General features: G+C 31.9%; 5 protein-coding genes and 1 long non-coding RNA gene across 6 annotated transcripts; 3 read left to right on the top strand and 3 right to left on the bottom strand.

The window, feature by feature from the left end:
- Positions 1-637: 637 nt before the first annotated feature.
- Positions 638-5,506, top strand: LOC107954043 (protein-tyrosine-phosphatase IBR5). The gene is made up of 5 exons (XM_041097473.1): positions 638-1,203; positions 3,371-3,470; positions 4,379-4,436; positions 4,669-4,775; positions 5,031-5,506. Exons 1-5 carry the CDS (start codon positions 967-969, stop codon positions 5,324-5,326), a joined length of 798 nt encoding a protein of 265 aa, XP_040953407.1. The 5' UTR covers positions 638-966; the 3' UTR covers positions 5,327-5,506.
- Positions 5,507-6,361: 855 nt separating this feature from the next.
- LOC107954042 (zinc finger CCCH domain-containing protein 3) lies at positions 6,362-10,939 on the bottom strand. The gene is made up of 7 exons (XM_016889498.2): positions 10,435-10,939; positions 9,834-10,003; positions 9,634-9,687; positions 8,958-9,074; positions 8,591-8,884; positions 7,167-7,442; positions 6,362-7,037 (listed from the first exon to the last, which is right to left on the bottom strand). The coding sequence occupies exons 1-7, from the start codon at positions 10,496-10,498 to the stop codon at positions 6,693-6,695; spliced, it is 1,320 nt and encodes a 439-aa protein (XP_016744987.1). The 5' UTR covers positions 10,499-10,939; the 3' UTR covers positions 6,362-6,692.
- Positions 10,940-36,582: 25,643 nt separating this feature from the next.
- On the top strand, positions 36,583-38,037 carry LOC121219128 (pentatricopeptide repeat-containing protein At1g09900). The gene has a single exon (XM_041096806.1). The coding sequence runs from the start codon at positions 36,583-36,585 to the stop codon at positions 38,035-38,037; it is 1,455 nt and encodes a 484-aa protein (XP_040952740.1).
- Positions 38,038-38,745: 708 nt separating this feature from the next.
- On the bottom strand, positions 38,746-43,216 carry LOC121219392 (tRNase Z TRZ2, chloroplastic). Its single transcript, XM_041097474.1, has 8 exons — positions 42,681-43,216; positions 41,778-41,940; positions 41,637-41,707; positions 40,979-41,074; positions 40,787-40,900; positions 39,970-40,038; positions 39,812-39,886; positions 38,746-39,018 (listed from the first exon to the last, which is right to left on the bottom strand). The coding sequence occupies exons 1-8, from the start codon at positions 43,101-43,103 to the stop codon at positions 38,929-38,931; spliced, it is 1,101 nt and encodes a 366-aa protein (XP_040953408.1). The 5' UTR covers positions 43,104-43,216; the 3' UTR covers positions 38,746-38,928.
- A 1,657-nt stretch (positions 43,217-44,873) lies between these two features.
- Positions 44,874-49,594, top strand: LOC121219393 (transcription initiation factor TFIID subunit 6). Its single transcript, XM_041097475.1, has 12 exons — positions 44,874-45,201; positions 45,459-45,545; positions 46,108-46,209; positions 46,311-46,419; positions 46,655-46,755; positions 46,840-46,977; positions 47,080-47,175; positions 47,400-47,524; positions 48,034-48,166; positions 48,386-48,511; positions 48,581-48,692; positions 49,129-49,594. Exons 1-12 carry the CDS (start codon positions 45,076-45,078, stop codon positions 49,476-49,478), a joined length of 1,605 nt encoding a protein of 534 aa, XP_040953409.1. The 5' UTR covers positions 44,874-45,075; the 3' UTR covers positions 49,479-49,594.
- Positions 49,595-64,449: 14,855 nt separating this feature from the next.
- Positions 64,450-65,251, bottom strand: LOC107944790 (uncharacterized). The gene is made up of 2 exons (XR_001696310.2): positions 65,008-65,251; positions 64,450-64,910 (listed from the first exon to the last, which is right to left on the bottom strand). It is a non-coding gene; the product is annotated as an uncharacterized lncRNA (long non-coding RNA).
- Between the last annotated feature and the right edge of the window lie 6,838 nt (positions 65,252-72,089).

The raw sequence follows: 72,089 nt of genomic DNA on the forward strand, positions 1-72,089 counted from the left end.
TTCCATTCAACCAAACACAAGATTACTATTACGCCTCTATTCCATTACATTCAACCAAACAGTTGATTTGCTATTACACCTCTAATCCAATACATCTCTAATCCAATACAGCGAATCAAACGCACCCTAAATTATTAGTAAATTTATGTTTTGGTCACTCAACTTTAAAAAAAATACAAAATGATTACTGAACTATTAAAAAGTTATCATTTAAGTCACCAGACTATTAAAATTGTTATTGTATGGCTTTCTTTGTTCGTAAAGCTTGCACCAATTGAAATCACTCCTTTCCCTTCTTTTATACAGTTTAAATTTTGTTCATAAAATAACTTTAAAAGTCATGGATCTATGAACCAAAATCCAAACAGTTTTCTTATTCGACCTTTGATTTCGATTGTCAGATCAACTTGAATTTAAGGTATATTCTTCTACTTGTTGATGAATACTAATTCATCATATGGATCATTGAATCGTCGCTTGAAGTTTGCTAACATAAATAAAAATTTAACAGCTCAATCACTTAAATAAAATCTTTCGAATAATTCAACAATTATTTTGTAAATTTTTAAAGTTAATATAAATATTTTATTGATGTTGTTAAATAATATATATATATATCAGTCAGGTCAATGAATATATAATAAAACTCAAAGTACAAATCTCTCATTATGACTCAAGGAAAGATCGTCTTTCCCCAATGTCCAATGTATTTAATATTAATACATATTTCATCAAAAAGATTATTACATATATAAACACCATAGAAAAACTAAGAATCCTCTGGATCTCGATCAACCAAAATCTCGATTGCTACAAGAACCTTCCTTCAACTAAGAAACCATTTAATCCCCCCCTCCAAAAAAAAAAAAAGAACTCTAGGGTCTTTTTTGTTTTTGGTTTTCTCGATCTGGGTATAATCTAAAAACTATTGTGCTTGTTGTTGCTGGTGGGGTGGTGGTGGTGGGGATGAGGAAGAGGGAAAGAGAGAATCCTTGTGGGATATGTGGTCACTATCACAAATTCGAAGAGGGGGAGGTTTGTGGGGTATGTGGGCATAGAGCTCCCGTTTCATCTGACAAAACGTCGCTTCAAGTCAGTGCTTTCCCCTCCGTGATATTGCCTGATTTTCTTTATTTGGGTAGCTACGATAATGCCTCTCGTTCTGAGCTTCTTAAGACTCAGGGTATTACTCGTGTCCTCAATGTAAGCCGGCTCTCTTTTGATGTTCTCTTCATTATTGTTTTGTTTCTGTTTCTGTTTTTGTTTTTTGCGTGTAATGTTGTATCAGCTTATGGATGTTGAATTTATGGATTTTGGAATGGATTTTTTGTGTTGTATGTCGAAGATTGTGTCCTTAACTATGATGGGATTTTTGCATTTTAGCTACTTGGCATGTTGGATTAATGATTGAATTAGTCTCTTTTGTTGGGAAAATTTTGGTATTTTTCTGATCTAGATAACTTTTGTGTTAGTTTTATATGTGGGATTAAGGATGTTAAGGAAAGCTTAGTTTACAACTTCGGGAATCTAGTGAATTTAGTATGGTTATTCTCAAAGTACATTGCATTTACATTAATAGTTGAGACTCTAGTTTAGGCCTTTTACCTTTTGGCTAAACTTATAGATGTGTTGAATGAATTTCTATGGTGATATTGCATGTTTGGTATGTGTGAATGAGGCTAAGGCTAGTATCATTGATCATGAGTTACAGAGATGGAGAAGAAGTTTAAAATCAAATGTATGATTTTGGCATGAGGTGATACCAAAAGAGGATGTATGGCTGCAATGTAGTAATGCTAGAAATAGAATTAATAGTAAGCTTTGTCATAGTTAAATAGTTCTACGAGTGATTGCTTTTTTTCTTAGTCTTGCGTGTCGTACGGAGAATCTAATAGTGCAATTAGTCATAAAATTGAAGTTGTAAGATTTGCATAATGTTTACTTGTGAATTTTAAAATAGGATAGGCAGAGGTAAAAGCACTATGGAGGCCCTTTTACTAAGAGTCGGATTGCATTTTGCCCTTTCTACTCAAAAAATGTGTAACTTAGTCTCTGTAAATTAGATCAAAGATCTAACTAATCATTCTGTTAAAAACCAGTCTATGTACATTAGAACGAGGTACATGTGGCATACCATGTGTAACTATCTAGTTATTTCATCAACCACGTCAGGTTTTAACTATAGAAATGGCTTGCTCTTTGATCTAGCGTATATGGACTAATTTGCCCATATTTTTTAGTAAAGAGGACGAAATGCAATCAGAATCTTAGTACAAGGGCCTCCTTGGTACTTTTACCGATAAGCAGATAGGTGTAGAGTAGCAATCAGTTTGAAGATAAGGAGTGAATGATAGATGCATTGAAGTTCCTTTTTCTTATTTATTTTTGAAAAAGGTTCCGTTTACTATAGTAATGGATCCCTTTTGATAGTAATTTAAAATTCTAGTGAGCCTTTCAGATGTTTAGAATTAACCAGAAAGTGCATAAACATAGCAGCAAATAAATAGCTTGTTTGTTAGATTTACATGATATTGAAGTTTATGTATTCCACTCGCGTTTTCTAAGGGTTATAAACTGGACTTTACTCGACTCGGTCAAAGATGAAAGATCTTCTTGCATCAAAGAATGGAAAGGTGTTAAAGTTTTGGACATAATTTAACTGAAACTATAATAGGAATGAGGAGAAAATGGGATTGGGGATTTTTATAACTGCAGTCTTAGGATTTTGATGTTTTGAATCATAAGTTTTAGGGTAAACTACACCATTAATCACTAAACGATGTGTAAGTTTTTGTTTTGGTCATTTAACTAAAAGAAGTTGCAATTTAATCACTAACATTTTCGAGATTGTTTTTTTCGGTCACCCGATTGATAAGTGGCATTTTTTTAGTTGGTATAATAACAATTTTAGTCTTTAGTGTTTTTTAGTTTAGTTAAAAAACTGAGGATGAAAATTGTTATTATGCCAACTAAAAAAGTGCCACTTAACAGTCGGGTGACCGAAAAAAACAATTTCGGAAACATTAGTGACCAAGTTGTAACTTTTTTTAGTTAAGTGACCAAAACGAAAACTTACCCGTAGTTTAGTGACTAATGGTGTAGTTTACCTTAATTTCATACTAAGAAAACAAGCATTCGTTATCATCTCATTGCTTGGTGATGGGATTGAAAGGAACATGCAGGATGGTGTCGAGAACATGCAGGATGGTGTCGAGATCCGTTCTTTTATATTTTCCATTCTGCAGTTTGCTCTCTTCTTTGGATACTGTGACTGCTACGATGCGTAATTGCATAATATCACTGTCAAGTATCAAAATTATATCTTACTTATATGGCATGTTCTTATGTTATTTGTATTATCTCTTTGCAGACTGTACCTGCTTGTCAAAATCTCTACAAGAATTCATTTACCTATCACTGCCTACAAGATGACAAAATTTTGCAATTTGATGATGCTGTACAATTTTTAGGTCCGTTAATCCTCGTATTGCATTTTGAATTTTTAGTTCGTAGTCATGCTTATGACTTTGATATCTCCTCTTTCATGCATGTCTTTGGTATTTCATCCTTCACATTGAGTTTTTTTGCTTGTGCAAATTTGTAGATGTACACAATAAAACTCACTTTTTTTGGGTCTTGAGAAGCATTTATATTTTATCAAGTATATTTTCTCTCATTCTTATTCACTTGAGGTAAAAGTTCCACGGAAGTCTTTGTTTTAGGAGTCAAATTGTGTTTTGACCATTTTACTCGAAAAAGGGGTAAATTAGTTCTTGTATATTAGATTAAAGAGTAAATTGGCCATTTCTGTTAAAAATTTCATCCATTTCTACTATTAAAAATTAGCGTGGTTGATGGAATAACTAGACAGTTACACATGGCATGCCACACGCACCTCATGCTGATATATAGTTGACCTGTTTTTAACAGTAGGATCAGTTTGCTCTTACAGGAACTAATTTGCCCATTTTTTAAGGGGGCTAAATGCAATCTGACTTCAAGTACAAGAGTCTCCATGATGCTTTTACCTTTACTTGATGAGTTGTTTCTTTAATTTCTTATTTCACATGGCCAACAGTGTGTATTCTTCTCTCAATTATATGTGCTTCCCTTAGGCTTCAAAAACCATTTTTTTAAGTCCCAATTTCTTCTTTCAACTTGTTAATCTTCTTGTTGTTTGCTCTACTTGAACCACCATGCCCTTCGTTACCCTAGTGAAAAAAATGGCTTTCCGGGAGCTTTCACGCTGATATTATTCCCATGATAATTAATTTATGTTTGTCAGTTGCATTGCAGTAGCTCAGACACTTCTAGTTGACATGTTGCATAGTTTTATAATCTCTTTGGCATTTTTCTGACCTGTGGTCCATTTTTGCAGAGCAATGTGAGAGAGATAAGGCTCGAGTCCTTGTGCACTGCATGTCAGGAAAAAATAAGTTGAGTTTACTGCTTCTTATCCAAGAAATTCACACTAAAACAAACATGAGCGTATTGAAGTCACTTGCTAAACTGCTATATGAGTGTTTATATACATATATATATTCTTTTTATTTGAGGAAAGGGGTATTCCAACTCTTCATGAAGGGATAGATGCACCTATGAATGAGCCAAATGCTCGTGTGCTTGTGTGTAATGCCAATTTAAACAAAACGATATTCTTTCTGGCAGGTCACCGGCTATTGTAATAGCTTACTTGATGAAGTCTAAAGGATGGAGGCTTCAACCGAGCTATCAGTGGGTTAAAGAACGGAGATCATCTGTTGAGTTAAGTCAAGGTATTTTCTAGCCTCGACTTTGATTAACCTTATATCATGAAAGCCATTAGTTAAATTGACTGTCAGTTGCTTTATTGAAAAACGTCTCTGAAACACTAATAAGTACTTTGATTTTAGGTATGCTTTATTCCCATACAATGTTGTTGCTATTACTCATCTCTTGTATATATACTCGGCCTTTTTTTCATTTTTCATTTTTTGCTTTGGAAACGTTTTATTACCTTCTGAGAATTGGCGTTGGTTACAATTTTGTAGATGCGTACCAGCAATTGCAGGAATATGAGCACAAGCTCTTTGGATCATGTGATAATAGCAATCTTGCAGGAGCCCCATCCTTCAACTTTGGCTTCTCGAACCCAAGTGATCCACTTCCACTTCATGTTCCCATTCCCGCTTTCAACAACCTTGGTACTACTTCCATTTTCGCCCGTCCACCGCCTTTCGAAGTTCCTCCGCATGGGTTTACTTTCGGTGCTGACCGAACCCAGAGAAGCATGTCTGAAAACCTATCAAACCCTAGTGGAAGTGATATTCCAATGGATAGTTCTTAAATTCCTCGAGTTTCTTTTGCAACTCCAACCCTTTTAACCACAAAATCGGATTAGGACGACACCTTGGCTGTAAATTAATGCTAAACTTTTCTGGTTCACTAGATTTTCTAATGAGTGCCTTGAACGTTAATGAACGAAGCACCATTTCGGTTTCGAATACAAAGATAATTTTCAGTAGAATCAATTTCATTTCCTTCTTTCTTTTTTCTTTCCCATTTTCGGAATAAATACAGTTAGTTAATTTGAATAAATTTTGGGTATGGATATTTATTTTATCATCTGTAATGAATTTAGGATAGTTTGAATGCTAATCCTTGGGTGCATGATATTTGAACCAGTTTTAGTTGATACATTTTGTGGGAGTGCCTTAACAACTGCCCTAAGGCGATGCCGGCTACTGGCCACCACCCGATCATCCCTTGTCATGAGGTCGCAAGGTGTCGCTTGTGGACTGTGGTGACTCTTGTAGGTGTTTGTTTTTCAAGTTTTTGCTCGAGTTCATCTCCTTGCCTTGGGTTCCCGATTGGGCTGTTTTCGTTGAAGTCTTAAGTTCCCATCGCTGGTCAGGTGCTCCTGTGATATTGGTTTGCCATTAAATGAGAAGAGATGGAGGTCTGGTGTTAACACGGCAGTTCTTTTTTCTGGTGGCTAAATCTATCATTGTTGGTTTTATTTCGGCCTGCTTCAACTTGCATCAAATCTCTTGGTGGATGTTGGTGCTTGCTTTTAGTTCAAAATGATGTTACTTTTCTTTTTCTAGTTTAACTGTATTCTATTATTGGGGCTTCATTTTCTCAGTAATTTTATCTTTTTCGCTTAATAAAATTCCTTTATTTAAAACAAACAAGTCTAATTGTAATTCCTGTAACATTGAATATTTGATTTCATTACTTTAATATATAAATTATAAATTTAGGGAACTCAATTTTTTTCTAAATTATATAATGCTCAACAATGACGAGAATTGAGACCAGAAAAGTTTCTGAATTGAACCCAAATTTCGAGCTGACTCAGACATCCAAGTCGAACCTGAAGTTAAGCTGAACTCCCGAATAACTTGTGCACTGATATCACATTTAAAAACATTATAGTGACACCACTAACATAGAAGCAATAATGTTTGAGAAAGATATCTTTTCACCTGCATTTTATTCACAACCCACACAAAAAAAAAAAAAAAAGCCTTCCCGTCCCCCCAGCATTTTGCATATATCAAATATTCAGGAAAAAAAAAAAGCCTACAACACTGTCGGATCACAGGTGAAAGGGGGTGCAGGAAGTACACATATAATGAAGTGTTCTCAGAAAGTTTCGGATTTAACAAAACAGACATGTTAAAAATGATGATGAAACGACACAGATTAAACTAGTTTTGATCATGTGAGGTTTTTGAAGAACTCTGCAAAGAATGTGGTGGAGAAACAACCTGTTCGGACGAATCATCTGAACTCTTGGTCTCCAATTTTTGATGTTTCTTGCTCGCAGGGTCAGTGTTCCGTGCCCAATCAGGAACCCTTGATGGTAGAGGAGCTTCAGATAAATTGGGTGGTGGTGTCATTCTTTGATATGTTAGGAGAGACGTATCAAATATGGATAAAGGATAGCTTAGAGCATAATTATAAGGATATCCCATATAAGGATGATCGAATCTGCAAGTTGGCCCGTGTTTGCAGAGTCCATACATAGTGTAACTAGAACATACAGGTTGTCCCTACATTCAGAACAAGAAATTATGAAGTAATTGTTTAGCAAGTCTGTGTATACTAAAAGCAAACTTTTTCACCTGAATGGATATTTAGCACCTATACCTAACCATGTGAAAAATAGACATGAAACTTACAGGTCTTGAAGGAAGCCCGAGTGGGCCAACACTACTCATGGCTGAGTTAGAAATCCTTTCCTTCGGATGATGGTACTTGCAATCAGATCCATATTTGCAAGTTCCGGTGTTCATATAATACCTACATTCAGGTTGATCAGGTCTTTCAGGAAAATTAGAAGCAGGTGCTGATGAGAAAAGCATCTGTCCACTAGAGCCCGACTCAGCAGGATTCATCGAGTTGTAAGCGTAATTGGATCCAAGAATACCAGCAGAAGATGCAGGACTCATATTTCCCTGGTCGAAATTAAATTAGAAACGAAGAAAAATGAAATGAGGCAAAATAAGAAAAGACATTCAATCGGCAAGAGCTACCTATAAAGAATCAGAACTGCCGAAATATGCTATTTATGACATTGTAGTTGCAGGGAACTGTCAGATATGTGTACATGAAATATGAAAAGCAACCATGCCCTACATCTATATAACTTCAGCAATCACCACAAAGAATGGTGAATGACATGGACATGAAATATGTAGAGATATACAAGTTTGCAAAACAGGGTAACACATTTAAGACACAATTAAGTTTGTTTTGGACAACAGTCACTTGTACGAGCGATGAAGGTATTCATTTCAAATATCAAAAAAGTATGCATATGCCTCTCAGCTTCCCCCAGCAAGCAGCCCAGACACCAATTGAGCAAAGATGAGAACATCTAAGGTGTCTAAAACTTGTAATTATGCAAAAGAAAATGCGTCTAATAGTAAGTGAGTTAGTATAAAAATGGAGTCAAGACCAGATAGATTTATCATAACATTTAAATGAAAGTGACTTCCAGTGGGAACAAGTCATTGAACTAACCATTCATAATAAATTGACAAAGCCATTGTCAAATGTTACAGATATGGGATGTAGCAACATCATGAACATAAAACTTTCGGTTTATCAACCAATGGATAATAACACACATCTTAAGTCTTTACGAGAAAATGATATAAAATGTTGTCAGCAGATAAGAAGAAAATGCATGTTATGAGTTTTTGTAAGAAAAGATGAAGTAAATGAAGAAAAGAGACATTAGGACTGACCCTTCAGGTTAAGTTACATCTGGTAAAAGAAAGTTCATAAATAAAATTTTAAAATCATCAAGACCATCTCACTTTATTTTAAGAAAAATGCCAAGGTTCACATCATTCTTGTATCAGTGATAAAAAAACACAACAATTTAGCAATAGGAAGTTAAAGAGAATCATAATTCAAGGGAATCAACAGAATGTTTATACTTGCAGAGAAATTTATGGAGCTTGCTTTTAGAGAAGTGAAATGTTTAAATTTCAAAATTTAAGAGCACGGTACAAGATCGCACCGTGCAGAGATTAGATTTTATTGAGGAACCAAAACTTCAGATAAGCATTACTCAACAAAAGAAACATTCACTTACCATGTATGTGTTCCAGCCATTTCCAGGAATTATGTTTTGAGAAGGAGAAACAACAACAGGCATGTAGCTTTGGGTTTGTAAACGCGGGCCAGAGACAAACGGTGCCCTAGGTAATGACCATGCGGGTAACCCACCAGCATATGGCACACCTGTTGGTGGCAAAACTGATGATCCCGCAGGTCCATTTACAGGTAAGCCAGTCCCAGCTGAAGCAGGCTGGGGATGATGGAACTTGCATGCAACTCCAAACTTACATGATCCGGTCCTCATGAAATAAGGGCATGATTTTTCATCCTGCTAAATTCAGGGCCAGAATGAGACAACATAAGGTCAAGCAAGCACATCAAATAAGAGCACAAGAAAGCACCTGACGCATAGGGAGACCAAGAGTGTTAAATGTAACAGGTCCAGCTCCATTCCTGTCCTTTGGATGATGATATTTGCATGTGGATCCATATTTGCAAGTTCCTGTCTTTAAGAAGTACTGCAAGGGAGGTTAATGAAATTTTCTAAATTAAAAAAAGCTTTCAATAACAAATGCTTTCTTAATCTCTGATCATAAGAACAAGAACAAGAACGAAAACAAAAAAAGATGAGAGAGCACTAGATCAACCATGATCCTGAGCTACATCAGTTTTCTTTAGAAAAAAAAAGTCATGCATCAATTCACTCGGTTAAAAGGGACCATTAGCACACTGGTGAGATTAAGATCATAGTCCATCCACTGGTAAAACAGTATTATTGACAAAACAATACACCATCAAAATAAAGGCAACAGCAAAACGATGACTAGCATAACCAGAAAACTCCATTTTACAGCATACCATGTTAACGTTCTTGCACATGTACACAGAATCATGCCTGCTAATATTCAATGGAATATTTTGTTTCTAATTAAACAACATCTACTCTCATGACCAAGTGTTAGTTGCCTTTCCTTTTATTAGCAAGAGGTAAGATATACCCCAGCACAAAATGGCAACACAAACATCTTTGGGAAAGGCAAATTTAGACCACTAATCTTAAATGAAAAGTATCAATACCCCACAGTCTGGCTGTCCAACTCTTTCAGGGAGTTCTTCTCGATATTGGCCGGCCTGCACCAAATAACAACACATATTCAACCATCCAGTAAAGCAATATATATACACATAATAAGAATCTCAATCTACTTGCTTTACATCTTGAAATAATCAGTCACTAAATGCCTTTCACTTCAAAAGAAGAACAAAGACTAGATTACCTGAGCATCATAAGCCGGATGGTTAAAACGACAGTTACTTCCATAACCACATGATCCGGTCCTTAAATAATAAGAACAATCCGGTTCACCAGGACGATCAGGATACGAGACTGATTTAGAAACACCCACCTCTTGATTATTATCATTTATTTTCAAACGCAAAATTGCTTCTGGAAACATAGAGAAAAAAAATCCCGAAATTAATCAAAAATCAGAATTTCTCAAATATTTATAATCTAATTGCAACAAATAAGCCATCACATTTAGCAATTGAAACAACGAGCTTCCTAACCAATCCTATTGCTACTATAATTTAAAAAGAACGAAAATTTAAAAAAAAAACAATTTTAGAAGCTCTAATCAAAAGAACGACAGACTTTAAAATTAAAATATACAAAGTTGCTAATTTTTTATTGAGTGAATAGAAAATTTATCAATTTCACAATAATTTGAAAACATTGATCACAATGGAAAACGATCACAACAAAAGAATTCTAAATAAACAACAACAACAACAATAATAATAGAGAAAAAGCATAAAGTGGCATCAGATCTTTGTAAAATTTGAAGTAACAAAGAGAACACAAAGAATCGACGCTACCTTCAATGCTATCAGCGGATTGATTCGAAACAACATTGTTCTGAATTTGCCGATTATCTGGCATCGGTGGATGCGGCACGGAAAGTTAGTAAAACCGTATCTTACTTTTGATCGAAACAATCAAAAAACAAACAACAAGAGAGAAAAAAAAAAAGAGTCAATTGCAGGGCATAAATCAAGGCAAATTCGTATGGTTTTAAAAAAAAACGATTTTAACTCATAATAACGACGACGACGATCAAAAGAGTGCAATGAGAGAGCAATTTCTTCTCTTTTTTCTTTTTTTTCCTCTTCTGTCTTGTGGAAACTATGAAAGAGATTATAAAGAAACAAAAAGTGAAATCGAAGAAAATATTCCAATTTGATTTTTATTTTTATTTTTAATTTTTTGTTTTTGTAGAAATTAAAATTTCTTTTCTCTTTTTATTGATGTAAGGGAAAATCTAGGATTTTTTTTCTCGAGTAAGTTTCTGTGTTTTGTCCTAGTGTACCAATAATAATAATTGGTTAAAATATGCTATTAGTCCTTGTATTTATCTAGAATTTAAGATTTAATCTTTACATTTTAAAAGTTAAATCTTACTTTTCCAATTTAAAAATCCTCGTCCAATTATCAATTTTGTTGATAATTTCTAAAAAAATTGTTAACTTGGTATGTCTATTTTTTGTCAATCATATCACATAATATGAAGATAACTTAATTCACGTGACAAGTTGATAAATTTTGATGGGAAATACAAATAATGTTAATTATTTGATTGGGAATTTTTTTAAGCAGAAAAGTAAACGGACTTAATTTTTAAGTTTTTAAGCATAGAAACTAAACCTCTAAATTTGTCAAAATATAAGGACTAAAAGCATATTTTATCCATAATTATTTTCTTTTAGTCAAAAGACATTATTACCCAGAAGTTCAACTTCTCTCTTTCAGTTATTGACCGCAACAGGTTTGGTCTTTTACCTTTTCTTTCTTTCTTTGTGAAAATGAAGTGCAAAAATAATATTTAATTATTTATGTTATTCAATTTTTTAAAATATTTACTTTTGGATTGGTATAATTTTGGTAAAAAGACTCTAATGTCTCTCAATTTTGATATTAAGCAAATTGGTCCCTTTCAAAAAATCGAAACAATTTGCTCCTCTCAATTTCTAGAGTGAGCACTAAGAACAATTAATCACTGCATTAATGGTTTCATTAATTTTACATAATTTTAATTAGGATAATAATAAATTTAGCTCTCATAATTTACACATTCTATTAATTTGATAATCTATTAACAAATTTAGCTTGCAATATTTTTGTAAATGTGCAAATGTTGAGGCTAAATTTGTTAAATTTTTTAGAATCAAAAGCAAATTAACAAAATACATAAACATCGAGGGTTAGCTTTGTTATTATATCAATCAAAATTATGCAAAATTGATGAAAGACATTAACGTCGTGATTAATTGTCCTTAATTGCTCACTTTCAAAATTGACAAGGATTAAATTGTTTTAACTTTTTAAGAGAGACTAATTTTCTCAATTTTAAAATTAAAAGGGATTGGATAGGCCTTTTTACCTATAGTTTTTAACCTCTGATCTTCACGACTAAGCTCATTTCGATACATATATCTTCTGTCCACTTTAGTATTTAGACTTAGCAATTAGATTTATTGTAGTCCCTATATTTGGTTTTCATCAAGATTTAGGTGTGTTCTTAGGGTTGTAAATGAACCAAGCTTGAACGAATAAACTTTTGTCCATGTTCGTTTGTTTATTTTTAAACTTGTTCGTATTCAGTTTGTGTTCATTAATAATTTCAAATTTTTGTTCATGTTCGTTTATTTAAAATTATGTATGTTCATTTTAACTTAATTGAACACATTCACGAACAATGTTAATAAATAATAAACAAACAAACAAACAATAAATATATACACATATATTGTTTAGATATAAAATAGTCAAATATAAATATTAATAATTATATTATAAATGAAAAAAAATACAAACCAATATAATTTTATTAATATATACTAATGGAACAATAAACAGGTTTTAAGATGATTGTATTAATATATACTAATAAATTTTTTATAAAAAATATCATTAATAAATAAACGAGTTTGTTCATGAACATAAATGAACCGAACACACATTTGTTCGTGTTCATTCGTTTATTAAATGAACATAAACTTTTTTCATACTCATTTGTTTAACTTAATAAACGAACATAAACAAATGTTCTATAAATAATTTACGAATAATTCATCGAACGTTCTATTCATTTACACCATTATATGTTCTCCATTACAATGAAGAAGCACTTTCAAGTTAAAATTATTTTTTCATAGTAAAAGTATCCAAAAACATTTGGCTTGTGGAATCAAAGTGCGGACAAAAAGTACTCTTTCACCCAAATGTAAAAATGTGAGATTTAGATGCTTTTGGGTTTTTCATTTGGAAGTGAAAATTATAAAAATATCCTATTTATAATAACTATTTAAAGGGTGTATAAAAATTAGATTAATTTATATTATATATATTTATCTTCAGTTATTTAAATATTATTTTTTATTATATTTATTTTTTAAAATATTTTATATATTATTAATTTCATAAATAATTTATATTAATTACTTAAAAAATATTTAAAATTTATATATTATGTATCATTATATTAAATTATTTAAATATTATATAACTTAATTAATTTTTTATTTCCTATTATCATGTTTGAACACTAAAAATTAATAAATTACACTTTTTCATAATATTTTTTACTGTACTTTTTAAGAGCGCTTCTTCTAGCGCTTCTTCTAAAAGCAATTTTCAACCGCACCAACAATAAAGAATTAATATAATTATCAATTTCTGATATCAACGAGGGCTAATAAAAATTCGTGGATTCAATTGTAAACTACGAAATTCAAAAGTTAAATTAATTCCTTTACTTATTTATTTATTTATTTATTTAAGAAATAATAGAGGCAAGGGTATATCTAAGGATTCCTCGAAGTATGCATGTGAGTATGTCAATGGAATATTTGAACTAGAGTTTTTTGCCACTCCACCTGTTGCTTAGGTGATATATTTATTGTTTTTGTATTACATTTATTTTAAATGCACAAAGTAATTTATCTTAAATATTAATTTTTTAAATAGTTTAATGACTACATGTATTTTTTTAAAGTTGATGAAAATGTAAACTTATTCTTTCATCTCTTTATTATAATTTTTTTTTTGGATGAATAATGAAATTCATTAATCAAATAATGCAGTTAAACTGCTACAAAAGAACAAAAAAAAACATTGTACAGTAACTTTAAACTATACTAACAAATTAACCAATGATACCCCAAGAAGCACAAAGTGAAGCATAAACAGGATCAGTTTTATTGATTGGTCTTCCTCCTAAACAAGCCTGCACAATCTCTTTATTATGCACCAAGACAACATCTTCAGTCAAGAAATATGCACCAAAATACATTTTGTTCCTCTATCTCCATATTACATACAAATATGCACTCAAGGCAAGTTTGAGTATAGCAACAAGCAAGGACTTTCCTTTAAGTTTCAATATCACCCAAGCTAACTCTTGCCTCCAAGTCCCCATAGCCCTATGAATGGAGCAAAGGCGCAAAATTGACTACAACACATTCCTTGAAAAACTGCACTCAAAGAAAATGTGATCAAGTCTCTCTACAGCATCCATATAGAAAAAACAACAAGTATCAACTGAAATCCCAAAAGTAAGTAAGCGATCCCGGGTTGGAAGCCTATTAAGAATGATCATCCAAGCAATAAGAGAATGTTTGAGAATATGTAAAGAGAATCATAGCAAACTGTAATAACCTAATAGTCATGGGTGTGGGAAAATGCATTTCTGAGACTCCGTTTTCGTAAATTAGACTCGTAAATGTTTATTAGAAATATTTACGAAGTTATTTGTGTGGTTAATTAGGTTTTGGTTAGGTGAATTTGCATGAATTAAGAGTAATTATGTAAAAGAACTAAATTGCATAAAGGATGAAAGTTGAATTATAGATTAAAGAAAAATTAAAGGGACTAAAGAAGAATTATGCCATTGGCATTAAATGTGGCGGCATAAAATTTAAAACATGTGAAAATTTATTATATATATTATAAAATAAACTTTAAATTTTAAGTAAAAATATTATATTATTATATAATATTATATTATATTATTATAATAAAACAAATAAATAAAAAGAAAAAGGAAATAGAAAAAGAAAGAAAGAAACAAAGAAAGGCAAACCAAACAGGGAGAAAAAGAAAAAAAAAGGAAGAAAAAATTAGGGTTTCAAAGTTTTAAGCTCAATTGGTTAGTCAATTTAATCTCTTTTCTTGTAATTTTTATATTTTTGGGAATCCCAGTATTAAATACTATCCGACTCATGTCAAAATTTTAAAATTTATTGAGTTTTTAAGTGATGTCTTTGTTGAATAATTTTAGTATTAGAGATTAAATTGATAGATTTTTAAGTTAGAAACGAAAAAGGATTGAATTGTAGAATAAATTGTAAATTTTGAGTAATAGAGACTAAATTGTTAAAATTTCAAAATTTAGGATTTAAGTAAAATTAGGGAGTTAAATTTAGTTGAAAGTGGAATTTATATGAAAATATAAGATTAATTGTAAAGAAATAAAGGTAGTCTCAGTTTAGGGGCTAAATTGGAATTTAGATAAATATTGAGTAAAAATTTAAATATTCAATATGAAATTGAATATTGTGTGGTATTGATGAATTTTAATTGTTTTAATTCCGTAGCTAACGTCGTACCAGAACCCTCGACTAAAAAGGGAAAAGATAAAGTCGACGAGGAATAGCTCGGAATTTCCGGTTTGTATTTCTATAATCCGAATTTAGTTGTTAATTGTTATAATTCAATTTAATGTATATGGTAAGTGTTGAGGTGAGAATTATTGTGTTTTGCAATTGAAATTGATTGATTTAGTATGTGATAAATTTATTGTATTTATATTAATTGAATTGGTATATATATTGAATATATTGATTATTTGAATTGAAATGAATATTGGTTGTATTTGAAAAGTGAATTAGAACTCTATTAACTGTGTTGGGCTGAGTCGGATATAGATGACATGCCATAGGATTAGAAGAGTCTAGGGATTTCTTCAACTTCGAGTCGATGAGACACTGGGTGGCAAATTATTACGTCGGATATATTCAATGAGGCACTGAGTGCCAATTTACTTCGGTTTAGCCGATAAGGCACTGGGTGCCAAACTGGTGTGTTTTGGCTGGAATCCGTGTATTCGTCCGAGTCCGAGTCATGTTAATAGGGGTAAATGAATAAATAAGTTCTATAATTGATATTGAAATGGTATGGTATGAGAAATAGAAATGAAATAGTGAATTGAGTGTGGAATGAATAAAGCAATTGTATAAATGAAATGTGAGTTAAATTGTGAAAAGCAATTTCTATAGCAAGTGATAGAAATTGAGTATTGTATGGTTTTAAATGTTCAATTGTGTTTAACATTTTATTATACATATTATATTATTTTATCTTTAAATATTCGGATTATAGAAATAGCACTGAGTTATACTCAGCGTAAGGTTTTGTTTTCCTTGCGCAGGTTAGGTACTTAATTTTGATCGCCGATTCAGCATCCAACAACAGTCCCGAACTCAAATGTGGTGATAATTTATCCTTTTGTGTCGGCATGTATCTAGGGTGTCTAAATAATAATTATTTTGTGAGTTAATTGTAAAGTAAATGGGATTATAAGTTTAATATTGGTTGGTTATATACATATAACATGTGTTTATATTTGAGGTCATATTATGACATATTTTAAGTTAATGCTAAAATGAATATAATTTAGGTAAAATAGATTAAATTTGGCATGTTTACAAGTTAGATTTGAATGATGTTCTATTGATATAATTGTGGTACCTATGAGGGTACATTGGTTAGGTAGCTAGGATGATTATTATGACATAATTTGGATGCGTTAGATTGTGTTTTGAAATTACGTATGTTTAATCGGTAATGCTTTAAAACCCTATTTCAGCTATGAATGTGGGTTAGGGGTGTTACAATTTAGTGGTATTAGAGCTTTACAGGTTTAACTAATTCTCGAACTAAATCGAGCTCAGAATTGAGTCTAGAGGTACATTCCATAATTGAGTCGAATTGAGTCGGGATTTGGATGCTGATATATATATATTTTTTGTTTTATAGTTGAAAATGCCGGATGATTATAATGATGATGTTGATCAAGAAATGTATATTGGAAATGATGTTTCTAATGAATTAGATAAAACCAAATCGACAACACCGAGTGTTAATCCAGTTAGTACTCAACAACCTAATGTTGAACGAGGTAATATAGAGGAAAGAGATGATTCACAGTTACTTAGAGCTATTGCTGATGGTCTTCAGCAAGTGGCAGGAATTACATCCGCTAGGACATCTACCCCTACAATTCGTCGAGCTCCCATAAAAGAATTGTGTAAATATGGTGCAACTGAATTTTTGGGATTGAAAGGAGTTGATCCTTCTGCAGCTGAAATTTGGATTGAATCTACTAAACATATATTGCAACAACTTGAATGCAACCCACGTGAAAGTTTAATATGTGTTTTTTCTCTACTGCAATGAGAAGCATATACCTGGTGGCAGTCAGTGACACATCATGTATCCGCAGATCAAGTAAATTGAGAATTTTTCCAAAAATAATTTCAAAAGAAATATGTGGGTGAATTGTATATTGAAGACAAAAAATAAGAGTTGTTGATGCTGAAACAAGGTGAAATGTTTGTGGTTGATTATGAACGAGAGTTTTCGAGACTTAGTAAGTATGTTGCTAAATTTGTGCCGACTGAAATTGACAGTTGCAAGCAATTTCTGCGTTCGTTATGTGATTAGTTATGAGTACAGTTAGTATCACACAAAATTACTGAATTTGCAGATTTGGTGGAACATGCAAGAATGGTAGAACAAGTTCTGGGTTTTGATAAAAGACTGAGAATACCCATACTGTTGGAAAGCGTCCTGGAGTTGCAAGTTCAAATTCGCAATCGAAGAGATTAAAAGAATTTCGTGGTAGCTGGAGATCAAATTTTAAGTCAGAGAGAACTGATAGAAATCGTGATAGAAAACCGACTGTATCTACGGGCAGTGTGCGAGGTCCATCCAGGGATACTGATATTTCAAATTGTGAGAATTGTGGGAAAAAGTACCGAGGTGAATGTTGGAAATTAGCTCGGGGATGTTTTTGCTGTGGATCTATAGAACATTTTGTTAGAGATTGTCTGAAGAATGAGAATGCTACACTTGTTACTTCTTAGAGATATATGTCTGCTTCTAGAGGTCGTGGGTCGAGTCGAAGTGGTTCATTTTCGAGAGGTGGTGCTAGGAAGGGAAATGATGTTGTTCCTCAACAGTCAGAGGCCAGAACTCTAGCTCAAGCTTATGTTGTGCGGACTCGTGAGGATGGTGATGCTAATGATGTGGTGACATGTATATTTTTATTATATTCAAAACGTGTTTATGCTTTGATAGATCCGGGATCTTCACATTCATATGTTAGAGATTGTCTGAAGAATGAGAATGCTACACTTGTTACTTCTCATAGATATATGTCTGCTTCTAGAGGTCGTGGGTCGAGTCGAAGTGGTTCATTTTCGAGAGGTGGTGCTAGGAAGGGAAATGATGTTGTTCCTCAACAGTCAGAGGCCAGAACTCTAGCTCAAGCTTATGTTGTGTGGACTCGTGAGGATGGTGATGCTAATGATGTGGTGACATGTATATTTTTATTATATTCAAAACGTGTTTATGCTTTGATAGATCCGGGATCTTCACATTCATATGTTAATACTAAATTGGTTGAGTAGGAAAGTTTAAAATCTTAGATGTCTAGAGTATCGATAGTGGTGTCTAGTCCATTAAGACAATCTTTGTTAGTGAATCAGGTGTGCAGGAGATGTCCGTTAATGATACAGAATATGACATTCCCTATTGATTTTTTGATAATTTCGTTTGGTGATTTTGATATGATTTTGGGTATGGATTGGCTTACGGAGCTCGGGGTGATTCTAGATTGTTGTAAAAAAAGTTTGTTGTTCAAAGTGAAAGTGATAATAAGATTGAGGTGAATGGTATTCGAAAAAGTGGTTCAACTCATATCATTTCAGCAATTTGAGCTAATAAACTTCTTCATCAAAATTGTGAAGCTTTTCTAGCCTATGTTATTAATTCGAATTCTGCTAATAGTCAGTGCAGTAAAATTTGAACTGTTTGTGAATTCCCTAATGTGTTTCTCGAGGAATTACCAGGATTACCACCGGATCGGGAGGTTGAGTTTGCAATTGGAGTATTTTCTGGTATGGCTCTAGTGTCAATGCACCCTATCGTATGTCACCTACGAAGTTGAAAGAATTAAAAGTACAATTGCAAGACTTATTGGGTCGTGGTTTTATATGCCCTAGTGTATCACATTGGGGAGTTCCAGTGCTTTTTGTCAAAAAGAAATATGGTTTGATGCGACTTTGTAGGATTATCGGTAATTGAATAAGTTAACGATTAAGAATCGATATCCTATACCCCGTATTGATGATTTATTTGATCAACTAAAAGGAGCTTCTGTCTTTTCAAATATTGATTTGAGATCGGGTTATTATCAGTTGAGAGTGAAAGAAAGTGATGTACTGAAGACGACATTTCAAACACGGTATGGTCATTATGAAATTTTAGTGATGCCTTTTGGATTGACAAATACTCCGTAAATATTTATGGACCTTACGAATCGTATTTTTCAATCGTATTTGGATCAATTTGTGGTGGTTTTTATTGATGATATTCTAGTCTATTCGAAATCTGAATCCGAGCATGAACAACACCTCAGAACTGTTTTGCAAGTGTTATGATAGAAACAGTTATAAGGGAAACTTAGTAAGTGTGAATTCTAGTTATCAGAGGTTGTATTTTTGGGTCATGTTATCTTAGCAAAAAAATTAGAGTTGATCTGAAAAAGATCGAGGCAATTGTAAAGTGAAAAGCACCAAGGAATGTGTCAGAGGTTCGTAGTTTTCTTAGGCTAGCTGGTTTTTACAGAAGATTTGTAAATGGATTTTTGAAGATAGCCTTGCCGATGACAAAATTGTTACATAAGAATGTTCAGTTCGTCTGGGATGATCAATGTTAAGAAAGTTTTGAGAAATTAAAGCAAACGTTGACTGAAGTGCCGATTTTGACTTTACCAGAATCGGGAAAATATTTTGTTGTTTATAGTGATGCTTCCTTGAGCGGTATTGGTTGTGTTTTGATGCAAGACAGGAAAGTGGTTGCTTATACTTCTCGTCAACTAAAAATGTATGAATGCAATTATTCAAAGCACGATTTAGATCTAACTGTTGTTATTTTTGCTCTAAAGATCTAGAGACACTACTTGGACGATGAAAATTGTTATATTTATACCGATCATAAAAGCCTCAAATACCTTCTATCTCAAAAGGAGTTGAATTTGAGACAGCGTCGTTGGATAGAGCTTCTGAATGATTTTGATTGTGTTATTAATTATCACCCTGGTAAAGCTAATGTTGCAGCTGATGCGTTGAGTAGAAAAGTAGTGATTGAATTACGAGTAATGTTTGCTCAGCTTAGTATCAATGACGATGGAAGCTTATTAGCTGAATTAAAAATCAAACCGGTGATGTTTGATCGGATCAAGTTAGCGTAGTTAGAAGATGACAAGTTGGCGAAGAAAAGAGAAATGGTTCAGAATGGTATATTAGAAAATTTCAGTATTGATGATTATGGTTGCTTGAGATTTTATAATCGAATCTGTGTTTCAGATGTTTCTGAATTGAAAGAGTTGATATTTCGTGAAGCTCATGATAGTCTTTTTGCTTTGCATCCTGGAGGAACGAAAATGTATCGCGATCTGCGAGAATCTTATTGGTGGCCAGGAATGAAAAGAAATGTGGTTGAATATGTGGCTAAATATTTAACTTGTCGGCGAGTTAAGGCAGAACATCAGGTTTCCACCGGATTACTTCAGCCTATTACTATTCCTGAATGGAAATGGGATTGTATCACAATGGATTTTGTAACAGGCTTACCTTTATCGGCAAGTAAGAAAAATGCTATTTGGGTGATTATTGATTGACTTACGAAATTAGCTCATTTTATTGCAGTCGGGACTGATTGGTCACTTCAAAATCTTGCTAAAGTTTATATTCAATAAATTGTGAGATTGCACGGTGTCCCTATGTCGATAATTTTACTTCGAGATTTTGGAAACAGTTGCCTAAATCTCTTGGTACGCGACTTAATTTTAATACAACTTTTCACTCACAAATTGATGGACAATTTGAGTAAGTTATTCAGATTTTAGAAGATATGCTTCGTGCTTGTGTTATTGATTTTGAATCAGGTTAGGATCGTTACTTACCTTTAGCTGAATTTGCATACAATAATAGTTTTCAATCGAGTATTCAAATGGCTCCATATGAAACTTTGTATGGTCGTAGATGTCGATCACCTATTTGTTGGATGAAATTGAGTGAAAGAAAAATGATCATGCCGGAATCGATCCAAGAAACGGAAGACATTGTTAAGAAAATTCGAGATAGATTGAAGATAACTTTTGACAGACAAAAATCATATGCAGATTTGAAACGTCGAGATATTGAATATTCTGTTGGCGATAAAGTATTTCTTAAAGTTTCGCCTTAGAAGAAAATTTTAAGATTTGGCCGAAAAGGAAAACTAAGTCCTCGTTTTATTGGACCGTATGAGATAATAGAAAGAGTGTGACTAGTTGCATATCGTTTAGCTTTGCCTGTTGAATTACAGAAAATACATGATGTTTTTCACGTTTCAATGCTTAGAAGATATCGATCGGATCCATCTCATGTTATTTCAATAGAGGATATTGAAATTCAACCTGATTTTTCATATGAAGAAGAACCAGTTGAAATTTTATCACATGAGGTGGAAGAGTTGCGTAATAAGTGAGTTCCGTTAGTGAAAGTGTTGTGGTGCAGTCATAGTGTCGAGGAAGCGACTTGGGAACCAGAAAAAACTATGAGATCCCAGTACCCCACCTTTTTTCAGGTAAATTCCGGGGACAAAATTTATTTAAGGGAAAGAATTGTAACAACCTGATAGTCACGAATGTCAGAAAATGCATTTTCGAGACTCCGTTTTTGTAAATTAAACTCGTAAATATTTATTATAAATATTATTTACGAAGTTAGTTGTGTGGTTAATTAGGTTTTGGTTAGGTGAATTTGCATGAATAAAGAGTAATTAGGTAAAATGACTAAATTGCATAAAGGGTGAAAGTTGAATTATAGATTAAAGAAAAATTAAAGGGACTAAAGAATAATTATGCCATTGGCATTAAATGAGGTGGCATAAGATTATATTATTATATAATAATATATTATATTATTATAATAAAACAAATAACTAAAAAGAAAAAAGAAATAGAAAAAGAAAGAAAGAAACAGAGAAAGCCAAACGAAACACGGAGAAAAAGAAAGAAAAGAAAGAAGGAAGGAAAAATTAAGGTTTCAAAGTTCCAAGCTCAATTGGTTAGTCAATTTAGTCCATTTTCTTGTAATTTTTATTTTTTTTGGAATCCCGATATTAAATACTATCCGACCCATGTCAAAATTTTAGAAATTATTGAGTTTTTTAGTGATGTCTTAGTTCAATAATTTTAGTATTAGGGATTAAATTGATAGATTTTTAAGTTAGAAATGAAAAAGGATTGAATTGTAGAATAAATTGTAAATTTTGAGTAATAGAGACTAGATTGTTAAAATTTCAAAATTTAGGGATTTAAGTAAAATTAGGGAGTTAAATTTAGTTGAAAGTGGAATTTGTATGAAAATATAAGATTAATTGTAAAGAAATAAAGTTAGTCTCAGTTTAGGGACTAAATTAGAATTTAGACAAATATTGAGTAAAAATTTAATATTCAATATGAAATTGAATATTGTATGGTATTGATGAATTTTAATTGTTTGAATTTCGTAGCTAACGTCATACCAGAACCCTCGACTAAAAAGGAAAAAGATAAAGCCGACGAGGAATAGGTCGGAATTTTCGGTTGGATTTCTATAATCCGAATTTAGTTGTTAATTGTTCTAATTCAATTTAATCTATATGGTTAAGTGTTGAGGTGAGAATTATTGTGTTTTGCAATTGAAATGGATTGATTTAGTATGTGATAAATTTATTGTATTTATATTGATTGAAATGGTATATATATATCGAATATATTGATTATTTGAATTGAAATAAATATTGGTTGTATTTGAAAAGTGAATTGAAACCCTATTAACTGTGTTGGACTGAGCCGGATATAGATGGCATGCCATAGGATTGGAAAAGTTCAGGGATTTCTTCGACTTTGAGTCAATGAGACACTGGGTGTCAAGTTATTACTTCGGATATATTCGATGAGGCACTGGGTGCCAATTTACTTCAGTTTAGCCGATGAGACACTGGGTGTCAATTTACTACTTCAAATTATCTGATGAGGCATTGAGTGCCAAACTGGTGTGTTTTGGTTGGAATCCGTGTATCCGTCCGAGTTTGAGTCGTGTTAATAGGGGTAAATGAATAAATAAGTTCTATAATTGATATTGAAATGGTATGGTATGAGAAATAGAAATGAAATAGTGAATTGAGTGTGGAATGAATAAAGCAATTGTATAAATGAAATGTGAGTTAAATTGTGAAAAGCAATTTCTATAGCAAGTGATGAAAATTGAGTATTGTATGGTTTTAAATGTTCAATTCTGTTTAACATTTTATTATACATATTATATTATTCTATCTTTAAATATTCGGATTATAGAAATACCACTAAGTTATACTCAACGTAAGGTTTTGTTTTCCTTGCGCAGGTTAGGTACTTAATTTTGATCGCCGATTCAGCATCCAATAATGGTCCCGAACTCAAACGTGGTGATAATTTATCCTTTTGTGTCGGCATGTACCTAGGGTGTCTAAATAATAATTTTTTTGTGGGTTGATTGTAAAGTAAATGGGATTATAAGTTTAACATTGGTTGGTTATATACATATAATATGTGTTTATGTTTGAGGTCGTATTATGGCATATTTTAAGTTAATGCTAAAATGAACATGATTTAGGTAAAATAGGTTAAATTTGGCATGTTTACAAGTTGTATTTGAATGATGTTCTATAGATATTTTTTATTGATATAATTGTGGTACCTATGAGGGTATATTGGTTAGGCGCCTAGGATGATTGTTATGACATTTTTTGGATGCGTTAGATTGTGTTTTGAAATTATGTATGATTGATCGGTAATGCTCTGAAACCCTATTCCGGTGATGGATGTGAGTTAGGGGTGTTACACAAACAATGTCATTCCACCTTCATACCACGAGTTCTAATTGCCCCCGGCATTAGCAAACTGTTAAGAAGTGACAGCAACCAAAGGCTTCAACTTAAGCATCCTTCGCCAATTCCAGCTACTAATTGAAGTAGAGTCACATCTAGAAAACTCTTACCCTTTAACACATATTCACTAACCCAAGCGATCCAAAGAGACCCCTTTCCTGCAAGCAAGGCACAGATAAGCTACAAAATACAAGTTTGATTCCATTCTACCGCATTTTTTAGTCTCAAGCCCCCCTCAGATTTAGGTAAATAAATCGTCTTCCAACAAACACGAGTCCCTCGCCCCGAGCCAACCTTCCCTTTCCAAAAAAAGCTAAGACAAAATTGACAAACCTTCTTGAGAACACTCTTAGGCATTAGAAATTGATGATTCTAATAGGCTTACATGCTAAAGATCATAGCCTTAATGAGTTGCAGTTTACCAGTATAACGCAAGTGCTTAATAAACCACGCTTGAATCCTGTCCAGAATCCTATTGGTTAAAGCAGTACAGTCAAACTGAGACAACTTTCAAGAAACAAAAGGAACACCAAGGTACCTCATTGGCAGCCTACCAACTTTAAACCCTGTGGAAGTAGTCATGAAAGCCAACTCCTCTTGAGCAACCCCAGCAACAAACAATTCACTTTTGGAAGTGTTGAGTTGCAACCCAGAAAGCAAGTAAAACTGCTGAATAACACAATAAATACTAGCCACTGAATAAGTAGTACCCTTAGAAAAAATAAAAAGATCATCGGCAAATATGAGATAAGTCAACCGCACTCGAAGACACTTAGGATGATACTTGAAGAGAGCATTTATGGTAGCAACATCCAATAGTCTGAATAACACATCCATTGCAAGCACAAAGAGGTAAGGAGAAAGAGGATCTCCTTGCCTAATATCTCTCCTCCCTCGAAAGAACCCCACAAGGCTTCCATTAAGGGAGATAAATAATCAAGGATTACTTCAGCAAACTTCAATCCACTTCAAGAATTTTTTAAGGAACTTTTGAGCTCTAAGTACTTAAAGCAAAAAGCCCTAGTGCAAAGAATCAAACGCCTTTTGACGATCAACCTTCAAGGCATATCTAGGAGAAATATGTCTTCTACCATACCCTCGCATTAGCTCATGAGCCAACATAGTATTATCAGTGATACTATGCCCTCTAACAAAGGCACTCTGATTATTAGAAATCAAAGTAGGCAGAAAATGAGTCAATCTATTAAACAAAACCTTGGTTATGCATTTATAAACTAAGTTGCAACAAGAAATAGGCCGAAAATCATTTACATAACTAGGATTATCACACTTGGGAACCAAGGAAATTGAAGTAGCATTAAAGGTAGCCAAGAAAGTGAAAGATGCAAAAAAATACTGAACAACCTCAAGAAAACTAGGCTTCACTATACCCCATGCAGATTTGAAGAAGAAAGCTGTGAACCCGTCTGGACCAGGGGCTTTCTCATTCCCCTGCCCAAAAATAGTTGTCTTCATCTCCTCATTGGTAATAGGGCTAGTCAACACAAGATGAGCATCATTAGACAATTTAGGTAGTAACTCTTGAAGCAAAAAATCTGGGCACTCAACAACATTAGAATCAACTGCACTGAACGCTTGAAGCAAAAAATCTGGGCACTCAACAACATTAGAATCAACTGCACCGAGAAGATTATGATCAAACCCCAAAATCACTACAGTAATTTGATCAAAAGATTCCAACCGATTACCAGTTGCATCAAAAAGAGAAGTAATAGTGTGCTTATTCCTCTTAACTGCAACAATACTATGAAAAAAATTGAATGTTTTGATCCCCCTATAACACCCCTTACCCGAGACCATCACCGGAATCGGGTACGAGATGTTATCCAACTTAACTTACCAATTCGGAGCATAAAAATTTGCTTTTAAAATTAAATTCACTGTTCACAGCAAAACTGTCCATCTGCGTGATTGTCACTAATTTAATTATATCTCGAGTTACGAAACTTGAAATTTAAATCTGTAAATTTTCCCTGAAACTAGACTCATATACCTTCTTACCATAAAATTTTTAGAATTTTTGGTATAGCCAATTAGTACAGTTTATTCATTGAAGTATCCCTTGTTTCACTACTTGACAGTTCTGAACTCCTGGCATTAAAAACCAATTATCTCATTGTACATAATTCATATAAGGTTAACATTTATTTCTTTTGAAACTAAACTCACTAAGGAATATATACATATAAATTATGACCTATAATTCTTTCTGTGAAATTTATACTGATTTTCTAAAGTCAGAACAGGGGACTTCAAAAACTGTTCTGACCCTGTCACACTAAAGTTCAAATATCTTAGAATATAAAATTCCTTTGCCTATACTGTTTCTTTCATGTAAAAATAGACGTGATAAGATTTAATTCTATATATCATTCACTCTCTAATTCCATTTCTACTATTTATGGTGATTTTTCACATTCACGTCACTGCTGCTGTCAAAGAAACTGCTTCTTTGTATTAACTACCATTTACACATATATAACACCAAAACATAATCTTTACTAACCATTTCAATAGCTAATCTTAGCCATTTCATATGAACATACTCAAAATGATTAAGACTCTATACATGCCATGGTTTTAAACATTCTGAAAAACACATAATACTGAGATGGTTATGATAGTGTGATACGAGCTTCGACGATCCCAAATTCGAGCAAGCTTAAATCACTATAAAACAAAGGAAAGAAAGAAAGGTGTAAGCTACAATTAGCTTAGTAAGTTACATGTAAACAGTAGGTACTCATTTAATAATTGACATTTCTCTCATACAACTAATCAAACATTTCTTAGCAATTTCAATTACTTACACATGCATAATCTTACCCATTTCACTTGCACATGCACTCATACACTTAACATTTATCACATCTGCTCATTCTTTTAAAACGTACCTGCATACACACTTCATTTCATATTCACTTTAATTCATTAATAATCCCGTTGAACACTCGGAATATACACAGATACGTAGAGATTTAGCACATAAGTGCCACACTGATATGTAGCCGAAGCTACCACTGTTATGTAGTCGAAGCTACCACTGAAATGTAGCAGAAGCTACCACTGATATGTAGCCGAAGCTACCACTGATCAATAACACTGGAAATCTCAACAGGCCTGCTCACACAAGCTGTCAGGTGTCTGTAACACATGCTAGATCACCCAGCACCCGGGACTCACTGTAACACTGTAACACTGATCTCTAGTGACATGTCACTTGTATCCACTTCTATTCCTAAGTTCAACCGGGAATTTACACTTAACACTTTATTTTAAACATTTTATCACTTAAATAATTCATGAATAATTTTCCTTCCACATTCAATATTAATTCACATATCAAATATAATTCACAATTTATAAAAATATAACTATTATTTACACGTAACTTACCTCGGATGCAAAACGACTATTTTTGTAATTTAGTTCCCCGATCACTTCCACTATTTCTTCTTTCTTGATCTATATTAACACAATTTAATACATTTTATCAATATTCTATTCAAATACAATTCATACAAAACATGTTGGCAAATTTACATTTTTTTCTCATAACTTTTCAAAAATTCCATTTTTGTCCCAAAGCTCGTAAAAATAAAATTCACTAAATTCTTAAATTTCAAACTTCACTAAATCATATTTCATGCTCATAACAGCCCTCAATTTCACAAAATCACAACTTTATGCACACTTTACCATCCTTCACAATTTAGTCCTTTTTCAACATTTTCATCGAAATTCATCTAGTAAAACTTGTAATTAACACTCCAAACATTCATTATCTAACATCACTAATCAATTTACAATTACATCATGAATGAGTCAATTTTTAAACTTTAACTTCATATAAATTAAATTGTAGAAACATGAAATTCAAGCATCAATAAGCATAAAAATACGAAAATAATTAAAAACGGGGCAAGAAATCACTTACAATTGAGCTTAGAATGATCAAGAACCCTAGCTACGGTGACACGAATTTTTTTTGGCAGCAAACGTTTGATTTTGAAGAATATGGACACTTATTTTCTCTTTATTTTGCTTTTTTCTCAATTTAGACAAAAATGCCCTTGACCCATTACTTAGATATTTTTTTCTAGAATTACCCTTTTGTGTCCATATCACTAATTTATGGTCTAATTGCCACATAAAAACTTCCAATTACATGCAATAATTCAATTAAATCATTTAATCACTAATTAGACACACTTTGCATTTTTTTCAATTTAGTCCTAAAAATTCAATCAGGCACTAAATCATTAAAATTTCCTATCCATATTTTCACACAATATTTCAATCAATCGGAAATTAATAAAACTTTATAAAATTAAACTATTTCACTTCGAATTTGTGGTTACAAAACTACTATTCTGATTAGGCCCTATTTCGGGCTATCACAATTCTCCTCCCTTAGGGATTTTCGTCCCCTAAAATCTTACCAGTGAATAAGTTGGGATATTGTTTCCTCATAGCCTCCTCAGTTTCCCATGTTGCCTCTTCCACTCCATGTCGTTGCCATAACACTTTCACTAAACCAATTTCTTTGTTTCTCAATTGTTTTACTTCTCGTGCCAAGATTCGAATCGACTCTTCTTCGTATGTCATATCTGATCGAATTTCCACTTCAGTCGGTGAAATCACATGCGATGGGTCCGATCGATATCGCCTCAACATAGAAACATGAAACACATTATGAATTCTTTCCAATTCCGGTGGTAAAGACAATCGATAAGCCACTGGACCAACTCTTTCTATCACTTCATACGGACCAATAAATCTTGGACTTAATTTACCTTTACGGCCAAATCTCAAAATTTTCTTCCATGGAGACACTTTCAAAAACACTTTATCACCCACTTGAAACTCAATCTCTTTTCTTTTCAAGTCCGCATACGACTTCTGTTGATCCGATGCAGCTTTCAAACAATCACGAATTATCTTTACTTTTTCTTCGGTTTCTTTTACCAAATCAACTCCATGTAACTGATTTTCATTAAGTTCAGTCCAATATAATGGAGTCCGACACTTTCATCCATACAACGCTTCATAAGGTGCCATTTTTATGCTCGATTGATAACTATTATTATATGCAAATTCTGCCAAAGGTAAATATCTTTCCCAATTACCTTCAAATTCCAATACACAACATCTCAACATGTCTTCGAGTATTTGAATTACTCTTTCAGACTGTCCATCGGTTTGGGGGTGGAATGCTATACTAAAATTCAATTTAGTACCCAATGCCTCTTGTAATTTCTTCCAAAACCTTGAAGTAAACCATGGATCTCTATCAAATATAATAGACATAGGCACACCATGTAATCGGACTATCTCAGCAGTATACAACTCAGCTAACTTGTCAAGTGAAAAACTCATTCGTACAGGAATGAAATGAGCTGACTTAGTCAATCAATCAACTATCACCCAAATTGAGTCTTTCTTTTTCGGTGACAATGGCAATCCGGAAACAAAATCCATAGTAATTCTATCCCACTTCCACTCCGGCACCATAATAGGTTGAAGTAACCCTGAAGGTACTTGGTGTTCAGCTTTTACTTGTTGGCACACTAAACACTTTGTCACATACTTAGAGATATCTCGTTTCATACCTGGCCACCAATATAATTTCTTCAAATCATTGTACATTTTTACACTATCGGGGTGAATTGCCAAACAAATATCATGTGCTTCTTGCAAAATTTTCTGAATTAAATCAACACTTTTTGGAACACATACTCTGTCACGAAACTTTAAACATCCATATGAATCAACCCAAAAATCAGAATTATCGTCCATTGCACACTGAGTCTTTTTTCTTTGCAATTCATTATCCACTTTTTGAGCCTCACAAATTTCTTGAAGAAACAATGGTCTAGCTTTTAACTCTGCAAACAATGATCCATCTTCAATCAATGTTAATCTCGTATTCAAAGCTCAAAGCAAAGAGAGACTTTCTGCTCAAAGCATCAACAATTATATTGGCTTTTCCCGGATGATAATCTATCACAAGTTCATAATCTTTCATCAATTCCAACCATCTTCGTTGCCACAAATTCAGATCTTTTTGTGTCATAACATATTTCAAACTTCTATGATTTGTAAAAACACGACATTTCTCACCATACAAATAATGACGCCAAATCTTCAAAGCAAAGACAATAGCAGCCAACTCCAAATCATGGGTAGGATAATTTCGTTCATGCGGTTTCAATTGTCGAGAAGCATACGCTATCACTTTTCCTTCTTGCATCAATACACATCCGAGCCCATTTAACGACGCGTCACTATAAACAACAAATTCCTTTCCTGACTCGGGTTGCACTAACACTGGTGCCTCAGTTAAACACTTCTTTAATTTTTCAAAAATTTGTTGACACTCCTCGGTCCATTCGAACTTAACATCTTTTTGCAACAATTTTTTCATCGGTGAAGCTATTATCAAAAAACCTTCTACAAATCGACGGTAATATCCGGCTAAGCCCAGAAAACTCCTAACTTCAGATACATTTCTTGGAGGCTTCCATTAAACTATTGCTAATATCTTATTTGGATCCACTCGAATGCCATCTCCCGAGACAATATGCCCCAAAAATCCAACTTCACTGAGCCAAAATTCACTTTTGCTAAATTTAGCAAACAATTTCTTTTCTCGCAGAGTCTGTAGCACAATTCTTAAATGTTCGGCATGCTCAGCTTCACTTCGGGAATAAATAAGAATATCATCTATAAACACCACCATAAATTTATCCAAATAGGGCTGAAAAATCTGATTCATCAAATCCATAAAAATAGCTGGAGCATTAGTCTGACCAAAAGGCATTACAAGAAACTCATAGTGGCCATACCGGGTTCTGAAAACAGTCTTTGGCACATCTGACTCTTTAACTCTTAATTGGTAATATTCAGATCTCAAATCAATTTTGGAAAACACTGTGGCATCCTTTAACTGATCAAACAAGTCATCTATTCAGGGCAATGGATACTTATTCTTCACTGTCACTTTGTTAAGTTGACGATAATTAATATACAATCTCAATGTCTCATCCTTTTTCTTCACAAATAGCACAGGAGCAACCCACGGAGAGAAACTTGGTCTTACAAATCATTTATCTGTCAACTCTTGTAATTGCACTTTTAATTCTTTTAATTCAGTTGGTGCCATTCTGTAAGGAGCAATCGATATTGGAACAGTACCTGGCATTACTTCAATACCAAACTCTACTTCTCTAATCGGAGGCAAACCTGGCAACTCTTCTGGGAACACATCTAAATATTCATATACCACTGGCACTGATTCGATCCTTGTTTCAGACACTTTTGTATTCAACACATAAGCAAGATATGCTTCACAACCATTTTTCAAATATTTCTTAGCAGACATGGTAGAAATCACAATTGGCATTACATTTGACTTATCTGTTTCAACCCGAAGAACTGTACCACTACTACACTTCAACTCAAGAATTTTCTGACTACAATCTATCTTGGGCTTATGCAATGTCAACCAATCCATTCCCAAAATAACATCAAATTCATCAAATGGCAACAACATTAAGTTGGCAGGGAAACACTGACCTTGTATCATCAAAGGACAACTTTTGCATATTTTATCAACTATCACATGCTTGCCTAAAGGATTCGACACTTTAACCACATACTCAGTCAATTCAACACACAAATTGTTATCAAACACTAAATTCATGCATACATATGAGTGAGTAGAACTAGGATCAATCAATGCAAGAACATTAGTATCGTAAAGAGAAAATATACCAGTGATCACATTAGGGGAATATGCTTCCTCTCTAGCTCGGATGGCATAAGCTCTCGCTGGAGCTCTCGCTGAAGCTCTCGCTTCAGATCTTACAGTAGTGTCTTTTGTTACACCTTTACCACTAGTTCCAATCCCCACATTTCTCGATGGTCTTCCTCTAGTAGTCACACTGCTCGATCTCACATTCTGAAACTTTTCTATCTCTTCCCTTTCTAGACAATCTTTCACAAAATGATCTTGAGATCCACATTTAAAACATGCTCGGATGATTAAATAACATTCCCCCAAATGTCGTTTTCCACAATGTTGACATTCCGGTCTAGTAGGTTTAACACTACCTACACTTGCCATAGAAGTCGCTTGAGCTTTAGAACTTGAATATTGTCTTCCTCGATCTCTTTGGAAATTCACACTAGAAGCATTCGATCGAGTATTCATTTCTCTAGACTTCTTCGCTTGAGACTGAAATGACTTGCCCATTGATCTTTTTATTGCATCTCTTACTTCACTTTCCACATTTCTTTTCTCTTTGCTCAATTCTTCAGCCTTGATAGCTCTTTCAACTAGTACCACTAACTCTTTAATTTCAAGGATTCCCACTAACAATCGGATATCCTCGTTTAATCCATCTTCAAACCTTTTGCACAATGTAGCTTCATTAGATACACACTCTTGGGCATACTTGCTTAATTTGACAAATTCTCGTTCATATTCGGCTACCGTCATGTGCCCTTGTTTCAATTCAAGAAACTCTTTTCTCTTTTGATCAATGAAACGTTGACTTACATACTATTTTTGGAATTCTTCTTGAAAGAAATCCCATATAACTTTCTCTTTAGGCACCACCACTTATATAGCACATTTCCCACTTTCTTCTGGAGTACAAGATAATTCATCCAACACTCTGATGGTATTATCAAGCCAGAACTCTGATAATTCATCCAACACTCTAATGGTATTATCAAGCCAGAACTCTGCTCTTTCAGGATCATCATTTACATTAGCTCGGAACTCTTCGGCTCCATACTTTCAAATTTTGTCCACTAGAGGCTTTGACAATCTTAACACTTCAGTTTGTTGAGGAGCTATGGGAACAGCTTAAGGAATAGGAGGGGGCGGAGGAGGTTGAGCATTAGGATTAGTTCTAACAAACTCAGTATACCAATTGCTCATCATAATGAGAAAAGCTTCCCTAGCCTCATCTCCTTGACCCTGAGTCTCGGGTCGACTTTCAACAGGCACATTACTTTGAGCATCATCAGCTGTATCTCGATTAGGATCCATTACTATAAAAAAAACATTTTAAGATGTCAGGAGTCGTCACACTATCATTATTCAATTATGGCATGTATAGATAGTCTATTACACTCGCTACGTTAGTCCGAGAATCGACTAAACCGTAGCTCTGATACCACTAAATGTAACACCCCTTACCCGAGACCATCTCCGGAATCGAGTACAAGATGTTATCCAACTTAACTTACCAATTCGGAGTATAAAAATTTGCTTTTAAAATTAAATTCACTATTCATAGCAAAACTATCCATCTGCTCAACTGTCACTAATTTAATTATATCTAGAGTTACGAAACTTGAAATTTAAATCCGTAAATTTTCCCTGAAACTAGACTCATATACCTTCTTACCATAAAATTTTTAGAATTTTTGGTATAGCCAATTAGTAAAGTTTATTCATTGAAGTATCCCCTATTTCACTACTTGACAGTTCTGAACTCTTGGAACTAAAAATCAATTATCTCATTGTACAGAATTCATATAATGTTAAAATTTATTTATTTTGAAACTAGACTCACTAAGGAATCTAGACATATAAATTATGACCTATAATTATTTCTGTGAAATTTATACTAATTTTCTAAAGTCAGAACAGGGGACTTCAAAAACTGTTCTGACCCTATCACACTAAAGTTCAAATATCTTAGAATATAAAATTTCTTTGCCTATACCGTTTCTTTCATGTAAAAATAGACTTGACAAGATTTAATTCTATATATCATTCACTCTCTAATTCCATTTCTACTATTTATGGTGATTTTTCACATTCACATCACTGCTGCTGTCAAAGAAACTGCTTCTTTGTATTAACTACCATTTACACATATATAACACCAAAACATAATCTTTACTAACCATTTCAATAGCTAATCTTAGACATATCATATGAACATACTCAAAACGATTAAGACTCTATACATGCCATGGTTTTAAACATTCTGAAAAACACATAATACTGAGATGGTTATGATAGTGTGATACGAGCTTCGACGATCCCAAATTCGAGCAAGCTTAAATCACTATAAAACAAAGGAAAGAAAGAAAGGTGTAAGCTACAATTAGCTTAGTAAGTTACATGTAAACAGTAGGTACTCATTTAATAATTGGCATTTCTCTCATACAACTAATCAAACATTTCTTAGCAATTTCAATTACTTACACATGCATAATCTTACCCATTTCACTTGCACATGCACTCATACACTTAATATTTATCACATCTGCTCATTCTTTTAAAACGTACCTGCATACACACTTCATTTCATATTCACTTTAATTCATTATTAATCCTGTTGAACACTCGGAATATATACAGATACGTAGAGATTTAGCACATAAGTGCCACACTGATATGTAGCCGAAGCTACCACTGTTATGTAGTCGAAGCTACCACTGAAATGTAGCAGAAGCTACCACTGATATGTAGCCGAAGCTACCACTGATCAATAACACTGGAAATGTCCACGAGCCTGCTCACACAAGCTGTCAGGTGTCTGCAACACATGCTAGATCACCCAGCACCCGGGACTCACTGTAACACTGTAACACTGATCTCTAGTGACATGTCACTTGTATCCACTTCTATTCCTAAGTTCAACCGGGAATTTACACTTAACACTTTATTTTAAACATTTTATCACTTAAATAATTCATGAATAATTTTCCTTCCACATTCAATATTAATTCACATATCAAATATAATTCACAATTTATAAAAATATAACTATTATTTACACGTAACTTACCTCGGATGCAAAACGACTATTTTTGTAATTTAGTTCCCCGATCACTTCCACTATTTCTTCTTTCTTGATCTATATTAACACAATTTAATACATTTTATCATTATTCCATTCAAATACAATTCATACAAAACATGTTGGCAAATTTACATTTTTTTCTCATAACTTTTCAAAAATTCCATTTTTGTCCCAAAGCTCGTAAAAATAAAATTCACTAAATTCTTAAATTTCAAACTTCACTAAATCATATTTCATGCTCATAACAGCCCTCAATTTCACAAAATCACAACTTTATGCACACTTTACCATCCTTCACAATTTAGTCATTTTTCAACATTTTCATCAAAATTTATCTAGTAAAACTTGTAATTAACACTTCAAACATTCATTATCTAACATCGCTAATCAATTTACAATTATATCATGAATGAGTCAACTGTTAAACTTTAACTTCATTTAAATTAAATGGTAGAAACATGAAATTCAAGCATCAATAAGCATAAAAATACGAAAATAATTAAAAACGGGGCAAGAAATCACTTACAATTGAGCTTAGAATGATCAAGAACCCTAGCTATGGTGACACGAATTTTTTTTGGCAGCAAACGTCTGATTTTGAAGAAGATGGACACTTATTTTCTCTTTATTTTGTCTTTTTCTCAATTTGGACAAAAATGCCCTTGACCCATTACTTAGATATTTTTTTCTAGAATTACTCTTTTGTGTCCATGTCACTAATTTATGGTCTAATTACCACATAAACACTTCCAATTACATGCAATAATTCAATTAAGTCATTTAATCACTAATTATACACACTTTGCATTTTTCTCAATTTAGTCCTAAAAATTCAATCAGGCACTAAATCATTAAAATTTCCTATCTATATTTTCACACAATATTTCAATCAATCGAAAATTAATAAAACTTTATAAAATTAAACTATTTCACTTTGAATTTGTGGTTACGAAACCACTATTCCGATTAGGTCCTATTTCAGGCTATCACACCCCCTCCCTGATCCACTGCACCCAAGCTTTTTGTCAATAAAAACATGCTTTATCATCTTGCAAAACGAAAAGGTCAGCTCTCACCTGATCAATATGACCATTTATAACTAGATCAACCCGCAACAATGCAAGCTGCAAGCTCTCCAGCTCCTTAGCCTTAGCCTTAACTCGAGTAGAAATATTACCGAAAGCCTCAGAATTGAGCATCTTCTAGACAGGCTTAAGTCTCTTAAGCTTGGTAAATAACTTCAACATAGGATCACTTACCATAATAGGCTATCAAGATTCAACAACAAACTATAAAAACCTATCATGCTTAGCCCAAAAATTAAAGAAACGAAAAGGTTTTGGCAAGGATTGCACAAGCCACTCCAACCAGATAATAGAATGACAATGATCCGAACAACCAAGGGCAGCAAACTCAACCAGTGAATGAGGCAGAAACCGCAACCAAGCTACATTAACAAGAACTCTGTCAAGCTTCTTCGCAATTATTTTATCCAATTTAGTCCCTAAACTTAACAATTATTCTTATATCGGGGCCTAAACTTGGCAATTGTTTCCATATTGGAGCTTGATCTTTAGAGTTTTCAAGGATTAACTTGGACAAAAAAAAGTTCAAGCCCCAATGTAGAAACAAGCTAAGTTCAGGGCCTAATTTGGATAAAAAAAGTTCAGGCTCCAATTTGATAACAATTGTCAAGTTTAGATCCTAACTTGCACAAAAGAAAAAGTGATTTAACAAAACCCCAAGGACTTAAAACGACAGCGTTGAAGGCAAAGCAGTACTTTGCATTTGCCAAATGCCAGGCTTTAGGGTTCTTCTTCCTTCATCTTTGTACCTCTCCTAGAAAAACCTGAAATTTATTGATTGAATGAAATGGAGATGTATTATCTCTCCAGAAAACACCTCAATCAAAAGCTTTTCCCTAGTCCCCATTACTATCTGTCTTCTCTTCTCTTTGCCCTTTCCTCCAAATCACTCCCTCCCCTCTGTTCAACCCCCCAAACCCAGATTCTCAGTTCCCATCAACTCCACACCATTCCCACTCCCCATTCTTCAACCCCTTTCATTTCCTCATCTGTGTCTTCCCCATTTCCTTCTACACGATACCCATTTTCCAGATTTTTAAATAAACCCGATTTTAGTTGGTTTCGCGGTTTCTCAGCTTCTTCAAGAACGAATGCGAGTGGAAAGCAAGTTTCTGAGATTATCAATTTGATTCGAAGCGGTTCTAATGATTTAGAATCCAAATTGGATGCTATGAATATACGTCTTTCCGAGGTATTATTGAACACAATTTTCCGAATTTTGAATCGCGAGAAAATCCCTGCATTACGTTTCTTCAATTGGATTCGAAAATCCCATCCTGAGTTTCGTCATGACTCTGATATTTATAGTTTGGTTGTTGATAATTGTGGGAGATCAGATGATTTTGATTCTATATTCAATCTTTTAAATGATTTTAGGATTCATGGGATTTGTTTGAATCAAAAGGCTTTTAGTTATTTACCTGTTATGATATCTAATCAAGCTGCAATGAAGGAATCTATATGCAAAACAATGGAAATATTGAACAAAATTGGTGGTTCTTGTGGTGTTACTGGTACCCATGCTTTGATTGAAATGTTATGTGCTTTAGGTTCGTTTGAAATGGCTGAATATGTGATTACAAAAACAGTGAAACGGTTATCAAATTATGGCATTTTGATCCGTTCTCGAAGCCGTAAAGGTCATTTCGAAGAAGCAAAACGAGTTCTCGATGAGATGACTGGAACCGGAATTACACCGAATTGCCAGATTTTCAACTATATACTCGGTTGTTTACAAAAAACCGATCAAACCGACAAAGCTTGTCAACTGCTTGAATTCATGGTCGAAAATGGTTGTCCTCCTAATGCATTAACCTATGAGATATTCATATGTAATTTGTGTAGACATGGTAAATTAGATATGGCATTCGACTGGCTCAATAAAATGGAATCGAAGGGTATCGAACCTCGACCGACGACACATGCTGCTTTGATCAAGGGGTACTTCAAGTTACAGCAGTACGAACAAGCACACCAGTATGTGGTTGTTTGTAGTGATAAGTATAAGACGGTAAGCAATATGATTTACAGTTTGTTGGCTAGTCTTTATAGGAAACAGGGAAAACCGGTTATGGCACAAAGTGTGCTTTCGGAGATGATTGAAAAGGGTCTAAGTCCGAACTTTACAGTGTATATGCATGTGAGGAAGCACCTTCAGAAAATAGGGAGAGAAGATTTGGCAAGAAATTTGGAGAGTAGTTTTTCTTGCTTCATTTCACAACCAAGTGCAGTTAATGGCTGATAATTTGGCATAAATGAGCTTAGTTGAGGTCCATGAGGTAAAGGAGTGAGGAATTTTTTTTCCCTTGATCAATCATGTACAAGTAATTTAGGGTAGAAAAAAAATACATGTTACTTGATCTCGGGTGTGAGTGATGGTATGGTATGGTAGGATTTTTTAAAAAGTTTTTTTTTGTGTGTGTATTGGATCTGACATGGATACTTCAAGAGAAATAAAGTCTCGAAGCAATACATGAAACGAAGAGAAGAATGTTGCTTTGTTTGAATTGCCTTGATTTTTTTACACGAGTTCTGGATTTAGTCATTACCGTACTCTTTTAATTGTTGTACATTTTCAGTGGTAAAATCCAATTTAATGTTTATTACCTTTTATATTTTTTGAATTTTAAAATTTCAATTTTTAAGCTTTTTTTTTTGTTAATAATATGTAACATGACATTTTAGATACAACAATCAAATTGCAGAATTAAAATTTAATAATTATTGTTTAATCAAGATTAAAATTTAACCGTTACCATTTAATCAAATTATAAAATTAATCAAAATTTAAAATTTTTAAAAAAAATCATCACATCTTATAGTAGAACTTAACTTTTTCTTCTTGGCCATTGTTCGAACTTCGATTCTAAGACACAGATAATGACATTGACATTGCCATTTTAGTAAAATGGAGAAAATGTTATAAATGCTAAAATTCGTATTTCGCGAGTGAAATAAACTCCGATATCTTACATTGATAATGTAAACAAACCCCACAAAATTTAAAACCAACACACAATGTGAATAGATTTCTGTAACATTATATATATCAAAAGGAAAGATTGCACTTTTTTTTTCCTTTCCTCTCATTTCATCTACCCTCTAATTCTTTCATGTCTGCTGACAAGACAAACTATGTGTGCATTGATTTGAAACCCTCTGTTAGAGGAACGACCTTTGCTGATAATTTAGACTGCAACTTTGAAACAGCTTGTCGAATGTCCTGCAAATATGTAAAGAATGAAACATTATACATAACTTACAGTTGGTATAACTGCCAAGACCCTTGTATTATAAGTCAAATTACATTTTGCCTCTTCTGTTCAAAAAATGGATAAATTAATCTCTGTTTGTTAGATAAAAAAACAAATTAGTCATTTTGTTAAAAATTCCATCCATTTCTACTGTTAAAATCTGATCCTTATTCATCAGAATGAGGTATGTCTAGTTATTTTGTCAGCCACGCCAGTTTTTAATAATAGAAATGAATGAAACTTTCAATAGAAAAGACCAATTTGCTTTTTGATCGAATGTACAAGGACAAATTTACCTATTTTTTTGAGTAAAGAAGACAAAATGCAATTTGACTCCTAGTATAGGAGTTTCGATAGTACTTTTACCTTGTATTCCCTCATGCATGTTAACAAAAAGATTTTATCTGATGTGTACCATTTAAATGAACTGCTACTGTATTTTAAACAGCGGAGAGTGCAGGTAAGACCATTATGTCGAAAGGAATAATTAGCTACAATTTCATTCGGTTATGTAGGGAAAAAGGAAGGAAGGAAGGAAAGAAAGAGCTGAATATTACTCGACCATGTGCATAATCTATGTTTACACATACAATATAGCATTGTCTACCATTCCATGAGATGGAATGAGCCTCGGTTCAGAATATTATTCACCAAGGAAGGTTTTAGGTCAATCCGCCTCTGCCTCCGATGTAAGAGAACAATCGCATTGTAGCATTTATGTAGAAAATGGAACAAAGACAAGTTATTCGATTAAATGCTCACCTCTATACTATAGCGGGAAGAGAAATGAGTTAACAAGACAGCTTTGTTCCTGATCCACTGAACATTTTCAATGATCTGAAATTTAAAATCGTATATCGTTAAAAGTCATTAATAATGTAGTAACAATAGAATGGGATAAAATCAATGATCAAACATACCTCTGATAAATGTGTATGACCGTGTTGTCTTGCATGATCAATGCTATAACCATCATCAAGGAACGTTGCCTGTAAAATATATATTTCCACACCAGAAACACAAAGATTATAAATTGCAGAAAGTTGTGAATGTTGGTCCAGAGTGGGGATGCGAAAGGAATAGATGCCTTACTGGCATCTATGACCGTCATAAGGCATGCGAAACACATGCAGGCAGGAGCCTATCACAATTTATTCATGGATTTCATTAAGTATGGTACTTGTCTCATCATATCATCCCATTGCGCTGTGTCCTTAACGCTAAGTTAGATCACAAATTATACAGTAAAAGTATCATGGAGGCCCTTATATTAAAAGTCGGATTGCATTTTGCCTCCTCTACTAAAATAATGGGCAAATTAGTCATTGTATATTAGATCAAAGAGCAAATTGGTTCTTTTGTTAAAAATTTCATCCATTCTACTGTTAAAAACTGATGTACATTAGTGTGAGGTACACGTGGCACACCATATGTCACTGTCTGGTTATTCCGTCAGCCATGGCAGTTTTTAACAGTACAAATGGATGAAATTTTTAACATGAGGACCAATTTGCTCTTTTGATCTAATATATAGGGACTAATTTGCCCATCTTCTGAGTTGAGGGGGCAAAATGCAATCTGACTCTTAGTACAAGGGCCTCAATGGTACTTTTACTCAGATTATACGAATAGTTCCAACATAAACAGGTGATATTACCACAGATGCTGTAAAAAGTATTTTCAGCATGCAGCTAACATGGGAAAGAAGATGAAAAAGTTTGTATTCGGTCTATATACCTCAGTTATGAGAATTTTGGCCCTCAATGCATCCGCATTACGTGGATCACGCATGTATTCTGCTGTTGTATCTCCTGTAAAAGCCACCTCCGGAGACAATACAATGTCTGTGATCTGCAAAGTAATGTTTCAAGTCAAATAAATGCCTAAAACTAAGGAATCAAGCCACTCTATGTTATCAAAGTCGCAGACCTCAACACCAGACTTCTTCAATTTCTCGATCTGTTTCCCTTTCAGATGAATGTACTGCTTCTTCAGCTTTTTTCTAACAGAGTATATAACATAACCCTGAAAAGAAGAAACAAATAACTTCATCTTCATCGATGTTTTTACCAAGGGAAGAAACTACGGCGCCTCATATTTTCATGCACATTTAACAAACAACTCAAAGATGGATTCACATTTTCGCCTATTTCATAGTCTCGTAAAAGTACCATGAAGGCCCTTGTAGTAGGAGTTAGATTGCGTTTTGCCCTGTCTATTCAAAAAATGAGCAAATTTGTCCTTCTACGTTAACTCAAAAAAGTAAATTGGTCCTTTTTATTTGTACCGTTAAAAACTGATGTAAAAACTAATGCGGCCGATGGAATAAGCAGATAGTAACATGTGACGTGTACCTCATGTTAACGTATTGGGACCAGTTTCCAACAATAAAAATGACTGAACTTTTTAACAAAAGGACTAGTTTGTACTTTGACCTAACGTACAGGGACTAATTTGTCCCTTTTACGAATAAAAAGGGCAAAATGCAATTTGACTCCAACTACTGCAGGGGCCTCCATGGTAGTTTTTACCTTCATAGTCTATATTGTCTCTTTACATAAGAAGAAGAAAAGTTAGTAAGGCATACCTGGCTTGGTATAACATGGTGAGTTCTAAATGGTCGGACAACAATGTCATTCCGTAGTTCATATGTTTCACCTGAAAAAGCCTAAAGTTATCTTCAAGAACAACATGAAAAAAAAAAAAAACTGTGATGAAACCAACATACCAACATCAAGTGCGACCAAATCAAGGTTTAGTTCCACTTGTCCCATTGTCCTGTGAATATCCAACAGCTTCTCCACATCTTCTTTAATACATGGAGGTACAAATACCGTCGGAGGCTTTAAGTTATACAAACCACGGCTAGCCACATACATCGGCAGCCCACCCTGAGCAAGTAAACACCATATCAGATTATAGTAATACATAAACTTTGAGCTAACCTTAACAACTGAAAGTGCACATGATATTCAAATAAGTCATGCTTTAAGTAGTACAGAACACAGCTAGCTGCATACATTGGCAGCCCACCCCGAGCCAGTATACACTGCATCAGATTATAGTAATGCCTTAAACTTAGAATTTGAGCTAACCTAAAAGTGTACATAATTTTCAAATAACTCATGCTACAAACCACAGCTAGCTACTTACATTGGCAGCCTATCTTACTCGGACTCGGGTGTGAGTGTTGCATACAGGTATGTATTCAGCACAATGACCAGGTTTTCAATGTTTTTCCTTGTATCCATGTGTCATTCAAGAAATACGAAGAGTTGGACTAACATAGTTGGCAGCCCACCTTGAGCCCGTCAACACCGTATGAGATTATAATAATAACCAGAGCTTAAATTTTAAGCTAAGCCAAAACAACAGAAAGTATACATGATTTTCAAATAACCCATGCTTTAAGTTGTACAAACCATGGCTAGAGCAACATACATTGCACAGCCCACCCTGAGTCAGGAAACAACATATGAGATTATAGTAATACCCAGAGCTTAAAATTTGAGCTAAACCAAATAAACTGAAAGTATACATGATTTCCAAATAACTCAAGTACAAGCAATGGAATTTCTAGCAAATTTGACCACAAAAACACCATCTTTTTTGGCCAAATTATGGAACTTACAATGTGGTCAAGATGAGCATGAGTGATGAAAACAAAATTCTGATGAATAGCACGAGCAGGGCACCTCCCGATATCAAAAGCAGACTTCAATTCAGGGACTATGACACAGGTTTCATGGCCACCAATAGAGAGTCCTTCAATGAAGTAGCCTTCAACTTCAATACCCTTTCTCGTGACAGCAGCTCTGGCTTTACGGTACTCTTCTTCTTCATCTATAGCACGGCTGATGGTTGATAAATAGCCGGAGGTTTTGAGGGATTTAAAGGGGCTGGCTTGGGTTTGGAAAGAGAGGCTTTTGTGGGGTGGATGAGGTGGATAAATGGGGTGGTGGAATGGGAAAATTGAAGGGATTTTGGAGGGTACAATGGGGAGAGAGGCTTGCATTTCTTGTTTATTTGAGATGGAATTGAAGCGAAACTGCATATAAATTTTGAAAAAAAAAAAGTTTTGATCGGCGAGTGAAGAAAATGAGTGGGTTTAACTGAGTTATATCGGTTTCACTGTTTCGTTCTTTGTTTTCGAGCGCTTTATCAGGGAAGACAACCAAAACGCTGCGTTTCGGAAGTCAACTAAATAGTCAAGGGATTTTCTTTTTTTACAATGATAAGAAAACCTTTTTAATATCTGTTAATTTAGAAAATTTAGCAAATTAGTCTTTGTTAAAAATATTGAAATAAAAAAAAAAAGATATGCATTAATCTTCTCTCATTACAAGTGTCTTATCTTCTCAATACTGGAAATGCAAAATTTATTGCTTCCTCTTTTTTGCTCACCTTCTTCTTTGCTCTGATAGCCCTATTCTCATTGTTTCAGCCTCGCCAAACACAAACAAAAACAACCCTTTTTTGGTTTCTCTCTAGTTTAATTGTTTCGGTTCTAGAGTTTACTTGCAGAAACCCAAACCCATATAATTTTGTTCTTCTTTTCTTTTAGATTTTGTTTAGTCTTTTTACCAGGTTGCGCTTTCCAGTTCAAACCTTGATTTTAAATAAGAAAATTTGTATATATTTATTTTAGATTGAGATTCTAACTCAAATTAAAATTTTTAGTTGTTGGTTTTTCGACCTGCTTTTCTACTAAATTACTTTTTTGTCTTTAAATCTTTTCTTAAAAGTTTTTTTTTTGACAACAATCATAATTACTATCCAAATTTTCACAAATACCTTTCAGAAGTAATGGTAAGCTAACCTTCAATGTGTGGGTGGTGGGTTAACGAGTTAGGTTGGGGAGATTTTTTATTTTACTTTTTCTGAGTTTCTATCATGTGAAAACATGTCTTAAATTTAGATTAGATGGTGCCATAGAAAATCCACATGTGTATATTTTATTTTTACTTTTTTTATTTTCATTTTATCACGTCATATTTTTAGACAAAAATGTTAATGTCTTTAATTATTGTTATTACTTGTTCACTTTCGAAATTAGTAAAGATTAAATTGTTTTGGTTTTTTGATGGATACTATTACCAAAAAACTTTATTTTCCATTAACTTTTTGGGTAAACCACACCCAATGTCACTAAATTATTAGTAACTTTACATTTTAAACATTTAACTCAACTTTAAAAAGTTACAAAATGGTTACTAAACTATTCAGAAGATTCCATTTAAGTCACCTAGCTATTAAAATCGTTGTTGTATAGTCTTCTCTGTTCATACTGCCTACACCAATAGAAAGTTCTCCTTTCCCTTATATTCTACAGTTCAAACTTTTTTTCATGAAACAACTTCGAACATAACTAATCTACAAACCAAAATCCAAACAGCTTTATTCTCCGGTTTCCAACACTGATCATCAGATCGACTTAGATCTAAGATATGTTCTTTTACTCGTCGATTGATACTGATCCATCATATCGATCATTGAATCGTTACTCAGAGCTCACTAACCAGACTTTTAAAAGGAACATAACAACCCAGTTGACTTAAAAAAAGCTTTTGAATAGTTAAGTGACTTAAATATAATCTTTTGAATAGTTTAGTGATAATTTTGTAACTTTTTGAAGTTAAATGACTAAAAAGTAAACTTACTAACAGTTTAGTGACCTTGTATGTAGTTTACCCAAAGTTGTTTTAGGTTAATATAAAAAATTCCAGCATATAATATGGATCTGATTTGGACAAAGCCCATTAAAAAGCTCCAAATTCAAAACCCAAAATATATAAGCCCAATAGAAAATTGTCGGGTCACCCGATAAATTAAACCCGAATTCTCCTTACCCCGCACCCCTTTTTAATCACTGCAAAAATTCTCGAAGCTCAACGAGCTCAACGAGAGTGAAAAGTTCCTCGTCTCTCATCCCGGTCCCAAGGCAACAAACAAACAACAAGACAGTGAAAAAGAAAAGGTAGTAAAATGAAAATTTTGTAAATTCGTCGAAGAAGAAGAAGAAGAAAATGAGCATAGTGCCGAAGGAGACGATCGAAGTGATAGCTCAAAGCATAGGCATAAACAATTTGTCAGATGATGCTGCTCTTTCTCTTGCTCCCGATGTTGAGTATCGCATGCGCGAGATCATGCAGGTTCTTGATTTTTCCTTTTTACAAAAAGTTCATGTTAAAGTAGGTTCTATTTCTTAATTCTTCGGGTTTTTTTTTGTTGGTCTAATTATTTACGATTCTGGAGGGGTTAGGGTTTTTGAATCTCACTAGGTGGTGATTTATGCTGCCGTACTTTGTTTTCCTTTTAAAATATAAGGAATTTCATGATTTTATTAAATCGAGGAGATTAAACAGTGTTTGACTATGAATTTTTTATTTTTATTTTTGTGAAATTTCAGGAGGCGATTAAATGTATGCGTCACTCAAGGAGGACTATATTGACAACAGATGATGTTGATGGTGCACTTAACTTAAGAAATGTTGAGGTTATTTGGCATCAATGCAACTTCATGTTTCCCTTTTAGTTTGTGTATATGCTAATCATAATTTCATTGTTTGTATTTGTGCTGCCTGAGCATGTGTTTTTTGTGTAATACTAATTCCGCGTTCATGATACTTGCAAGCATTTGCATTTGGTTATTGTTAGTGTTGGAACTAAGAAATGACGTGTCTTGTTGGGGGATAATGTTTTCTCCAATTTGAATATTCTAACTTTAAAAACCTGATGTACCCTTTTTAGTCTGGAATGTTGTTGATGCTATGGTGCACTCTTATAATATTTCTGTTGGAAAGATGCTATAAGGGGATTTTAGCTTGTATTCCATAGCTGCATGTTAGTGGGCCTAGCTTGAAGCATAAATAGCTAGCGAAAGAGTTTTGTTCGATTAGGTTACATGATCTCAATATTGATTGAGAATATAATGATTTGCATATATGATGGTGAATAAAACATGTTTCTGATGTATTTTAGGTTCTTCTTTTTTCCCTCTTACTTCAGAAAATTTACTTTTCATTTAATCCCACTCTTGGTTTGTTTTGTTGCCTCAGCCTGTATATGGCTTTACATCTGGAGGTCCTTTGCAGTTCAAAAGGGCTATTGGGCATAGGGATTTGTTTTACGTTGATGATAGGGATGTGGATTTGAAAGATGTAAGAAATCAGAAGCTACATTAGTTGCACTTTGAGCTAAAATTGGTTTTGGCGCTTGCTGAAGTTCCCCTTTTTTGTGTCCCCCCACCCCCAACATGTAGGTTATTGAAGCTCCTTTACCAAAAGCACCGCTTGATACTGGAGTTGTTTGTCACTGGCTTGCTATTGAAGGAGTACAACCTGCTATTCCAGAAAATGCACCTGTGGGAGGTTTGTCTAAATTTAGAGGCGTTAGCAGTAGTTACTGATCACAAATTTAATCTGGATCTCTTGGAATCTTGGTTTGTCAGCATAGACCATTCAAAATTCGTGCATTTTTCCCATATGTGCATTATTTAGTCATCTTCATCTAAAACTTCTTTGAAAATTTTCTCAGGACCAGTAGAATACAGGGTACTAGCCACATACAGGAGCTAATACTTTGTTTGATATGTTTTATCTGTAGCAATTGCTGCTCCTTCTAATGGCACTACTTACGAACAAAAGGAGGAGCTCCCGGTTGACATTAAATTACCTGTTAAGCATGTTCTATCTAGGGAGCTTCAGGTATATAGTTTACAATTGGTGTTATATATTATATATTTTTAATATTTTTGTTTGTTTATTTGGCTTATATTCTTTCTACTGTAGCTCTATTTTGATAAGATCACGGAGCTAACTTTGAGAAAGTCTGATTCAACACTGTTTAAAGAAGCATTAGTGAGTTTGGCTACAGATTCAGGACTTCATCCATTAGTTCCTTATTTCACTTACTTTATATCTGATGAGGTAATAATTTTTGGATTTCAAACAATAGTATCCATTTTGATGAACAAGAACATTTATACATTTGCTGCTAATTTTGTTTGTTCTTTTCTGAAACAATATCAGGTTTCTCGTGGTTTAAATGATTACTCGCTTCTATTTGCTTTAATGCGTGTTGTTTGGAGTCTTCTCCAAAATCCTCACATCCACATAGAACCTTATGTAAGTTAATCTTTATCCTATTGGATTTATGTATTGGCAGTAAATATGTTTATCAAGGATTTAAAATTGATTATCTCTTTCTAACTCAACTGAACAAATACCAATTTCAACCTACTGGTTTGCCAAGCAAATCATTCTCTTCTTTTAGTTCTATGGAGTTCTATCTGTCTTGGATTTCAATTCTAAACTAAGAAGGAGCATTCTTTTTCCTCTTGTCTTGCCAGCTGCACCAATTGATGCCATCTGTAGTGACCTGCCTTGTTTCTAAAAAATTAGGGAACAGGATTGCTGACAATCACTGGGAACTTAGAGATTTTACAGCAAAGTTAGTTGCTTCTATATGCAAAAGGTAAAACTTTTAATGTTTTTCCTGTTTTGCGTTTAAGAGAATGTCTTGAGTTGGACTTTTTTCCCCTTGACCTCCAGTCATTTTTCCATAGCTATTACTGTGGCAAAACTTTTCTCTAGCAATATGGGAGCAATATTATGTAGACTAACTATGATTTCATTGATTGTGTCTGCTAAGGTTTGGGAGGGTGGTAATCAATGAATTTCGTTATTTCTGATCTATTGACACAACTCTGCCCCTGAGATTGGGTCACCCAAAAACCTTTTAGTTTGGTGCAAGAAAAACTCCTTATGCTATAACTTCTGAATGTGATCCTCTTAATAATTTTTCTGGGCTTTTATATATGTCAATGAACTGTAAATTAGATGTAACTAAACCTCAGATGATCTAACTGATATGGTGATCGCTGCTGTCAACTTCCATACGGACACTCTCCATTTATTTTTCTTCCTATTTTATTTTTTTGGTCAATCTTACACCAGGAATTTAGGTTTTACAAATTGTTGCAGATTTGGCCATGTTTATAACACTCTTCAGACGCGTCTTACAAAAACTTTGCTCAATGCACTTCTGGACCCAAAACGGGCATTGACCCAACACTATGGTGCAGTTCAAGGGTTGGCTGCCTTAGGACCAAATGTGGTATATCCTCTTTCATTTCCTCTTGGTGCACGTTAATTTACTTTTTGCAAAGGGATACATCTCTCTGCAAACATGTATGCTACTTTTTATGCAAAGCTTCTATTCTCGTCTTTCAACTCCTTTAGTAGATTTGTCAAGATTTACTTTCAAGCATTTCTCTCTGAGTGGTGAACATTTTTTGCTATTCTAGTAATTTTATTCATCTTACTCCACAAGTAGGTCCGTCTCCTTATTCTACCAAATCTTGAGCCATACCTTCGACTCCTTGAACCAGAGTTGTTACTAGAGAAGCAAAAGAATGAGATGAAGAGATATGAAGCTTGGCGGATTTATGGTGTCTTGCTGGTGAGTATTGTTCTTGTTTAGGTCTTCATATTGAACACTGAAATTTTGACACAAGCATGCTCTTGCCAGCGTGCGGCGGGTCAAAGCATATTTGAGCGCCTCAAGATTTTTCCACCTTTACCATCAACTCCAGCCCATGCTATCTGGAAGTCGAAAGAAAAAGTTGTTACTGCAGCGCCAAGTAAGATCACCTTTTTGCTAATATGCTCCTATTTATAGATGTTTAACCCTCCAAAGTTGTGTGAATTCAAGTTTCTAATTAAGGATTGCACAAATGATGCATGGTAAAAATTAAATAGGATTAGGGGAAAAGAGGTGCCCTAAGCAGGGACATACCCAAGATTTTAGGGTCAAAGGGAGCAAATATGATGAAAAAAAATTTAGCATGGGGCAAAGATTTGAATTTCTAAAATTTTGGTGATGTTTTATAATAAACCTAAAAGAATTAAATACGAAGCATTTCTCCTGTTGGTGTCATGGATAAGTTATTCACATTTAGTAACCCTAAGCTAACACTTTTAAGCATGCAATTTAGAAACGCCTGATGCCCAGTGTTTTATCCCATTTTTGGAGTTTCAGCTCTAAATAACATTCTTGCTTCCTGTTAAATGTTCAAGATAAGCGCAAGGCGAGCACAGAGCCTATGGAACACGAACCAGCCTTGAAGAAAATAGCAACTGATGGCCCCACCACGGTTTCAGCCAACTCCTCACCATCTCCCATGCAAGTTGAAACGGTGACAACACTTGCTTCACCAGGTAAATACGAAACAGGCCAGCCGTCATCATCTGAAAAGATGCCCAATAGAGTTGGAAAAGACGGTAAAGTATTGAAGAAATCAGCCATCCTTAATCAAATTTGGAAGGATGACTTGAATTCTGGACGTACATTGGTAACGGTGTTCGAACTGTTTGGTGAAAGCATTCTATCCTTCATTCCGTCTCCTGAGATGTCTTTGTTTATATAACATGTTGTAGAATAGCTTGTTTCTTATCGTTATCGGCGTTAGAAAATATCAAACTGCGTTCATCTGAATCATTAAACTAAATCTTTGCAATTTCATTGCCGATTTCATTCGATTTATTTGGTAGCCATGGTTCGTTCAAGAAGCTCCCTTCTTCGAAGGCCATTGATTTTAATTGAACAGGTAACAATCCCATTGACAGTTTAATTGTATTTTCAAATGGTCTAATTATAAATCTCACCCCTTTGCTTTAGGATAATTGAGAAGTTAATCCTTTTATTTAAATTTGTTAAAATTTAATCATCGAATACTGAGAGGTTAGTTTAATTTTCAGTAAACACATTTACAAGAATTGCTGATTTTTGCTAAAAATAAATTTCATATAAATTGTTTAACTGTTGGTTTTTGCTTGTTCTTTGCATATAAGCTATTGAATTGTTAATTTTTGCTAATTTTGTACGTAAGGCTTAATTGTGTTACCTGGTTGTACAAAAATTCAGTTTTCATACATTAAAGAGATTAATTTAATTATTTTAACAGGAATGGGGATTAAATTAAAGAGATAATTTCTCAACTTTATCATAGATCTATTTCTAATCATGATCATAATTGATTAATTATATAAAGGTAAACAGAGCATAAAAGGCAACCAACTGCGTGCAATTGTTGCCTAACATTTTATCCTGGTTTTTAATTTAAACTAATTATAATTAGAGACTTAGAATCTAAAACTAAAAAATTTTCGTAGTCTGTCGCCATGCCAGATCAAATATATACAGGAGATTCACTTGGTAAATATAAAAGTGAACTTTATATACATAAACTTTTCCATATTTCTTCCTTTTGATTATAAATATTAAAATTTGAGTACACAAAAAAACTTGGTAAAAGGATTTTTTCAGTTTCTAAATTAATTCTCTAAAAAATTGGAGTAATTTAATTTCTGTTAATTTTAAAAGTAAGCAATTAATGACAATTAATGTTTTATTTCAATTATACATAATTTTTATTGGAATAATAGCAAATTTAACCTTCGATATTTATATATTTTGTTATTTTGGTCTTAATTTAAAAAATTTAATAAATTCAATCTCAACAATTACATATTTACGTAAATTTTGGGGGATAGATTTGTTAGGATCAAATTGATAAGTAAATTTTGAAGGTTAAATTTGTTATTATACCAATTAAAATCATGTACACTTGATGGAAAACATTAATGTTGTGACTAATTGTTCTTAGTTATTTATTTTCGAAATTGATATGGATTAAATTGCTCTAATTATTTTGAGGGGACAAATTTATTTAATTTTGAAATTGAGAAAGATAAGAGAGATCTTTATATAAAAAATGTTTAATTATTTATTTGATGTAAAGAATAAATTATATTTTATATCTTATATAATAAATATACTGAATCAATTTAAATTTTTAGACTAATCCAATTATTTTTTACTAAAAATCGATTGGTTCATTTATTAAAGTAATGACAAAATACAAGAGAGAGAGCTGTTACAAAATCTGAGAGTAAGCTTAGATAACAGAGAAATATAAAGCAAAAACAGAGTCAAAAAGAAAAGTAAAAGTAAACTCATCCTCCGGAGAAATGTGCCATTTGATCTCTCTCAAACCAGTCTCAACCGATAATCCTTTTTCAATCTAACCATAATTTTATCTTGAAAGAACAGAAGCCAAAAAAAGTAAACTGGAGAAGCACCATTGTCGATAGCAAATATCCCCAAAACCAATTATATGAATATATTTATAAAATATTAATTATGAAAAATATTACCAAAGTATACAAAATTAGTATTATTTTTTAAATATATTAAAGTATGCTCCATTTCCATTTTATAATTCAATTGATTTTTTTTTCTCTTTGAAGTTTTTTTCTAGAAACTTAAACAGGACGTGATTAATTATGAGGTGTGGTTATTACTTATTTCGTTCTTTAACTATATGGTTGGGGGTTTGATTCTTTTTATAAGAATTAAGCATATTTCATAACTAAATTGTTAACATTTTTGGAGAGCACTTGCAACGAGAGAATTAAAAATAATTTTTTAAATCAAAATGATAATCGAATCGATCAGGTCATCGGTTCAACAAGTTCGATTAAAAAATTATTAAAAATTCAATAATAATAAAATTAAAAGTTTAATTGAATCAGTTTTTTTATCTAATTCAATCAAAATGTACTGATTCCTAAATTAATTAATTCAAAACCTTTCATCGAATTGATATCTTAATCAATTTTCAATCAAACTGATTTAATCTAATTCAAGGAACATTGAAAATTAATTAGGACGGTGATAGAAAAAACCCTTTAATTGTTAATAAGTTTGCCAGTTGGCGGTAGCTTGAGGGAGAGATCAGATCACTGGCCTACGGCACCATGGATCGAGAGATAAGCTCTGAAAGAAAACCACCAACTCACTGACTGAATATAAGTCTCACTGAAACAACATTTAATGCTTCAACCACCATTATTAATACCTCTGTACATCTTCATCCTCTCAAATCCATGCAAAAACGCCCTTGCCTGTTACAAAATCAATGGCCATTTTGGCTGTAGGTGATTTAAATTGTGAATACTAATAGATATTTTATCTCTAACACACAAGTTACCACTTGCCCACTGCTATTTAAGTCCACGACTGTGATCTGACATCATACTTAATGTTTCGTTTTGGTAAAAGGATCTCTCCATCCCTCACAATTTTAAAATTGAGTAAATTGATCTCTTTAAAAAAAATTAAAGTAATGAAATTTTTGTCAATTTTAAAAGTGAGTAGCTAAGGATAATCAATCACCACGTTAATGTTTTCCATCAAATATTGTAAATGATTTGGCTAGATAATAATAAATTTAGTCCTCAAAATTTACATATTTAGCCAATTTGGTCCTGATTTAATAAATTTATTTCGCAACATTTATGTAAATGTGTAAATATTGATGTTGATTTTTTAGAATTAAGGCCAAAATGACAAAATATGTAACCATCAAAGGTTAAATTTGTTACTATACCAATCAAATTTATGTACAATTACTGAAAGACATTAATATCTTAATTAATTGTTCATTTTCGAAATTGAAAGAAACTAAATTACTCTAATATTTTTAAAAAGGACTAATTTGATTAAATTTGAAATTGAAAGAAGTAAATCAAAATCAGAGACAAAATTCTTAAGTACATTGAATTTATCATCATTCAACTCGGGCCACGAAATAGTTAATATGATTGAAGTTTCTAACAGCCAACGACTTGGTGTTCCTATATATAGAGAAAGATAAAGGAGTGTTGTAGTTCATCATCATCATCCTCTTCCAGTTCCTTGCTCTTATAGCTGCATTTGTTCTTCTCATCTCTTCGGAGGTGGCTGCCACTCGAAGCTCCTTGGAAAATAACAATGATAAGCTCAGCCAAATACGTCCGAACTCATCGAAATTTTTTTTTTTTTTTTTGTGAAAGGTTAAAAAATTAATTTTACTTTTACGGATAACAAATTCGAGAATATTTCAATTAATCATATACTTAGCATATAGCACATAATTTAAGTGATTCAAATTCGGCTCTGAATACTAACACATGCACCTAATGCGTCTAAAAGTTGAATTTAATTTTTAAAGCAATTTTATAAATTTAGATTCCAACTTTATAAAACCGGATCCTAATAAAATAAATATCATTAGTGAAAAGAGTGAGTTGGGCCTTTAGGGTTAAGATTCATCATTAAATGCTTAAAAGTAAAATAAGTGTTTGGGCCAAAAATAAAAACCGAAGGGGCTTAAGTGTAGTTTCACTCTAATATATTTATATCTTTATATGTTAAAGTGTTTAAATGATCAAATTATTATAAATTAAACTAATCAAAATATTAAAATGTTTAATCATGAATCAAATTAATGTTTTTTAAAACTTAACTTGGGTTAATTCTGATGGGTTTTGATTTAACCATATTTAACATTTGCTTCTTGGATCCATTCTGTTGGACTTATTTATATTTTTTATTATTTGGTTAATTAGCACTAATGTTGGAAATTTCAAAAATCTTTTAACAGCTCCCTAACTGGACTAATTTTGATGATCGGCGACATAACCAAATTAATTCATTTTCATCACTTAACTCAATTATGCATTATATAAAAGATAAAAATATATAATAATGCAGATATTAATTAATGAATCTTTTATTGTGTTGGTAAGATTTTGAGTGTAAGTTAAAATATTTAAGAGGATTATATCAAATTAGTCAATTTATTATTAGATTGATCAATTTACTTTTTATATTGTTAAAAAGAATCGATTAAGTTAAAATTGTAACAAAGTTAACATTTACTATATAAAAATGTTTCGAAAGTGAATTTTTTTCAATTACAGTTCAATTCAATACAAAAGATTTCATTTACAACATCATGAAAACTTTAAAAATATTAACTATATTCCAATTTAAATGATGAATTTTATTTAACAAAATAGTAAATGATATTTTTTAAACGTTAACTATATTTCAATTTAACCTTATTTGATTCTTTTTAATAGTGCAAAGATTAAATTAATCCACTTAATAATAGAGAAATTAATTTAATTAGGTCCATGTAAACGAAAGACCTCTTAAACCATAAACTATGTGTGGGCTCTATTCAAAAGTATTCTATCTTAAATCTTACCACATGTTAGCATGATTTATGTTTTATGATGATTAATTTTTATTATAGTAATTCGAATATATAATTACACTTGTATCTTTTTAGAGTGAACATTAAAATATATATTAAAATATTTTTATTTAACGAAGTTTTCATTCTGAAAAAGAAAAAGATAAATTTTATTTAATAAAAAATGGTACCCATTGATTTTGAAACTGTATATGAATATTTGATTATTTTTTAAAAAGGGAAATTATTTGGTATATTGCTTGTAGAGTTTTTAGTTTTCATAAGTAACGCCAGAGGGTTGATAAGTGTTTTATAGGAGTGTAGTAAAATATTAAAAAATAAATATTGAAAAAAAAAAGACTGCATATTAATTTTCTAAGACTACTTATGGAATAAAAAAAAGTATACTGTAAGTTTATTAAATATTCACCCTTTTAAAAATGTATTTTTTAAGTTGCTATTTATAATTATATCAATTTTGATTTAATCATTCATATTTAAATAAATAAATACATTAATTTATTTTTATGTTGGATAAATATAATTATTTATGTACACAATATATAAACATAAAATGATGTTATATCAATAATTGTATTAATAATTTACAAGAATTGGATCAAATCAAAATTTCATGTATAAAATTATACAAAATCAAAATTCATGTATTCAGTTACATATTAAACCATAATTCATGTATAGTTTTGGTATTTCTCTTTTTTATCAACTATTATAATTAAAATCAAACATTATAAACACTAAATTGAATACTTAACTCACTCGCACATGATTTACTCTGAATGTACTTAGCAGTAGGGGCTTCCCTCCCCTCAAAAGAATGAAAAATTCCCTTTTATGTCACTTTAAAATTTATAAAATTATAAAGAATATGATAAAATTATAGTTTGGCCTCGAAAAAATGATAATAATTTGATCTAGTACCAAAAATTATAAAGATATAAACTAACATATTGGTGAAATTACCTTTTAATTCTTATAAAAAAATATAACTTAATTCCAGCCCCTCCAAAAAAAATTCTAACTTTACCGCTGCCTGACAAGTTCCTCTACTATAGGAACTAGATTAAATTAATACCTCTGCTGTTAATTGATTAATTTAGTCCATGTAGTATTAAAAAGAATCAAATAAGGTCAAATGTCAACAAAGCTAAAAGTTAATGTTTTTAAAATGTCATTTACTGTTTAACATTGTAATACCCCCTACCCGTATTCGTCGCCGAAATATAGTATGAGGCATTACCAGATTTTACAGAATACATATTTTTTTTTAAAATTCAATATAACCCCTTTATAAATATCTAATCTTCACTGCAAATTTTAAACCGAGACCAACCTAACACAACCAATCCATTTCAATATATTTTCAAGATAAATTTATCGTATTCATAAGACAATCTCATCACATACCAAAACCAAAATTTGTTAGCCATACCAATGGCTAACTATACATTCATTTCACATTAACATCTACTTTACTAGCTTATACATGCCATTGATTTCCAAAATAAAGTTTCTTTATATACCGAGATCTTGAGGTTGATAGTGTGATGCGTCTCCGACCAAATCCGACCTCTGAGCTCTTAACACTACAAAACAGGGGAAAAGGAAACAGGGTAAGCACTTTGTGCTTAGTAAGCTCATGTAACAAGAATTATACTTCCCTAATATTTTCAATACAATGCAATAAGCATTCATACATCCGTTCAATACATTATTCCCCTATCATGCACAAACTCAACATTCAAGTTAGTCCAATAATTTCCATGTATCAATAATATATATTATTGATTGATGAGTTCATCAATTCCATGATTTCCATTTCCTTGTTATTTTTCCATATTTATCCCGTTGAATTTCTCGAAATTTCGATGGATTTTCAGAGGTACACTTTAGTGTACAAATCCGGGCCCGTCAATTCATATTCATGTGCGCACATTTCCATTTCAGAGAGCACACTTCCGCTAACCTCATCCTTACAGTGGGATTATCAGTCCAGGCTAAATCCCCTGTAATATAAACTCATAGAGTATTGTCGGGATTACCAGTCCAGGCTAAATCCCCTGCAACGGCAATTACTCTAATGAGCTTGGATCTGAATTACTAGTCCAGGCTAAATTCAGACCCTAATTCGGATTACCCGTCCGGGCTAAATCTATTTTCCACATATTCTTCGAGAGGGCTATATCAGGATCGGATCACCCGTCCGGGCTAGATCCTTTTTACCGTCAATTCCTTTTCAGAGATCCATTGAATTTTCCTTCCATTGAACTGGGATTTCTTCCCCTTTTTATCAAATATGTCAATGTTTTCATCAATTTTCATATAATGAACATTCAAATCATATTCACATCAATAACAAACATTTCAGGCATTTAAGAATATAATTCAAGTTACACGAACTTACCTCGACACTTGTTCGTAAAAAAAAATCTACTAATCCCGAACTTTTTCTTTTCCTCGATCTAGCTTCGTATTTGAATTTTCTGAATCTAAATAAATAAATTTAATCATTAATCTAATACATTTCATGTTCATATGTAACCTTCTCTATAATTCCATTATTATTTATAGTGCATTCAAAGCCGTCTCACTGAGTCACAGTCACTAAATTATTTATATCTTGAGCTACGGAACTAAAAATTAAGATCCGTTAATTTTTCCTGAAACTAGACTCACACATCTTCTTATCATAAAATTTTCAGAATTTTTGGTTTAGCCAACAAGTACAGTTTATTCTTTAAAATTTTCCCTGTTTCATTGTTTGACAGTTCCGACCCCTCTTCACTAAAAATTAGTTATCTCATTGTACAGAATTTGGATGATGTTTCCGTTTGTTTATTCTTAAAATAGACCAATTAGGGATTCTAACCATATAAATTATAACTCATAATATTTTTTTATAATTTTTAATGATTTTCCAAATTTAGAATAGGGGAACCCGAATTCATTCTAACCTTGTCTCGTAAAATCTATTATATCTCATGATTTACAATTTCATTGATTAAGCAGTTTCTTCTATGAGAAACTAGACTCAATAAACTTTAATTTCATATTTTATTCATCCTCTAATTCAATCTCTAGAATTTTTAGTGATTTTTCAAAGTTAGACTACTGCTGCTGTCCAAAACTGTTTTAGTGTATGATGTTAATTACCATTTTCCCCTAAACTTTCAATAAATGATAATTTCATCCCTGCTCAATTAACATCTCAATTGAGCTGATTTTTCTCAATTAACACTTTATCCCATCACTTTAAACTATTTTATAAGCTTTGGAAATCAGAATTTTAGTACTAGACTTTAATTCTAAACTTTTTCACAATTAGGTCCTACAAATCAATTTCTATTGAAATTACCTAATAAAATCATCTCATAAACAGATTAAAGCTTCAATTTCATCCTATTTCATCATAAAATTCCAGCACATATTCATAGCAACTTTCAAATTCTTTCACAAAATCAAAAACTAATGAATTTAGTAATAGGACCTAGTTGTAAAAGTCTTAGAAACACAAAAATTACAAGAAAAAGGCAAGGATTAACTCACTTGGTGCAAAAATTATGAAAACCCAGCTTGAAGAAACCCTTAGGACGTTTTTGGCTGATGAGAATGCAGAAAAATAAAGAGAAATCTAGATAATTCCACTTTAGTCCTAACTTTTAAAGCAAATTTTGCAATATTCCAAATTTAAAGAGAAATCTACAATATTCCACTTTAGTCATTTGGGGGTTATTTGCAATTGATGTCCCTCTTCATTTAACAATTGAGCTATTTAATCCTTCTAGTAACTTTTACACCTTTTTCAATTTAGTGTTTTTCACTTAATTGACTACCCAAACATGAAAATATTCTAACGAAATTTTAATACCATATTACTAACACTTCATAAATATTTATAAATATATTTTTGACTCAGTTTTACGAGTTGAGGTCTCGATACCTTATTTTTACCCAATTTCTTCAATAATTTCTTTTTCTAACTAACCATTAAATCGATAAAATTTTTCTATCGATATTTTCATACGATTTTCCTATCATACCAATATTCATGCAAAAATATTAAAATAAATTTCTCTTTAAATCGGATTTGTGGTTACGAAACCACTATTCCGATAACCTTGAATTTGGGCCATTACAAACATAGTCATATTTTGAAAGTTTTTATGATGCTAAGGATTAAATTTTAGTTTGGAGTTGAATTGTAAAAAAAAAAAACAATTTTCATATAATCTTTTAAACAATAAATGTTAGTTCTATTTCTATGTAGCCTTGTTTGAATTTTTTTAGTAGTAGAGTGGCAAATTTGATTTGCTACTTATAATAGAGAGATTTCATATGCACTTTCACCCATGATTTACATAAGTAAGACTCGAACTTAAAATCTTATAGTTCACAAGACCTAACCTCGTGATTAAGCCGATATTTCATTGAATAAAAAATAGATCAATCTCAAAATTATACATGAACTTAGATTTAATGTGTAGTCTGATACATGAAATTTGATTTGGTGCAATTATACACATGAAACTTTGGTTGTGGTTCAAATGTATACATGAAACTTTGATTATGGTTCAATCATACACATTTAAAAAATAAATATATCAATTTATTTTCATACTGAATAAATATAATCGTATGTATATGCAATCTAACAAGAAAATAAATAGGTAACAAACTAATTGGAAAATCCAACGAACAAAGGGCAGGTGTCATTATTTGATAGTTAGATGGTGTGATGGAAGGAGACCTATATCATCCTCAGGATTCAACAGCTACTTTTATTACATTAATAATCTACTAAATATATTTAATATCTCAAAAGTTATCATAAATATATAACTTTATTATCATATTTTTAGGCATTGCAACATTTAGCCTTCAATATCATTCTTTTTATTAATTTCACCTTTAGTTAAATTTAGTCATTAAACTTTTAATAGTGTCAAATCATTTTTTAATAGAAATGCTAATTAAAATATTGATGTTCTAACAATATTGACATAACAATTTGCTTGTTGAAATGCCATTATTTGTATTATATACCATCTCAACAAATAATTTAAAAATTATAAGATATTAAAAAAAACAAAATTTTAAAAAAATAAAAATGTTCATATATATTTTTTAAATAGCATGAAGTATATGTTGATTGTTACATGATCTAGAATGTTTAAAAATTTAATGTTTTAATCGGTATTTTCATAAAAAAATAATTTGACTCTTTTTGAAAGATCGATGGTCAAATTCGACTCTTTTAAAAGGTTGAGGGTCAAAAATATGTAAAAGTCTAGGGCTGAATTTGATATTATGCTTTTTTATTTATGAAAATACTTCTTTCTAGGAGTGAATTCAGAAATTCTTTTAGTTGAGATTAAAATTAAATTATAAATTTTTTAGAAGTTAAAATATAATTTTATCATTATAAAAATCATGATTTCATTTTTGTACAATTCTTTTTTCATTTTTGAAGGGATAAAAATACAATATTATCATATATTAATAAATCTTTTTTTTTAGGGCCAAAGCCCTTCCCTACCTCTTAAACTCACCTTTATTTCTTTCTATATTGTTCATATTTATATTAGGGATAAATCTCAAAATTTTACATAAATTTTGGTTTAATGTGAAATGCTATACAAGAACTTTAATTTTGTACAGTTTTATACATGACATTTTAATTTAATTCAATTTTCACGATATATCACTCTTTTATGTTTACATATTAGAAACACAAATAATTATACTTATCTAATATAAAAATAAATTGATATATTCATTTCTTTAGATGTATATAATTAAATCAAAATTTTATATACACATTTGAACAAAAATTAAAGTTTAATACAAAATTAAAATTTATATATAAAATTACATTACACCAAAATACATATATAATTTTAATCTTTTATCTCTTTCAACAGTAAATATTTTTTTTTCGCTACATTTTTTACATCGGAATAATTTGATTTATGAATAGAAAAGAAAATGATTTTGCAAATTCCCATTGCGTTTTGTGGTGAGAAGTGCATTAATCATATTTCATTATGATAATTAAAATTATTACAATTTCTTTTAGATTTTTTTATTAAAATAGTAAATTTTATACATGTCATCAAATAAAATAGTCAATAGCCGAAATATATTAAATTGCGTGTATTTAAATTTTTAATAAAAGAAAAAGAATTTAAATTATTAAAATTAAATTAAAAAATATCTACTTTTTAAAAGATGTACTTAACTAAAATAAATTTGGGTTAATCATCTAGATATATGCACGAATCTAAATAAAATTTTAAATCTATATTTCAGATTATATCAAATTTAAATAAATATAAAATGTATTAATATGTAGGTAAGAATGACTACTACAATATTACAGCACGTTTGATTCGCTGTATTGGATTAGAGGTGTATTGGATTAGAGGTGTAATGGAATAGAGGTGTAATGGAAAAGCTGTGTAATAGCAAATCAACTATTTGGTTGAATGTAATGGAATAGAGGCGTAATAGTAATCCTGTGTTTGGTTGAGTGTAATAGGAGTGTAATAGCATAATGAAAAAACTAAAATGACTAGAATACCCTTAGCAGAAATTTGTTTTGGTAAATGATTATTGTTATTGTTATTTAAATTTTAATAAGATTATTATTATCAATAATAAATAATTTAATCATATTTAAACATAATTATTATTAAATATATTTTAATTAAAATATATAATTTAATAAAATTCTTAATAATTAGCATAAATCTGTTTTGGTAAATTATTATTGTTATTGTTATTTAAATTTTAATAAGATTAATATCAATAATAAATAATTTAATCATATTTAAACATAATTATTATTAAATATATTATAATTAAAATATATAATTTAATAAAATTCTTAAAAATTAATATTCTTATATGAATTTACTCAAATCATAATATATGATACTGTAAAATATAAATTAACATAATTATTATTAAATATATTATAATTAAAATATATAATTTAATAAAATTCTTAATAAATAAAATTCTTCTATGAATTTACTCAAATCATAATATATGATACTATAAAAGAAAATTTCAAATAATTAATATTAAATATGATTTAATTAAATATATGATTTAATAAAATTTAAAATTATTATAACTAATATGATTATAGTTTATGAATTTGTATAATTTAAAATAATAATTATTACATATAATTTAATAATAATATATAATTTCATAAAATTCTTGATAATAAAAATTTTCTTATATGAATTTATACAATTTAAAATAATTAATATTAAATATAATTATATAGTGATATATAATTTCATAAAATTCTTAATAATAAAATGTTCTTATATGAATTTACTAAAATCAATATATAACTTGAGAATTATATTATGCATAAACATAATTAACTTATATTAAGAAAAGGTTAGATGAAAATGAAATTGTACATTAAAATCCATATGTTATATAGTTTTACAACATCAAAAAGTTTGAACATTGATATTTAATGGTAAGAAAGAAATCTCCTAACCCATTCCAATCGGGCAACTGAAGGTAAACTAAAGAAAACGATCATTTGAGTTGGATGGTCGGGAATTTTACTCAATGCATCATACCGCTGATCGTCGGTTAAACCTTCAATTGACCATAAGGCTGAATATAAATTTGAAGCTCTCTCTTCCATATGTTGTTCTGACTTCTGCTGAACTACCACCTCGGAGGCAAAACTCCTACTGATTTGATCGCCAACGGCCTGGATTTTCTCCCCGAACAAAGTGGCAGCCTCATTAAATGAAGAAAACACATTATCACGAGCATCAGATTTCTTCTTTCTCTTGTTTGAAGATGAGGAACCCCCTTGGTCTCGATCTCCTCGCGGATCCGTACCAGAAACATCCATGTCATCTAAAGAGACGTCAGCTTCGCAGTCATAGAATGTGTTTCTCTCTTCATTCATATCTGTAGTACGTTCATCATCAGCATGTATTTCTTCAAGAACATCAGCAGCTGTTTGAGCATCTCTCCCAGTTGCTCGATCTCTTGCGTATATGGTAGTAAGCTGGTCATAGTAAGGGAAAGTACGAAATCTGAATTGGGCGGCTTCTTTGTGACTCTAAAAAAATGAGGAAATCATATTAGTCGTAAGTTTGGTAAAAATAATATAATAAAGACTTGAAATAATCTTACCTTTAAATAGGACTCCCAAACCGCATCTTCAGCAACAACGAGCTGCCTATGCTCGTCCCAACCAAAACCGCTATTGTTTTGGCCATTAAGCATGTCGTAGACGATTGACCACTCCCTTTTAAGTAACCTAATCCTTGATTCAATATTAGGTTTCGCCTTCAACATTGCATTTGGTAAAACCGTTTGTAGCATTCTTTCCAACTCGTTCAAATAACCGGCTTTGAACCCGGTATCAGCATTAAATGTTCCAACATTGTGCAGGTCTACCATGCTGGAAACTAATGCTACATCTTCCTCGGGAACCCATTTTCTTTTGCTTCCTCGAGAAGCTTGAGCATTTGATTCTGGAACACCTGACATAATGATCTTAAGAACAAAAAAAAATAAATTATATTAATTACTATTTTAATATCATGATTCAAAAGGTCAACACTTTATAAAATCTAAGTAATTAAGTTGAATATCATGAATCAAAAGTTCCATAGCACAAAAAATTTAAAATTATAACACATGCTGAATTAGAAGAAATTATATTATAATTTCTGTAGTTTAGTACAATACAAAAATCAATACAAAAGTTTCACAAACTAATTTCTAGATGCTTGCCATTCATCGAACATTTGGTTGGCTAGTTCCATCCTCCAAGTAGCCCAAGCATCCGATGGATGAATATTTGTGATATTCGGTTCATCGTCATCCACCACATTAATTGTAGGTAATCCTTCTCCCACCTCCGCTTCAATGGGATCACTACTCATATGGGTTCGAATAAAATTATGGAGCAAACAACATGCAATAATAATTCTATTGTGCACCCTTACAGGATAGAACGATGGACTCCTAAGTATTCCCCATCTAAGTTTTAATAAGCCAAAGCATCTTTCAATGACATTACGTGCTGAGGCATGTTTCATATTAAAAAACTCTTGCGGAGAACTTGGCTGATAACCCTGACGCCACTCGTTCAAATGATATCGTTGTCCTCTAAATGGTGCAAGAAATCCCTCACAATTTGTGTATCCAGCATCAACTAGATAATAACAACCTATAAAATAAGTTTCATATTAAAAAATGATTAATTCAGCACACAAAGTGTGATCTTAATGTTCAATGTTTGAACATTATAGTTTGGACATTTAAATTTAAATTTAAATACAATTTCGTATAATGAAATTTAAGATCTAATAAAGCATGTTCTAAGTTTGATCATTGATTAAATTTTTAATTTATGATTAGTTTAGTTAAGGTTTTCTAATTTCAAAATAAATAAAATGAAGATTGAAGATTTAAGTTTAATAAACTTTTATACCATTTTAAATGGTAATTTCATTTTGTAAAAAAATATATAACTTTAATCTCATTTACATGTACAAATTTATTATTAACAGTATTGTATTTACATGTACAAATAACTGTGATTTGAAGCCCATTATTTGTAGGCATAATGCTATTTAAAAACATATAACCTAATTTAAATTCAAAAAAGAACAATAATATATAATTTCAAAGGATTCACTGGATTTTCTTTGTTCTGTATGAAACCAGGCGACAAACCATTAAACCCAATTCCAAGTTCAATAACCTACACTGAACTGCCTCCTCATTTCCCTCATTATTTGTAATTAGTTCTCACCTCATTATTTGAGATCACTAATGCATGAAGTCAAGCTATTTAGTATAGTAAGCCTACTTGATCTAGCTTGTAAATGAGCAAAATACAAGTATATGAAAGAGCTCAGCTTGACTTATCACAATTAAAACCCATCATTCCCCTTTCCCTACATTCCTCAAAAGGAATTAGAATGAGGATAGATGTTTGCTCATTAAACAAGTCAAGTAATGGAGGCTCTTGCCATTCATCTTTAGTCAAGTAAATCCCATTAAACAAGTGCTATTCATATCAGGCCTAGTAAAGTGTCCTATGAGTGGAATAAGGGGAAAAATAACAGTTAATCCATGGCTGGCTCAAGCACAAGAACCAACGTCCCCGAATGACATAAAACAAACATCATCTAACAGAAGAATATGAATTTAGGTACGAAAATAGTCTAGACTGACCATAGTCCAAACCTACGATATAAATAGTTTCATCACAGAACATGTGCAGATTTGGGTGAATTTGTAGCAAATAATATGAAATAACTAGATTATAAATTATCCATGCTCAATGATTACATAACAGGACCGAGTCCTAAACCTAAGAATATAAAATGTGCAACTTCAGCACTCTCTGGTCAAATACACACCCAAAAGTCAGGGATAGAGACTTAATTGTGTGACCAAACTAGCAGCAACAGAACTTATGACTATTCTTTATACAATCTTCAGCGCAGTGAAAAATGTGAGCTACACAAATGAAGACCAAAGTCGAGCAATGAGGCACTCACACCTCTAAATCTTATAGGATTATTCTTATACAACATTCACAGCAGTGAAGAACACAAATTAATGAAATGAAGATCAGAGCAGAGCAATAAGGCACTCACGATTCTAAATGTTCGAAATGCAGAGACCAAGTATGTTAAACTCAAGAATCACCCTTGATTTCATCCGAATCTGAATCACTCGCATTATAACCTGATAAAAGACCCACCACAGCAAACAGCAAATTTCAAACAATTAGGAAATTATCACTTACAAGGTGATGAAGATACTAACATTTACAGAGGTGAACCTGGATGCTTATGGCTGACTTTCCAAACTGAAGACCGCAGCCTCGACGCCCTTGTCATCCAAATTCTTCCCTATAATACCAATACACCGAAGCTAAACTTAGAAACAAAGACAAGCTTAGTTGGAAGAAACAAAATGAGAAATAAGATAAACTAATCCAAAAACCCTGTTGCTGCTTCTAGTTAATCTTGGAACCTAAGAATATAGAACAAAAGCTCCAAACTTTTCTTCATCTTGTAATGAATTTTATACAGCAAAATGTAAAATTTGTCATACGAAAATGGAAATATGATTTACTGAAAGAAGTATATGCTTTAAACTTTTTGATGTTGCTCTTTCAAAAATCAGGATTTATAAATTACACCGCACATAATTTATATGAAATCACCATCAGAAAGCAAGGGATATTAAACCCAGAAAAACTTTCGTTAACTAAAACTACAGAAGAGTAAAAGATTCATAACCATGAAATCAGCATTAAACTACTGAAGAATAAAAAGCCACAAGTGCAATTATACAATAATTCCAATGAAATCAGCAACAATTTCATAAAATAAAATAGCAATTTCAACAGAAACTACTGAAGACTAAAGATTCATAACCATGCAAAAATATTTGATAAAAGATTGTCGAACAAAAGAATTGGCAGATTAATTTCGATCCGAAATAAAACTCACCCGATATTGGATTAAAGATGATGACCCGAAAAACGCTTCACTCTTTTTTCAATGGATTCAGCTATCAGGTATTTCCAATTTTGTGAAAATATTGAAGAGCAGTAGAGAGTTGCAGATAGGGTTGGGAGGAAATGGGAGGAGACAGAGACTGAAGAAACGATGAGGACAGAATAATAAACAAAAACGGTGGGAGATGGAAGGAGAAATTTTGAGGACAGAATAGGAGAGGGTCGGGTAGGGAGGGAGGGTAAAACAGAGAGCAGGGGACGGAAGGCGGACGTAATAGGTATTACAGGGATTTGGGAAGGGATTACAAAAGCAGCGAAAAAGGGGATTAGGTCGGGTTTGGTTTACGCCCGTAATGCCTATTACAGCGAACCAAACGCCGGATTAGAGGCGTCATGTAATACGCGCGTATTCGGCTTGTATTGTATTAGGTAATACACTGAACCAAACATGTTGTTAATATTTAACTGCCCAACCATTGTACCCTTACAAAATAAAGATGTAGATGAAATAATGTCTACACGTTTCATTAAATTATACTTGGTTGGTATGAATGGAACAGTATTTGCCCGCATATTACTTCATCTCTATACTGATACAATAGTGAACAAATTTAACTTCATTAAAAGTGATTAAACCAATTTTTACACCCAAATTAACCAACGAAAGACGTCAATTTAAGTCTTTTGATGTTGAATAAATAACCAACTATTAATACATAACCACCTACATAAAAACTATTGTTTTATAAACTACTTTTATATTTATTTTTTAGAAATGTTAAAATATGCTACAAGTTCATTTACTTTTCGTAAATTTAGAATTTGTCATTCTATTTTTATTTTCAGGAATTTAATCTTTCTATTTTTTAAAATTTAAAATTATGGTTAAACTCATTAAGTTCATTGGTTTTGACGGTTTGAAATAAACATATATTCACCTTAGTAGCCATGCAACAAGAAAAATGATACTCCAATCAACCTGAATTTAATGGAAAAATTTTATTAGTGTTAACAATTAGACTAAATTTCTTGAAATAAAAATAGGGGATTAAATTCCAAATAACTGAATAATATAGGGACCTGAATCACATTTTAACATTTTAGAAATTAAATTAAATTTATGGAGAACCATTAATTTAATTAAATAATATAAATGGTTTTGTGAAAAACCTTGAATCTGACCAAACCTAACCAACTTCATTTTTATATATTTTAAATAATGAAATAAGCTTTTAAATTTATCTTCAATAAAAAATTTAACTACTAATATATATAATGTTGATGAAATTTTAGCAAAAATGTATTATAATTTATCAATTTAAGTTGAATTAATTTTTCCATATAATTTATGAATGCAAATGTTTTATTTATATCTATACTATTATTTAAAATTTTAATTGAGTTATTGTCATGAGTTAATCAGACACCAACTCGATTAGAAAAATTACGAAACTATCCTTCTATATTTAAAACAAATTATATTATTTGATGGTACTTCTATCTTTTTATTAAAACAATCAAAAAAATTAGATATTGAGAGATTTGAAAGCATGCCATTTACATTGAAAAATGTTACTTTTATTACCTTATCAAAACTTTATTTTAATATGATTTATACATTTATCGATTCATATATATATTATATTTGATTTTTTTGTCATAATCAGGTTAAATCTTTATATATTTGTATAAATTTTAGTACATTCATAATTTGTATAGGGTTCATTTACACCAATGTAAAATTAGAATAGTTTCACATTTATAAATTTTTTACACAATTAATATTTTAACAATTTAATTGTTATAATTGTAATTGTCATGCATATAAATTTTTGAATCAATTCAATATCTTTATCACACTAATCTAAAATATTTTTTTATATTAATATATATTTAATGGTGAATTTTTTTATATGAATAAATAGTTGATTTTTTTAATTTACTTCAAACTTGATATAGATGATTTATATGAATGAGACAAAATATAACATATATTATTAAAATATTAATTATAAAAAAATTATAAAAGTGCATAAAACTCTTTTTGTTTTATGTTAATGTAAGCGAACCTCATCCCATTAGTATTATTCAAAATTTAACATCCATATTATATTTAGGGGTAAATTAGTGTAAAATACATTTATCCTTATGGTTTCAAAAATAACCAAAAAAAAATCTCATAAACCCCACTAAAATCTATTTAGTAAATAAATTTAAATAAAAAAGATAATTATACCCTTATTATTATTTATCTATTTACTATTTAGATTATTCATTTGTCTATTTTAAAATAATAATAATAATAATTATACATAGAATTACTATAAAATTAAATATATTTGATTTATTTCATAAAAAAATTAAGACTTCAAGTGAAATTAAATATTTTAAATTTATACTTAATTCAAATATATATTATGTAACAACCCGATAGTCATGGGTATCAGAAAGTGTATTTTCGGGTCTCTTTTTTCAGAAAATGGATTCGTAAATATTTAATAAAAATATTTATGAAGTTAGTTGTGTGGTTAATTAGATTTTGATTAGGTGAATTTGCTTAATTTAAGAGTAATTAGGTGTAATGACTAGATTGCATATAGGGAGAAAGTTAAATTATAAATTAGAGAAAAGTGAAGGGACTAAATAAGAAATTAAACCTCAAATTAACAAGTGTGTGGTATTGGTAATGAAATGTGTAACATTTAAATACATACATTTATAATAATTATTACTTACTTATTATTTAAGTAAATATTATTATATTATTATATTAAATTGTTATAATAATTAAAACATAAAATAAATGAAAGAAAAAGAATAGAAAAAGAAGAACAAAGTAGAACGAAATAGAGAAGAAAAAGAGAAAGAAAAAGGAGAAAAAATTAGGGTTTTCAAGGGTTCAAAGCTTAATTGGTAAGTTAATTTAGTCCTCTTTTTTGTAATTTTTATGTTTTTAGAATTCTAGTATTAACCTATGTTGAAATTTTAGAAAATATTGAAATTTTAGATGTTGTTCATGTTGAATAATTTAAGTATTTGGGATTAAATTGATAGAATTTTAAGTTAGAAATGAAAAAATGGATTGAATTGTAAAATAAATTATAAGTTTTGAGTATTTGGGACTAAATTGTAAAAATTTGAAAATTTAGGGATTTGAGTGAAATTAGAGAGTTGAATTTAGTTTAAAGTGGAAATTGAATGAAAATATGGAATTAGTTTTGAAGAAATAAAGTTAGTCTCAGTTTAGGGACTAAATTGGAATTTAGACAAAAGTTGAATAAAAATTGAAATATTCAATATGAAATTGTATTGTATTGATGAATTTTAATTGTTTTAATTTCCATAGCTAACGCTGTACCGAAAACTTCGACTAATAAAGGAAAAGATAAAGTTGACGAGGAGTAGCTCGGAAATTCTAGTTTGTATTTCTATAATCCAAATTTAATTATTAATTGTTGTATTTTGATTTAAATGTTTATGGTAAGTAAATAAGGTAAGTGTTAGCATTTTTTATATTGAATTGAATGTAAGCGAAATTGTGATTTATGTGATAATTGAGTATTGGATAATTGTGGCATTAGAAAAGTGAATTGAAACTCTATTAACTGTATCGGACTGAGTCGGATATAGATGGCATGCCATAGGATTGGAAGAGTTCAAGGATACTTCGACTTCAAGTCGATGAGACACTGGGTGTCAAATTATTACTTCGGATAAATTCGATGAGGTACTAGGTACCAATTTACTTCGGCATGGTGATGAGACACTGGGTGTCAACTTATTGCTTCGAATTATCCGATAAGGCACTGAGTGCCAAACTGGTGTGTTTTGGTTGGATCCGTGTATCCATCCGAGTCCGTGTCATGTTAATAGGGGTTATTGAATAAAATAGTGTTATGATTGATATTGAGTGGTGATTTGAAATATTGTCAGAGACATATGATTTGTGTATTTATGAATTGAATATGAATGAACACTATTATTGTTCAAATGATTTGTGTTCATATTGTGAAAAGCTATCTGGGATAGCAACTGATATAAATTGAATGTGTTATAAATACCTTATTTATGAATTGAATAATTGTATGACTATAGTTATTGTATGTTATATTATTTTACTTTTAAGCATTCGGATTATAGAAATACTACTGAGTTTATACTCAGTGTACGGTTTGTTTTCCGTGTGCAGGTTAGGTTAAAGTCAGATTGCCGATTCAGCATCCATCAACGATCCCGAACTCAAAACATGGTGATATATATTTCTTTTTGTGTCGGCATGTACCTAGGATGTCTTATACTTGTCATTTTGGGAAGTGAATGTAAATAATGTTATAAGATGATATTGGTTACTTATGTACATGATCATATGTGTTAAGTTGAGGTTTAATATGGAATGTTTAAGTTGATGCATAAGTGAGAGTGATAGAGGCAAATTTGGGTTGAAATTGGTATGAATTTAGAATTGGCTTAAATGGTATTTTATTTGATTGTTTTGATAATATATGTTAAGTATGACTCCTATTTTCAGTCAAATTTGAGAAATAATTTTTAGTTAAACTCTGTTTATTTGTTTTAGTCAAACACTGATTAATTTAGATTATTTTATTATTATTTGACATATGAATTTAGCCTATAAATAGGCTCTTTTACAACCTTAGTAAATACACCCATTAGAGATTAGAACTCATAACACATTTAGATAATTTTGTGTTTAGGTTTTGAGAGTTCTTTGTTTTCGAGTTTTCGGGGTTTAGTTTTTATCTCTATCTTTTGTACTCTTCGTTCTTTTGCCATTATAGTAAAATTATCTTTGCCCATGGTTTTTATCTTCTTTGGAGGGGTTTTTCCACGTTAAATTTATGTGTTCAATTTCTCAATTTATTCTGCTATTTTTTGTTACTTGTTGCTTTAATCTAGACGATCACTAACAAGTGGTATCAGAGCTGGTTCAAAGATCAACCTATTCAGATATGACAACAAGGTTTGAAATTGAGAAGTTTGATGGTGAGACAAATTTCAATCTGTGGCAAGTTCAGATGATGACAATTATAGTTCAATTCGGTTTGAAAAAGGTTGTTACCGGGAAAAAGCCTGAGAATCTAAATAAAACAAAATGGGAAGAGCTTGATGAAAAGGCCTTGTCTGTAATCCAGTTGTGCCTCGCGAATACGGTATTACAGGAGGTATTGATGGAGAAGACCTCATCCGTATTGTGGAAAAGGTTAGAAACTCTTTATGCGACTAAGTTTCTAGCTAATAGTTTAGTGTTGAAACAACGCCTATTTACGTTTCGCATGAACGAAGGTGAGCTTCTTAGAGATCATATCAGTCAATTCATTACTCTTTTAAATGATTTAAAGAACGTTGAGGTTCATATTGATGATGAAGATCAAGCTATGCTATTATTGTGCTCTTTACCCCCTTCATACAAGTCTTTCAGGGAGACCCTGATTTATGGCAGAGACAAAATCTCGTTCGAAGATGTGAAGGGTCATTTTTTGACTAGAGACAAACTCGACAATGAGCTTCATTTGGATAGCAAGGCAGATAAGCAAGCTTCCGTTTTAGTAGCCTCAAAGAAACGAGACAAAATGTGTCGCTATTGTAAAAAGTTAGGTCACGTCAAAGCAGATTGTTATAAACTGCGAAATAAAAGAGTTGTTGAGTGTAACGAGGAAGATGTAGCTGGTGTTAATTTGATCGATGAAAGCGGTGATGATTTCTTGTTAGTGTCAACGAGCGATAACTCCAAGCTCACGTCCGAGTGGATCTTAGATTCGGGATGTTCTTTCCATATGTGTCCCAATAGAGAATGGTTCTCTACATACAGTTCGGTTGAAGGTGGAGTTGTACGCATGGGAAACGATTCATCTAGTAAGGTAATTGGTATTGGTACTGTTAAAATTAGGATACACGATGGGACGATTAGGACACTCTCAGATGTCAGGTATGTACCTGATTTACGAAAGAATCTCATCTCCTTGAGTATTTTAGACTTGAAAGGATGCAGAATCAACATCGAGTCAAGCGACATTAAAGTATCTCGTGCATCTCTCGTTTTGTTAAAAGGTAAAAGAACTGGCAGTCTTTATATTCTGGAAGGTTCTACAGTGACAGGTGAAATCAGACATCCCTCGTCTATTACAGAGTCGAAGTCAACTCGTTTGGAGCGGAGGCAACTTGGTCATAGGAGGGAAAAATGTATGACCGTTTCGTTGAAGAGAGGTTCTCTTTTGGATGCAGGTTTTGAAAAGTTAGGGCACTGTGTTCGTGAAAATCAGACCCGGGTTAGTTTTGATTTGGCAGTGTACAAGTCGAAGGCTAGAAGTCTTCCAGTTTCTAAGCACAGATTCGACTCAGTTAATTCCCTGCATAGTTCAAGATAGGCTCGTGGAGGG

This window comes from Gossypium hirsutum, chromosome D07, assembly GCF_007990345.1.
Source record: "Gossypium hirsutum isolate 1008001.06 chromosome D07, Gossypium_hirsutum_v2.1, whole genome shotgun sequence".
In the NCBI taxonomy this organism is placed as follows: domain Eukaryota; kingdom Viridiplantae; phylum Streptophyta; class Magnoliopsida; order Malvales; family Malvaceae; genus Gossypium; species Gossypium hirsutum.

What these genes read in the sequence shown, in the direction of transcription:
- LOC107954043 (XM_041097473.1), top strand. Translation starts at nt 967, where the DNA reads ATGAGGAAGAGGGAAAGAGAGAATCCTTGTGGGATATGTGGTCACTAT. An exon ending in GTATTACTCGTGTCCTCAAT is followed by an intron (nt 1,204 to 3,370) that starts GTAAGCCGGCTC and finishes ATCTCTTTGCAG; the next exon opens with ACTGTACCTGCTTGTCAAAA. An exon ending in TGATGCTGTACAATTTTTAG is followed by an intron (nt 3,471 to 4,378) that starts GTCCGTTAATCC and finishes CCATTTTTGCAG; the next exon opens with AGCAATGTGAGAGAGATAAG.
- LOC107954042 (XM_016889498.2), bottom strand. Translation starts at nt 10,498, where the DNA reads ATGCCAGATAATCGGCAAATTCAGAACAATGTTGTTTCGAATCAATCC. An exon ending in ATCCGGCTTATGATGCTCAG is followed by an intron (nt 9,688 to 9,833) that starts GTAATCTAGTCT and finishes TATTTGGTGCAG; the next exon opens with GCCGGCCAATATCGAGAAGA. An exon ending in TCGGGCTTCCTTCAAGACCT is followed by an intron (nt 7,038 to 7,166) that starts GTAAGTTTCATG and finishes TTCTGAATGTAG; the next exon opens with GGACAACCTGTATGTTCTAG.
- LOC121219128 (XM_041096806.1), top strand. Translation starts at nt 36,583, where the DNA reads ATGGAGATGTATTATCTCTCCAGAAAACACCTCAATCAAAAGCTTTTC.
- LOC121219392 (XM_041097474.1), bottom strand. Translation starts at nt 43,103, where the DNA reads ATGCAGTTTCGCTTCAATTCCATCTCAAATAAACAAGAAATGCAAGCC. An exon ending in ACCATGTTATACCAAGCCAG is followed by an intron (nt 41,075 to 41,636) that starts GTATGCCTTACT and finishes TCTTCTTTTCAG; the next exon opens with GGTTATGTTATATACTCTGT. An exon ending in TGAAGAAGTCTGGTGTTGAG is followed by an intron (nt 40,901 to 40,978) that starts GTCTGCGACTTT and finishes ATTACTTTGCAG; the next exon opens with ATCACAGACATTGTATTGTC.
- LOC121219393 (XM_041097475.1), top strand. Translation starts at nt 45,076, where the DNA reads ATGAGCATAGTGCCGAAGGAGACGATCGAAGTGATAGCTCAAAGCATA. An exon ending in GCATGCGCGAGATCATGCAG is followed by an intron (nt 45,202 to 45,458) that starts GTTCTTGATTTT and finishes GTGAAATTTCAG; the next exon opens with GAGGCGATTAAATGTATGCG. An exon ending in GGATTTATGGTGTCTTGCTG is followed by an intron (nt 48,512 to 48,580) that starts GTGAGTATTGTT and finishes TGCTCTTGCCAG; the next exon opens with CGTGCGGCGGGTCAAAGCAT.